The sequence below is a fragment of the Drosophila innubila genome, assembly GCF_004354385.1.
Source record: "Drosophila innubila isolate TH190305 chromosome 3R unlocalized genomic scaffold, UK_Dinn_1.0 2_E_3R, whole genome shotgun sequence".
In the NCBI taxonomy this organism is placed as follows: Eukaryota; Metazoa; Arthropoda; class Insecta; order Diptera; family Drosophilidae; genus Drosophila; species Drosophila innubila.
In genome coordinates, this window is record NW_022995380.1 from 5,519,638 (window position 1) to 5,588,247 (window position 68,610).

General features: G+C 39.9%; 1 protein-coding gene across 2 annotated transcripts; it reads right to left on the bottom strand.

Annotated features, from left to right (window-relative positions):
* Positions 1-3,859: 3,859 nt before the first annotated feature.
* On the bottom strand, positions 3,860-49,462 carry LOC117792252 (alpha-2C adrenergic receptor). 2 transcript variants are annotated; one of them, XM_034632310.1, is made up of 4 exons: positions 48,620-49,462; positions 6,328-6,486; positions 4,608-5,189; positions 3,860-4,520 (listed from the first exon to the last, which is right to left on the bottom strand). In XM_034632310.1, the coding sequence occupies exons 1-4, from the start codon at positions 49,460-49,462 to the stop codon at positions 4,086-4,088; spliced, it is 2,019 nt and encodes a 672-aa protein (XP_034488201.1). In that variant the 3' UTR covers positions 3,860-4,085. The 2 variants fall into 2 exon arrangements, with proteins under 2 accessions (XP_034488201.1, XP_034488200.1); XM_034632309.1 differs by having other exon boundaries at positions 3,860-5,189.
* Positions 49,463-68,610: the final 19,148 nt, after the last annotated feature.

Below are 68,610 nucleotides of genomic sequence, written 5' to 3' on the forward strand. Positions count from 1 at the left end.
ATATACAATATACTCGTAGCACTAAATATACATGTAAACTCGTGTACAAGTCGTTTCAGAGTTTGAGCTTGAATTTATTACATTTCTTTTGCTATCAAAAGAACTAACACTTTCAATTTTCAGATTGAAAACAATTTAGGGGATTATTACGCGGTTTGGAGTTGAGGGAAATTGGAAACATTCGGGGATTGCGAGTATAATCAATTTTGGAGCGCGTAATTGTAGTGGAAGACTTCCGCTTAAAATATAGGTAAATACTCGTAATTATTTAAACAGTTTTTTTTTTATTTTATCAAGTTTGATTCTTGCTTATGCTCGATTTCTTGATATACTTAATACATAAATTATAATTTTATAAATATACATTTTTATGTAGATATATATATCGTATTTACTTAATTTGATTGATTACTCGTAGTTTAATCAATAATATTTAACTATTACACTCAACTATATAACAGAGACACGATACGATAAGAAGTTAAAAATTTGCTATGCGCATTTCGCAGTGCGAAATTCGCACAATACAATTAAATATGTTAAATAGTTAAACATTTGATTTTTATGCTAAATACATGAACTACTTATAGCTGTAATCATATTGTATATACTGGCTCTTTTCCTTAAATTAATTTTTAAATTAAAAAATTTCAACTTTGATATATGCTGCATTAATTTTATTAATATTAATATTATGATTCAATGGTCTAATGCTAATTGCTACGGTTATTAGCAAAAAATGTTAATCAATACTATTGAAATACACATTAGGTTAAATTATATTAAATTATTTGATCTTTGGTTTTTTAATAATGAAATAATTTCATTTTAGCAATTCAGTCATTTTTAGTGCCGCTCCATCAAATTCAAACTTTTTTCAAATAAAGTTGACCAATTTCATGGGCTGTCCTTAAGTAATCGTAATGGCAATAAATTCATATTCATATAACCTCTATTCAGGCATTGGATTTGCTTAGTTTTCAAATAAAAATCAATTCAAATAAAAATAAAATGAATCATGCAAAGCCGAACTCTCCCCGAACCAAAGCGAATCGTTTAAAATCAATCGTTTCGTACAAGTTTTGTAATTAATCAAGTGAAACTTTTTTATTACCCATCGAGGTCGTTAGTTCATAAATATTTATGCTGTCAGCGGGAATAAATGTGAGTTCTTAAGTGCACATTTATTACCGAACACCATGTACTTTATGATCGTTCTGAGTTGTGGCTATTCAATATTAATTACTTAAATGAGTAAATGAGTATTCTAATGGCGTCTGCTCAAAAATATATACATATTCCATAAATATCATTCGAATGCAACAGAACTCATTAACCTTGTAAAAATTATGTCTGTCTGTCTGTCTGTTTGTGATTGTGTCTGGAATATGGCCAGCAAATCAGTATATGCGATGCATTAAGTGATTATCATCTGTTAAATATAAACAAAGGCGAGTTGAAACGAAAGTGATTTATACGGATTTTGGTCGTTAACAAAAGCGCTTAATTATGACTGGCAGGCATTAGTAAATATTGGAATAAATTTCCCCAGCTGATTACCATCAATGCACAAAAGTCTAATCAAATATTTGCGTGTACTTTGACAAAATAAAATTTGAATTTAAATGGAAAATATCGCAGTTTTAGTTTCGATTACTGTGTAGTTGGCTGGTTAATCGGGCATTAAATTAGCTTATGGCATTATGCATTTTTATATATCGCAGTGCAATAAATGCTGACAGAAATTTGTAATTACGAATTCTAATTTTCGCACTCACCACACATACATTCAATAATTTAATTTGACCAGCGAATTTGTCGCTGACCAAAATAAACTTTTTTAATAAACATTTTCGTTCATAGTTCTATAATTTTCACGACTATTTGCTTTTATTTCTTTTTTTTCAATCATTTATGGTATAATTAAGGCACTAAAATCAGAGAGGGAGAGGGAATTCGTTCAAACATTTTGATAAAATATTCATAATTGAATTAAACGCATTAATGCAAATAATTTAATAGTGTTTAATAATTACTATTGTTTATTGACTATTATTTTATTTATGTAAATATTGACTAGTATTTTATTTATGTAAATATTATTTACAAAATAACGCGCCCATAAATAATAAATTATGTATAATAAAATGTCATTCGCTGTCATTCGTTAACAATTTTGTGAAAGGATAAGAAACGCTAGTAACGGGTAACATTTATCATGGTCTTTGTTGTTGTTATTATTGTTGTTGTTTTGTTGTTTTGCACTTAGTGTGAAAATGACTTTCGATGTGCCAGCGAAAACAAAGACCGTGCGAAATGTGCTCCCTTGCTCGACACTTATCCTGTGCCTGTCACACCTACATACACCTACATGTAAGTGCAGTTAAGTGCTCTAGGTGTATGTGTAAGTGTGTGTATATGTGTGCTTGCGTCGCGCATTTTAATGTATTGTCGCTATCGCTGCTGGCTGCCTCCCCATTGATTTCAATTGTTTTCGAATTCACTTTTTGTGCCACTTTTTTTGTTGCTGTTTTTACTGCGTTCAAATTGTCATTTAAGTGCAGTTATTGTACACATACATACACAATAACATAGTGTGTGTGGCACATAAAAAATGGATGCTGATTGCAAAGAAAAGCCTCTGTCTTAATACACTCAAATGATTCAGTTTGCAAACTGACAGAATTGTCAGCCGCATTATTTATGAGCAATTTAACAGGTTAACAATGAAAGAGGGGAATGAGTCAAGGGGGTTGGGGCGTTGACTGGCCTCTTAGCTCTGTTTCGGACAAATGGGCTAGTTAATAAATTTGATACATTTGCGGTGTTTTGAGTTGAAAGCGTAACGCTAAAAGCTGCCATAAATTCCAGAACCAAATCGATTACATCTTTTGTGATGGAGGCAACTAATATATTTCGAGGTGCAAGTGTCAAAAAAATTCTAGTCTCATGTGGCAGCCAGAATTATATGCATTTTTGTGTGTTGCCTTTTGGTTTACAAGCAATATAGTAAACAGAAAGATTGTATGGGCCACATGCCAAAACATGCCTAAGAATCTATATTCTCTGTAGCTCATCGCTGCTTGTATGACGTGTCATCTATTCCAATGCATTTGCCTGTGCATACCCCAAAAATTATGGCATCTAAAGTGGTAGGAAGGAATTTGTATGCATATACTCTCTGGGCTTTTATGTGTACTATTTGTGTATGCCCATTAGATGTGGCTTTTTGTTGCTGGATTTTTTTTAGATTTTCTTTTGTTTCTGCGTATAAATGAAAATGGAGCGACTGTCTGGAGGGTGTGGGCTGCCCCAGTTTTTCTGTATTCTGCATTGCATTGTGTATTTGCTGGATTATTCCTTCATTTTAGTGTCTTGGCATTTTCTATGCACTTAAAATGCAGTAACAAAACTGCAGTTTGGCAGCAAAGCAGCTAAATGAATATAAAAATATACAAATATAATGAAAATAAAATTAATTTGTTGCACCGTGTCATTTTCCACGCCAGTGCAGTCTACATTTCGATGGCCTCAATTTAAGTGCCAGACAATGTGCAACCGTCTGCCGCATTGCTTACCCCCTGCCTCCCTCATCCTAAGTAAAAATGGAAATTTGTGAAATAATATCAAGTTGAATGGCCATTCAGTCTGCACAAAAGATGTTTGCTAAGCTGGAATTCGTGTTTGCACAGTTCAAGGGTTTCTGTGTGTGTGTATGTGTGTGTGGTGTCGTGGTTTGTGGTTCGAGAAGAGCCTTAGAAATGCAACTAAAATAGCGTAAATTGAAATTGAGAGATTCCATCAAATTCACAGCCGTTCATTGCTTTTGAAATGAGCTACAATGTTCGTTACTTATTTTTTTGGAGAACCAAAAGGCAAAAGGCAACAGAATTCAACTGAAGATGCGAACATAAAATTGAAAATAGAACACTTGTTACGACGAGTGGGTAAACGAAGCAAATCTAACGCCTGTAATGCTGATACATGCCATGCCCATAGCCCATGGGTGTGCTGCCCATGGCACGTTCGGTAGCCTTCTCGATGCTCGCATAAACGCACCTGTAACAGCACACGTAGGCCAAACATCACTTGAACAGGATGCGCCGGAAGGCGCGTCGGAAGTCCTTGTTGAAGATGGTATAGATGGCCGGATTGAGAGCTGAGTTCATATAGCCCAACCAAAATGCAATCGCAAATGCCGATTCCGGTATATTGCAATGACTACTACAGGCGGGCACCAGTATATACAGGAAGAAGAATGGCAGCCAGCAGGCAATGAAGCTGCCCATAATTAGGCCAAGGATGAGTGTGGCACGTTTCTCCTTTTTGCGGGCAATGCGTCGCTTCTCCTTCTCCGGATCGCGAGGCTTTGGCGTTTTCGGTATGGCCGGTTCCAGTTCCGTTTTGGCCGCCAACTCCTTGCTCTTAGCCGCCGCAGCTGCTGCACTGTTCTTGGCTGCCACAGCTGCTGCCTTGGTCTCGCTGCGACGCTGCTGGTTCGACTTGCGGCCAAAGATCGGCTGGCAAAGGCGAAACTTGAGCGGTTTGACAACCGCACAGCGACTGACCACGCCCGAGTCCGAGCTGGAAGGATCGAATTCACTCACCATGTCGGTATCAATGCCTACGGACAGAGCACGACATCGTCCGGCGAGGGGTGAGACGCGTAGCTCGTTGCCTGGAGCTGCAACAGCAGCACCGCCACTTGCGACTCCACTATTGGTCGCTGCACTGTTGCTGCCTCCGTCTGTGGTAATGCTGCCATTGTTGTTGTTCAGCACATTGATGGAATTGCTGCTGCCCATGGACGGCGGCACTGGGACATTGAGTGCAACGCCACGACCCGTGGCAATGGTGCTCACCTGAAGTGTCTCCTTTGGCGAGTTGAGACCGCTGCTAACTGCTGTTGTGGTCAGGCTTGAATTGCCATTGGGATTGGGATTGGGATTGGCATAGGCCAAGGCCGCTGCCTGGGCGGCAACGACCTCCAGTTCGCCCGCCTCCGAGGTGGATATATCGGAGGCCAGATCCATGGTTACCGTCGGTATTTGCATGGGTAACGTCGCACTGTTCGGTGGTGTCTCAATGGTGGCTATCTGTCGCTGCTGATGCAGCTGCAGCTGCGTTGCGCCGCTGGAGGATGGCATCGGTATTGTTCCTTTCTTGTTGGCGGTGGTGAAGCTCGTAACCTGCAATGAAAGAACCAGAGAAAGAGGTTTCAGCAACATGTCATTTCCATTTCCATTTCCATTTTCATTTCCATTCTCAAAATCCCATTTAAGTCTGCTTACAGGCGCGTCAGAGCGCAACGATTACGCAAACAAAAAGGCGGTGGTGGTGGCAGGGTGGCATGGGCGTGGCATGGGCGTGGCGTCTGCATACTCAATGCGAGTAGCAACAGCATTTACCAATGGCAATTAACAGTGCCCAAAATGCTGCAGTGTTCCAGCGACAAGCGCAACTGCAGCTCGTTAGTGTGTAATCATGTGTGTGAATACGAGTGTGTGTGTGTGTGTGTGTGTTAATCTCATGGCTGTGCGCCCCGTTGGGACGGCTTTGTTTGCATGAAAAACTGGTCAAGTGTCGTCGGTCGTTGATTTTTTTGTTTGCCTCGTGCGCTCAGTTAATTGAAAATGCAAATTGTGAATGAATTGCCTTTAAAATGTGTTCTTCTTCTTCTTTTGCTGCGCTCTGTAGTTTCGCTATTTTGGCCGTAATTGGCGGTAATTTGGCACAGTAATTACCGCAACGTGTATCGCTTGCTGCTAAATCATTAGAGATTTTTGTACTCAATCAGCGAACTTCGCTTAACTTTGTCCCTTATAAATCCCCGTCAAAATCAGGAGTAAGCCATCAGCCATCAGCCGTCGTCTGTGTGCAGCACAAAGCGGAACCGTTAACCGACGCCATTTTGTTGAATGTCGCTGCACAATGGCTGCCATCGACTGTGCCCCAAATGAGCAAATGGGCGAACGTGGCCAAAGAGTGCAATTGCGAAAATGCTGCAGCTGCAACACGTAGCACAAATAGACGTTGAAATACTGACAAGAAAAGGCGTGTGCCACTTGCACCTGTGCAATGTGAATTCACTTTAAAATGTGCGCTGACTTTAAGCCAGCATATTACGTATACGCCACATATGCCGAATGCCCCGAATGCGTTGCATGTTCATTCATATGGCAACATTTGCATTTACAGTGGTTGCCGACTGTTGCTCATCCGCTTTGACAGGACAATCGCCTGTGGATGACAACAATGAATCTCGGTTGCCCATCCATAAGAGTGCTCGTGATCGCGTTATCAGAGTCAGTGGGATTGAACACTTACCTGTTCGTTGTTTGTTTTACGCGGATGTTTTTTAATGCCGCGTCTCGCCCGCGCCTTGGCGGCGAAATAAATTCGTATGTACACAAATACCATAATGCAGCTGGGTATGTAAAAGGATCCCAGCGCCGAGTAGAGCACGTAGCCAATGTCCTCGCTTAGCTGAAAGCACAAACCAAAGAGAAATGTTTAAATATTGATTTTTTCTTATAGAGAAATGCCCCACTTTCCACCTTTCTCTCACTTCCTCCCCCCCCCCTCTTTTCAGTACAGATTTATAGCTAAAGCTGCGTAAATCTCTGAAAATAACATGTATTCATCATGAAATGTTATGAACTGTTTTCGACTTAAGAAACTGCATCCAATTTGTCATATTTTCGCAATTTGATATAAAATAAAGTATCATAAATACACTGCTGCACATCAAAGATTAATTTTAGATATAAATTCAAAAAAGTGGTATTTACAAAAAAATGTCACGTTTTCTTTCTTTAATACTTAAATACGTCTCTGCATTTTCAACATTTGGTTTAAGCATTCAAGTAACAGAATTTTTGAGGATTTGCAGTTGTTTGCAAGTTAAGAACTTAAATTGATTGTTAAATTGCTTTGGTTTTATTCACTTACGGACTTACTTCTGTACTTGGGACTTTTGGCATTGAAATTACAAGTGGTATATACTCTGGTAGTTATTGAGAGCATTAGACTGATTTTACTGTGGAAATGCATTTACTGCTCTCACTTCCCTTTCTCTTCTCTTTTCCCGCTTGTTGGCTGGGGAAAATGCTTTGTCAGTTTCTGTTGCTGCCGTGAAAAATGGGCAAAAAATGCAAAGTGCACGATTTGCACGGAAATTTCATAACGATAAATGAAGTAAAAATATTAAATTACTGCACACAAAAGCTTCAACAGTCTTTTCTGCAATGAATAGAGGAAAGACAGAGGGCAGCAAGAAGATGGCAAGTGGAGGATAATGCTAAGATTGAGGGTGCGGCAAATGGGCGCCATATTTCGAAGCAATTGCATTTCATTTATTTAAAGCTGGCTGAATTAAATTGCATCATAGTTTTTGATATCTTGCCACATTGCTGCTGCTGTTGTTGTTGTTGTTGCTTTTGCTGTTGCTGTTGTTGGCAGTGTTTCGTTTATATTCTGCGGTGCTTTTCATGCCAAGCTCTCTTGCCGGTACCGCGAACTCTTTACAAAATTATGCAAATTAAGTGTTTTGATGAAAAGCATACAAAGAAGTGCACTTGATGCCTCGCAGAGATTGCTCTAGAGCACTAGCTGCATTTTTGCCAGCTTCTTTCAGACATTGTTATTATTAATATTGTTATTGTGGTTGTTACTATGACAAAACCGCCAGTTGCCGTTGCTTGCCACATAAACGCAACAAAATTTGGCAGCTGCGCCAAGGGAATAGCTGGTTTTCGATATTTGGCTATTTAAACAGCTGCGTGTGAGGTGTGTTAGAAATCGGCATATAATTTGCTATACAGTTTATATATATATCTTTAGAAATGTAAACGAATTTTATGTAACTTGTAATCTGCTTTTAAGCAAAAGTACAAGGCGGGCCGGATCGGTTTCTAAATTGAATTTTTGAGCTGCCAGTGAATAGCTGCACTTGTCGGAAGAGTGGGCAGATTTGGGTGATTTTCGAGATTGGGCCTGAGGCTCAAGTAGAGCCAGGGCTTATCATAAGCCACAAAAGCGACTGCGTCGGCTGCATAAACTTTATTCAGCTATCCGGCTGTTGAGCACAAAATAAATTTCTCGGCAACGTTCTGTGGCATCGCCTGGCGTCTTGCATCGTTCACGTTCTGGCACAAGAAGTTGCCGCAACAAAATAAGCATAAAGTATTAAGCGTTTGGCATAATGTTGCCAAAATATACGACAACGAGTATCATGTGTACTGTATGTACACCAAGTTGCAGGTTGCAGGTTGCAGACTTTAGAGGCAAGTTGTGGGCAATGGCAGAAAAACCAAGGGCCAACAGCTACTTAAACGGGCTGACTGATATTTCAGCTTATTGCCCAGAGGCAGCAAATGTAAGTCGTAGTTTCTGCTGCTGCTGCTGTTGCAGTTGTCGGATAAGTTGCTCTTGTTGCTGCTGCCGCTGCAGCATCGTAATAAATCGTCTCATCATTTAGGGTTTACTGTTGATATATTGACAGCATTTGTCAGCGCACCCACAACTAACCCAATGAAGCATCTCCTTCTTCCTGTCTCTTTTGCCAGCTGCCTGCTTCTGTTGCAGATATCGAAATTTAAGCGTTACGTATACGCAACGTTTGTGTACCTACATTTTGTAGCACGTGAATTTAACACTTAAAGTAACATTTGCTTGCGTAAGTTACGCTCATCAGATGTGTGAAAATATGGAATTCCATTTTCAGCTCATAAGTAAAACGAAAACTTTTGGCGTAGGCATAAAAGTTGCGCATACGCCACGTTGCGTGGCACGTAATCTTAACACCTGTGGTTGTGTTACCTCATAGTTTTACCTATTCTGTATGTTTCTCATGTAAATCCGAGCATAGCAAAAGAGATTTTACTAACGCATTTGGACAAAGCTCTTCACAAATGGCGGCAACAGGCGTTCTGATTACGGGCCTCAAGCAACTGCAACTAACTTGGCAAGATGAAGCTTACAATAAATTGTCAACGGTGCGTGTGCGTGCTGGGAACTTAAGTGTGCGGATTTAATATAATTGAAAAGTTTGCTTGCTTGCTGCATTTGCAGTTGCCCACTTTTCCATTTCCCTGTATCCCATCCATTATCCATTTGCTTCGTCTTTTTTTTTTGTTTTCATCTGAGCTGCATTTGCGCTAATTTGCAGATTTTCAAATTGTGCTGAGCGCCTTTGTTTATTTAAAAGTTTCTTTTCCTTTCGACCAAGCCCGTGTAAAGTGGAAAGATGCGAAAAGAAAAATAATTATTCTGCAATTTTTAATTAAATGGCAATGGAAATTGCTTGCTGGCGTTGTTGTGCTCGTTGTCTGTCTTCTTCCGGTTGCCGCTATGCAGAACTTAAGCTGCTGGAAACAAAAACTCATTATGAGCGACCAAAATCGTTAGGGGATGCCACGTCGAAGCAACAACAACAACAGCAACAACAGCAACAAAAACAACGAAAACGACGAAAGCAAAAAGTGTTGATGAACAAAAGTGTCAGGAAGGATGACGAGGACGAAATGGTTGCAAAACTGTTGATGGGAGCGCACAATTTATTGAAATGTAAACATCAAGAAACGACTGTAATTAAAAGATAAAAATGTTGTCCACACAGCCGGCCTCATGGCGTATGCGTAATGTCCCAACCGAGAGTTGAATGCTGAGTGCATACTTTAAAGCCAAATCAACTGGCCGCTTATGTGTGCTTATAACGCTTTTTGTCCCCAACAGATAATAAAAAGAAAAAGAAAAAAAAAAACAAATAACAAGAATTACATGGCAAAAAATTCCGTTGTAAACACAAAAGAATTTCAATCCGAATCGTTGCTGAAAGTTTGCACAAAAAGTGAACGTAAAAACGAACAAATGTATTTTAGTATGTATGTTAGTTTGACTTTGAGTGTATATGTGTGTTTGTTTGTTGGGGTGTGTACAAGAAAAGTGCGTTTTGCCCGAGGACATCAGCTCTCTGACATGGTCGAAGACGGAAACAAGGGCGACCGGTTGTCATCATCAGCATTGTTGTCGTTTTCGTCGTTGTCGTCGTTGTCGTTGCAACTTTTTGAGAGAAACAAGCAAAGACTCGAATGCCAAGACAAATACAGCTTTCCCCTGGACAGATGGTACATCCACAAGGCCGAGCACTGATGCCGCTGTTGAAACAATCAATAAATCTGAAGTGCGAATACAGAGACTACACTATTCAATGCTACCAAAGAAGACAATTGCAGCTGGCTATGTTTTTATTCTATTTTATTTTTTTTTTTGGTGCCTTTGACAGTGTTGTCAGTAGCTGAAAGCTGCGAATGCTTCCCTACACTTTAGTTGAGTTGCGTTTCTTAGCTATACTTATTTGCATTCGCAATTTCATTGCTAGTGCATCTTCTTCTTTCTTGTTTGTCGCTGCTCAGTGGAGCAACCATTTTGTAGTTGGCGCTGCCAATTTGCCTGGCTGCTTCCTTTCGCTTTTGCTCCAGACTTGACTTGGACTTGCACTTGCATTTCAATTGACTGCTTTCTGTTTGCTTTCCACAGACCCAACACACCACTTTTCATACTTTACTCCACTCTTTCTCTCTGGGCCACGAATTCCCAATTCAGTTCAGTTGGAATTGTCGCCCGTTGACTTTATTTTCTTTGCCTTTTAGCATTTCTACAACTTTACGCTTGCCCTCACCCGCCATAAACTTAAATCAATTGCTCAAAATAAAAAGCAAAGGAATATAAAAGAAAAATATAAAAAAAATTGGCTACTTTAAGGGACGTTTCTGTTTAATGGCCAATCTGCCCCAACTAAATGTCCAACACGCGCCATAGTCAACACCAATTAAAAGACACCATCTCTCGATAGTTAAAAAAAAAGCAAACAGATGCTCGCTGATAATGGCCCAAAAACATAGAATCCAAAAAAAAGACAAGTCATAAGACTTGCCGAACCATTAGATATGCTGTAATTATGTTAGAGTCGTAAAATTCCTATGGTTAATCCATTTATTTCCTACTCTATCTTATTAAATGATCTGCCAGCGTGTTTCGATACTGTTAAGATACTCAAAGTATAACTATATCCACTTCGTATTATTTATTTTTTTATGCTCTTGTTTTGAATTATCTTTATATATATTGGAACCAGATCGGACTTTATATATTTTGTTACCAAGAGAGAGATCAAGTTTGTCAAACAAATTTGGCTAAAATCTGACTTTAATATCAAAGAAAGACGTTTTAAGTCTCTGCAAGGATATCAAAGCTTTAGCAAATCTTCTTATTTTTCTCTTTGGTTCTGTCTGCCTTTATTTATCACGCAGTCTCTTCTAAAGCAAGTCCTTTTACATACGCTTAATCTCATCGGATTTGCCCGCTTTGTCTATAGAGTATCTGCATTGGTTATGCGGCTTGCGGCGGACCCGGACAGTTGGTTATTGTTGCCTAATTGCGGCTAACGACATGGTTCATTAAATTGCAATTTTTTAGCACAATGTTGTCATGCGCTAATCCACAGGAAATGCATTGGCCGCCATTAGGTGGTTGGCCTGCCCTAAAAAGCAGGCAACAAAAAGAATTGTTGGCTGTATGCTAGTAGGCATTTTAATTGTGGCCGGCAGTTTTATGGCTTTATTATTTGATTTTGTTGCCCAACAATAGCAACAAGAATGGCGCCCCTTTCTCCCTTCCTTGCTTGACACTTCCGTTGCGAAACAGCGTTTTTATTGTGCGGCCTGATATTTTTAATGCCAACCACTTTATGCTGATTGCCTGCTCGACTGCCCGACTGCCCGACAGCCCGTCCGTCTGTGCGACGCTTTAACGTTAGTATTATCGTAAAAATAAAACCGCAACTCGCCAACTGTTGCTGCTGCGTTCAGTCCTCACACTCAGATTTGCCTATAGCAGTCCCCTTTCGTCCCTGCTCTCCCCTCCTTCTTTCAATGGTATTATCGTGGGAAATTGCTTGTTGACACGCAGACAAAACATGTAAGTTTTTGAATGTGTATATGTGTGTGTGACCTACTGCACGGCAATTTGTATTCTCACTTGCTGGTCAACTTTTTAAGCCCAAGTTACCCCTTTGCTAAATTATGATTGATGTTTATTCTTAGCACAATGCTCTATAATTACAGAATACGATTTTCATTCCGTTTTATTAGATTACAGGCTTCGCTGCCCGATGATGACTTTATTTACAGGGAAGGGGCAAGGTGGCAGGGTAATTTGCGAGGGCAGTTATTGATTTTGCCTTAGTGCTTCATTGGGGCTGCCGAATGAAATGAAATGTGTAATTAATACGGACATTGTAAGCCTATGGGGCAATAAGGCAGCTTCAGCGACAGTAAAATACCAGAAAATTAATTTCCAAATATGTAAGCCATGTCTGTATGTGTGTGTGTGTGCGTGTGTGTGTGTAATGTATGCTGAACTCGGTAGAAAATGTATGATAATATTATGCTTTTAACCACAATGTCGCATACATTGTTAATCATTTGCAGTTGCCATCGTTGTAACAAATTGCTGCCAAATTGTTGTTTTGGGGCTTGACTTTGCACACACACACAGACACACACAAACACACACATACACACTCACAAATAAGCGCATAAACATTGATACACGCATCGTTAATTTCAATAGTAAATTAAATACAAGCATCCTTGAATTGGGCCAAAGGCCGTAAGTGTAACCAAATTAAACCGGGCTCACACCAGAGCAGGCAGTTAACCAGCCATAGCCAATGCTGACCGTATTGGTAAAGCGTGTGTGTGTGTGTGTGTGTGTGTGTGGTGTGTGTGTCTGTCAAGCCAATTGGAAATTTTAAATGATCTACTACTAGGCTAGTTTTGGTTAGGCACTTGAACAACTTCCTGGCAAAGGAAATCAGATACGAGACAGAGAAGCAGAGAGAAAAGAGAGAGAGAGAGAGAGAGAGAGAGAGAGAAACTGACTATAGCAAGCATAAAATAATTACAGTGTTTTGGCCAGGCTAACAAATCTTGTTGGTTGCACGCACACACGCAACTCGTACGTGCAACAAGCCAATGCAGCAATAACAACAACAACAACAACAAAACTGCACAAATTTTAACGCTTAATGGTTATTGGCACACGCACACACACCCACACACACACACATATACATGTGGCAAGGGGGTGGGAGGTGTGGGTCGTTCTTGGACAAACAGCATGACACTTGTGAGCCAAACAAATGAACAACTGCGGGTGCGTGGCCAAGTTGGCCAAGTTGCCCATTGGTCTGCCACAGCCCGATTGCAAAGGTGGGGGAGGGAGGGGGTAACTCGACCACAACGACAGCAACTGCCACAGCAACAACGACAGCTCTACAGGCCAAAAGAATCAATGTTGTTGTTGCTGTTGCTGTTGACCATCTCTTAACAAGCAAAACAGTTTTGCACAGCTCACGCAATTTTCAATGTTGTTTTTGGTTTGTGTGTTTGTGTGTGTGCTCCTCAGGCCATTCCATGCAAGGCCTGGCCATTATTTATGGCCTTAAATACATAAAGGAAATAAAAACGTTTATGACACAAAGGTGCATTATTGAATTTCAATATTTGTAATTATACCACAACAAACGTTGCGGTAATGTTAAAATGACATTAAAAAACATATTTCACATGACATTCTGCTCGATTTATACTTTAAGGCGTTATACAGGCTATACGTACCAGAGAACTGCAACGGGTATGAAATGTTCGATCATACTCAAACATTGACTCGAACCCGTTATGATTTTTTTGCTTTGGTTAAGCGACAGGAGCGGACCGTTCGAACTGAGCGCTCGGTTCGTTCGCTCAGTTCGAACACATTGCCAGTTTGTGTTCATGACCGTTTGTGTTTGTTTGTTTTTGTTCAACCACGAGCATTGACCGAACCGGCAGGCTGACTTGATTTGATGCTTACTCATTTTGTTCAAACGATCAGGTTTGGGTATGGGTATGAGCAAGGGTAGCGGTTTTGGGTATCTAAATGGGTATGGGTGTCGGCTTTTGGGTATGCAATCAGGTATGGGTATGGGTGTGAGCATGGGTATTGGTTTTGGGTATCTAAATGGGTATGGGTATGGGTATGAGTATGGCCGTGCGCATGGTTGCCTGCGTTTGGTTATGCAGGCTTGCAAGCGAATACATACGCGTATGTTTTTTTTTTGTACTCTTGTTAGTTAGTTGGTATTAAAATTATTATTGAATGGCAAAATAAATTTATGACAAAGAAATAATAATTGAAAATATATGAATTGCTTTATTTTGAACATAAAAAAAAACGTGTTATTATTAATAAATATTATTTTTGCTTTTTTAAAATGAACTTATGCTTAAAAGTATTTTACTGACTGCATTTTTAAGTAAATTAAACGAAGGAAACTAATTATTATTAACTTATTTCTAGAAGTTAATTTTAAGGTTTATTTAAAATTATTGACGAAACTATAGTTGTAAATTTTATTTACCTAATCCTAAAAGTTATACTTATTCAAGCAAAGTAAAATTTTATCTTTCTTAGACCTGTACAATACATACTATTTCTTTCACATACACATTTTAGTGTAAAGTAAACGCGCGTGCTCGCTATTGCGCGCTCTGTCGCACTCTTGTTAAGCACAGGCACTCAAGCTCATACCCATACCCATACCCATTTAGATACCCAAAACCGATACCCATGCTCATACCCATACCCATACCTGATTGCATACCCAAACGCCGACACTCATTCGCATACCCATACCCATACCCATTTAGATACCCAAAACCGACACATGTTTTCACACCCATACCCATACCTACAAGTTCGAAGCATACCCAAACCAAAACGTGGCTTTGGGTTTCGTCACAAGCGAACCTCAATCCGGTTGAGTAGTTCGTAAACAAACAATCACGCTCGATACTAGATCGTAAACAGAGAGGCGCGGAACCTGATCGAACACGCTGCGCCCGAGTGGTTGAGTTGATTTGGTTGAATTTTCTGCACACATGTTCGATCATACTCGAACATACCCAATGCAGCTCTCTGGTGTGGATGTTGCACATTTATGTGGGCAGTTAGCTTTTCAAATAGCCGCCGCCGTCATCAATTAAACAAGATTGTTGTTTTTATGGCGCAATTAATTCATAATTAAATTATTACGTACCCTTAAGGGACTATATTCATTACGACAATATGTAAATATATAAGTTGCCACAAAAATTTGTATCTTGTTGTTTCATTAATTATACTCCAACAAAGTTTGATATAATCTAAATTTGCAATTGATTGGTGATATCCCTACAGATATATTGTTGAATTATAGTTTTAAATTATTGATTCTTTCTCGTATTTTATAAGTATGCATTCAGGATAAAAACTGTAACGACTCAACATTTAAAAATGCAAATAGGTCTAAAATATTTAATTAAATTAAAAAAATTCTTAGCCAAATGAATAACAAATTTCGTATTCAATTAAAGAAATTCATAGATAACCCAACTTTTGAACCCTCGGAATTCCGGTTTAAGTACTACGTTTACAATATTTTTTTTCAAGCTAGTTTTATTTTATTTGGAGCCATTTTAATGGTGTTTAGTGGAGATTTTGCTTTTCTTTGGCATTAAAAATAGGAAATAAAGAAAGAAATTAATCTCCCAAACTTGGTCAGCTTTATATTAAATCATAGGTAAATATTTAAGAAACGAAAGCGTATACAAACTTCGTTAAATTGATGGCATTGTTATATCGGCCGCTTAATTGAAATTACGATTAAAAATTGTGCAATTCGGATGCGTTTGCTGGACAGTTTATAGCTTCCCACCTGACCATCTCATTATTCAAAGAGTTATATACATATATTTATTTCTTGTTCACTTAAAGCACTTAGTTAGTGGCATTAAATGCATTTTTGTAACTTTGTCAATAAATTCACGTGTATTGATTAACATTTTCAACCACTAATAAAAAGAGCAACAATTGCCATTTTTATTACCCACAATACAAGGTGTATAAGAGTGCTTGAGTGTGTGTGTGCTTATGCCGTTATAATAATGGCTAATTAATTGCAGCTTTATTTCGCGATGTGTTTAACATTTTCGCATTGTAACAAATGTGCTGGCGGCACGCAACGCAAAAGGGAGAATGTTTAAATGCCTTTAAAAATGTGAATGGACATTCAGAGCATTCGTTTTGTTATGTAACATTCTGGCAATAATTTTATTTAATTTTTCATTAATTTTTAAACGGCAGCACTCGCGATAACGATGTGGCCACAAATTAAAGCGAGGTCAGTGCATCGCATGCAGCTGGACTTGGATGCGACTTTGACTGCAAGTAGCATGTAACAAGTAGCAAGTAGCAATTACCACTTAAAATTCAAGTGCTCACACACACGCACGCACAGCTGTATGTGTGTGTGTGTGTGTATGCGTTGGCTTGTGCATGTTTTAAATGCGTTAAACATGCGCGAACTAAATGCGAGCTAAAGCAACAACTAATTAGAACGCTAATTAACGTTATTAAAATACGGCAACAACGTCTTCAAAAGTGCCAACGATGCCAGCAACGAACGCACTGCCAAACGATTACAAGTGCGCAACACAAGCCAATGGACGGACGGACAGACGGACGGACAGACAGACAGGCAGAAGGACGAGTGGAAAGGGAAAGAAAACGGGAACAAATGTAATGCACGGCAGCTGCCTGACAGCCTTGCCGCTTGTCTGTCTGCCTTTGAGTTGGCTGCTTCAGTTGGGGGATGCTGCTCATTAAAAGCACATTTAAGATGTTTACAAACGTGTTCTAAGACGTTGCATACGCACACATACTCAGTCACACACACACACGCATTCTCAATTACGTTTACTAGAAACTAGCACGCGGCGCGAAAACCGCAATCCGGAAGCGGAAGTAAGGCAAAATAGGTGTATAAAATTGGTCATGTCTGTGAGGTTTGGTGCGCTTTGAAATTAGAGCTGCCTGCTAATGGGTTGCTAGGCTCTAAGTGTGTCATATAGCTGCGGAGATAGAGAAAAAGAGAGAGGGACAACTGTAGATAGAGAAAACAATAATACTTTGTAAGCGGCATTACCACAAAAATCTCAGCTGCACGTTGGCAACGTCGTTCTTTGGATTCAACATTTGATTGGCCCTAATGGCAGCGACGCCGACTTTAATAGCGACGTCAGCGTCGTCAGCGTCGTCGGCGGCGTCGTTGGCGTCGTTGGCATTGCCAGCTAAAGGGAAAACTTTACTTTAATTGACAGCAAAAAGCAATTTGCCTCATTACCACGAACACGAGCGTAATTAAATGCTGCCCTGGGGCGTCTAGCGACCCCAATGGAACAACATTATTGCCATTCGCATAACCTATACACTCCATCAACTCCCCCTACCCCTCCCCCACACCCAGCAGCTGTTGTCCCTGCTGTCTTCCAAAAATAAGCAACCTTCAATTTAAGATGCTTGCCAAAAATAGAAAGCACAAAAGGGTCAGCTCCAAATGGCGTGGCTGACATGCGATTTAGTTTCTTATTTGACACATTTTTTTCCGCTTAGATTTTGCTCTCTGTATACAATTTCGTTGCTCTACGTTGTCGGAGGGGTGAAAACTTTACTGCAGTCGTCGCAAATGTCATTTAAAGGACAATAATGTCGGTGCTTCTCGTGGCTTGCGGGTTACAGAAACAGCCGAGTGGGAAAAAAGTGTTTGTTGGCCGCATTTAAAGTCAAGTTAAAGTTCAAATTACAGCTAAAGTGTGCGACAGCTGCCGATGTCTGGCAAGAATCTCCTCGCAACGATCTAACCAAAAGTGACATAATTATTACGCTGCTAGCACACACACTTACACACAGAGTGAGAGAGACACACCCTCGCATACTTGAAGTCGTTGTACACCGATAAAAAAAAGTTATAAAATGAAGACTTTAAGAATATTTCGTATATAACCAAGTTCTTATTTTAAGAATAATTGTTGTTATTATAGGTAATAATGCTTTTAAGATTTAAGACAAAAAATAAATAAAAAATTAAAAATTATTATTTTTGTTGATTTAATTTTGCTTAACATATATACATTTTATTGTGTCTTGGTAATTTTGTAAATGTGCCTCGTTACTGGGCGGATTCGAACCCACGCTCCAGCTACTTTCAACTGAAGCGGCATGTCTAACTTTCCACTACTTTCACCCTATGAAATAGTACATAATATATATACCTTCCTAGCAATTTAAGATTCTTATTCATGTATTAAGATCTTTAATTTTTTAGATAAAGATTTTTAGTACTATTAATAAAGTCTGGGATGGTCCATTTTTAAGAACAAAATAATTAAGATAAAAGTTCTTGATTTAGAAGGTCTTTTTTTCAGTGTAGGCAACAAGAGAATCGTGCGCAATACGAGGCTAGTTGAAGTGTACGCCGAAGCTGTTCTCAAGTGGTTGCTGGACATGTGCTAAAGGCGGCATCTTCCAGTCGACGCCACATGGTTTATGGCAGGAGTATCCAGTGTCCAATGTCCAGTGCTCAAGGGACAGGGGGCTGAACGCCTGGTGTCGATTTATGGCGGTCGCTGGGCGCTCTTAAATATGTATGTCAGCTGTGAGTAAGAGAAAAAGCCAGCTGCCTTGTTTAGCCGTTGTATTGGCCAGCCTCTTGGCCATATTTAATTTAATAAAGCGAACAATCCCCATCGAAAAACTTTAAGCTATCATTAAGCGGTCTCAGCAGAAAATAAAGTTTAGTGCTTTGGTTCGACAGCGAATGCCATGATACTACCATAATGCTTTGGCTAAGTAAATATTGAAATCTACAACCTCTGAACCGCATGCCAAAGGCGACACCAACAACAATGCCTTGCATACAAATTTGTGGGCGTTGCTGAAGAGATTTGTAAACAACATTCTGTGGCGTATATTTGGGGTGGCTGGCCTCGTCCTTGCCTCACTCAACTCCTCGTCTCGGTTTCAGCTTCAACATTTCGACATTGGATTCTTTGGGCCTCAGCTATTTTGTTATTTTGTGCGCCTTTTTTATTGGGCCTGCTGTCTGTATTTGGTAGTTGAAGTATTTGTTGCCTTGCTGATAGAATGCGAACAGAAGGTTTACTGGATTATAGAGTTTTTATGAACCGTATAATGTGGCAAATGAGCAAATGAGATTAAAACTTTGCTCGCCTTTAGCATTTAAGACTGCTTTGGATTATTTTCTTTTTGCTGTTGCTGTTGCCTTGAACTTGACACGATGCAATCAAGCGAATTCACAAATATTTATGGCTGACATTCTGCGCCCAATCAATTTGCATTAAACGAAACATATTCGCAGATTTCACAGAGAGATGGAAAAAATAAAAGCAGAAGCGTGGAAAATGCTAACAAATACAAGACAAACACATAGACAATGCGACGTAGCTAACACAAAAATTTATTACAACTGTCAAATCTATGGCCGGCAGATACTTTACTGCTGTCGCCAGGCTGTCAGGCGGAGCGGCGGAAATATGCCATGTAACTGGAACTTGAAATCGAACAGACAGACAGAATAGATAGAACAGTCTGTCCGCTTTGCTTTTTATTTCGTTTTCATGCCCAGCAATTTAACATTACTCTGACATAGACTCACACACACACACACTCGTACAGTTCCATAGACAGGCTCGTGATTGCTTTGCACTTTTTGAAATGTATACTGCCCCTACCCCCTACCCCTACCCCTCCCACTACCCAGCTACCCTTGCGCCTCCTATGCGTAGTTATTTCTGATCATAAAATCAATATGCGCATACTAAAATTTTATTTCTTTACAATTTGTGTACGAATTTCCTTTGCTCTTACTGCTGCTGCTGCTGCTGCGATTTCTCTCTGCCCTTTCCCTTGGTTCTCCCGTCCCTGTTGCTTTACGAGTTGCCAGTTGCCGCATTGTTTTGTTGTTCTTTTTTTCTTCTTTTGTTTTTTGCTGTTTTGTAGTCCATTTAATTCATGCTATGAAGGACCTTGCTCGCAGTTCGGTATGGCACATGTTTTGTCCATTTAGCTGCGTGTTGTGGAAATGGAATGCAATGCTTTGACATATTTTCCTTTTATCGTCAGTACTTTGGGTTCTTATACCCTGTAAATAAGTTGTTGCAGATATGGGGTATATTTGATAAGGTTTTTTCATTTTAAAGTTTTCCTTTAGTAATTCGGATGTTGAAATATAAGTAAATTTAAAAAATATTGTTTTTCCTGTTTAAATACAATGTTTTAACATGTTTTCCTATAGTATAAAGCGCCATTTCGTATCTTACTATTATTTCGGACTTGATGTTTATTTTCCTTATATATTTCTTTGTTGGTTGCTCCCGTGGCGTATACTTAATATAGAATTCTCTTCCTTTTGTTCTCAGTACTTTAGATGCATACATCCTGTAAGCAATATTTTATCGAAATGTTGCATCTTATCTATGTGTACTTCCTTTTCTTCATGTTAATTTCCTTTATTGCTATTTGCTTGTCATATGCCATGTGTCCACACGGCGCATACTTAATAAAGGTAATGGATTTGCAACGCCTTTGACACGGTTAATGACTTGCAAGTGTTTGCTTTGTGCTTTCCTAATTGCGTTTAGAGACAACACAAATGACAACGATGACGATAAGCAGTCGATGGTCTGATAAGCGTTACACTAACAACAGCAACAGCAACAGCAACATGTAAGATATTGCCTTGGCCATTATGTTATTTAAGGCATTCAATACAAATTGGTAATATCTCATTTATTTGGGTGTTTTGCTAGCTTCTTCTTCGTCTTCTTCTTCTTGTTCTGCTTATTTCCGTTGCTTGTTGTTATTAAATTGACGCATGTGTTTGTGACAGATACACACGCACACAGACAAATGCAAAGAGTGAGAGACACATAGGGACACTTAAATGCGATACGTGTTGTCCGCAAGTCCTTCAAGTTCACGCTGCTGTCGCTGCAGGCAAACCAGATAAGCAAGGAGGGAGACTGAGAGAGAGGGAAGTATAGAAAGAGAAGGAGAATTGTGGAATGAAATACTCATACGCAATCGTTTCGAGTTTGAGTGACCAAATGTCAAATATTCCAGAGTGTACACTTATTTCATTTCCAGATTTATGGTAACGTGTTTGGGTATGTCGGTTGTGTCGGGTGTGTCGAGTCTGTCGGTCGGTTTGTCGAGTTCCCTTTGGCCCCGCGTAAGCAAACAATTTGAAAACCTCAACGTCCATCCGTCCGTTGTTCTCGCTGTTGGCTCTGATGAAGAAGACACAACGCTATGCTGACAGCAATTTCCGTTGACAGTCGTGGAAAACATGCGCCATCTCTACATCTCTTTTTTCTGCCCTTGTTGTGGTTTTTGTTGTGCTAGCACCTTCTACGCTCCGCTGCACTGGATCGCACTTCACTTGCACTCACTGCCAACATATCAGCAAAAGAGGGAGAAAGCATGGGAGAGAGAAAAAGAGATAGTCTGGCAGCTGAGAAGTGTCATTGTTGCTGCATTTTCCAGATGATTGCTTGGCCCTTTTCCTCCCACAGGATCATAGAGAGAAAGCAAATACCAGACAATGTTATATGTTATACGTTTGTTTTGCAGCAGGATGTGTTGCACACTCTCATCAATTTCATGCCACAATCCATCCATCTATACATTCCTTTCATTCGTTCATCTATCCGTCTCTCAGTCTGTCAGTCAGTCAGTCAGTCTCTGTTTCTGTCTGCTGTTGTTGGCCTCAATTACAATGTATCATGCCACGCACGTATTTTCGCTCGCTCTTTATGTTGTTGTAAAGAGTTTAACATGTGCTTCGATTACAGTTCCTTTCCTGTTCCCTCCTTTATCCTGCCGAATGTCCTTGTACACTTGCACGTAGCTGAATGTGACCACAACGCATTTATTTTCCATCTATAAATATGTATAGCTCCAAATGGAATTCGACTTAAATTATTGATATCTTTGCAGTCACACACATACACACATACACAGGCACACACGCAGACCCGCAATTTCCCAATTGCCAGATGCAGTAAGAAATTTCCATTGTTCTACTAATTTTGCATGTTTCAGCCATGTTTATAAATAAGAATTAAATGTGTTTCTTGGGGCAGCTTTGCTTTTGTTATTGTTTTTTATGTGTCATAAAACGGGGTCATAAATAAAATCAGTTGACGAAGTGACCGACTCACGGGATGTCATTAGACGACTGCCGTCGTTAGCCACGTCGTCGTGCGTGTTGACGGCTTATAACTAAACGGCTTAGTAGCTGCTGGTTATGTCAGCCGTTCGGCAATCGTGGCTTACAGTGTGGGCTTAAAGTTTTAGGCCAGATGAGCTGGCCATGTCGCTTGGGTCTGATTAAAGTGGTTTTAGTGAGCGACATAAATAAATAAATTAAATAAATAACAAAACAAAGCAGAAACAAGAACAAAAGAAAATGAATGGGAGGGAAAGCAAAGCATAGGAAATGCAAGAAAAGGAAAGGAAAGAAAGCATGAGCCAGATTTGTGGCAACGTCAGGCAAAAACTAAAATTGAAAGTGTGTGCTGGGAACCCACACGAAAAAGGCCCACAATAAATTATGATCGCAGCACAGCTTAAACACACACACTCGCACACACATGTGGCCAGTTTAATATTTTATGCTAAGCCACAAGACCAACTCAAATCTCATAAAGTGAACATAAAACATGCAAATTAAAAGGACCAAACACGTCGTCCAAATTGAAGATGTAAAGCACACATACACACACTCGCATACATACGCACAACAGACTCAAACTCACACTCACACTCACGCAATGGCACAATGAACTAATTTACACAAAAACAATACAATTTGCGAACCCATGTTAAGACCCTCTTCGCCTCCCTCTTCATTACAAATGCCTGTCTCTATTTCTCATTGCATGAATTTTGTTGCTTTAACCCTATTTCCACATTGTACACTCGCAGCCAAACGGCGCCACCCAGATATTTATATCCTACTCTATCTTGTTCCTGTCATGTACACTGAGAGAAATTTTCAGTTTATAAATCAATTTGAGGTATTTAAGGTACAAGGTTGCAAACCACCAAAATGTTGGAAAAGGTTCAGTTCGAGGGTTCGAACCTTAGAGCAAGACTTGGGCTCGGTTCATGAAATGAACCCAAGTTTCGGGTTCGAACCTGTGTTCAAAAAACTACAATCAAAATTGTTTAGTGTTTTAACTTATTCTCCATTTTTAAAATCTAATTAAATTTTTCATATAAAATAAATTTGAATTTATTGTTATTATTTTTTTAAATTTTTATTATTTATTTAACTTCTTGATGCTACAAGTAATTAACTTGTAATTAAATGCATCAGTCACAATAATTCAAATTTGACAAATAACATGGTATTCAAGAAAACTGGATATTATTACATATTACATAAAATTACATTAAGCTACATTTAGCTTATTAAGACTAACTTAATCCAGCAACAAAACTATTTTTTCAATAATCTAAATTTATTTGAAGATTTGACTATGACCTATTTTATTAAGTCACAAATAAATGAGTAAAATTACAAAACATAAAATTTATGTTATTATTTAATTTTCGAATCAAACCATTTATTTAAGAAAGTGGTTCAGTTTAGGTTCGGGTTCGCGGAGTAAATAGTTTCAAGGGTTCTGTGAGGCGCGGCTTGCAGCCTTGATTAGGATGTGGAAGTGCTTAAGTTTTTATTTATTTTCATCTTTGGTTATTGTATGGAGCTCAACAATTTCGCTCAGTGTAGGCCAGCGTTGGGTGTATATAGTATGTATATGACCACACTGTAAATCTAGCTGTCATGAGACCAAAGCCACTGGGCCACTTCATTTGGCGTTGGCTTGAGAAATATTATACTTCTTCCCTTAACGAAAGCGAGTGTGAATATCAAAGTAGTTGCTATATTTTTGCACTACAACATACTAAGTATGTAGATACATAGATAGTAGGTAGACATATATGTAGTACGTATGTGGACAATCAATGCTAGTTGTTTATGGCAAAAGTCATTCATGGTGAACGCTTTTGTTAGCATACCTTTTTATTCTCATTCTCATTTGCTCGTTTGTTGATGTTTGCTTGGCCTGAGGGCCAAAGATTAAGTTTTTGCCATACTAATTTGCCAGCTAAATTGTTGTGCGTGTGTACCAGTGTGTGTGTGTGTGTGTATGAATTTGTTGCTTTTAATTACTAACATACATAGACGTACTTCTTGAATACATTCTCTGACTTTTTGGCCTTAGTCCTTTTTGCCTTGGGCGAGGCGAAAGTTGATGGCGGGGCCGAAGTAAGAAGTTAAGTGGAAATTATTTAATCAAATAAGGCAAAAGTTTTGCCGGCAGCCGCAGCAACAGATACATATGTACATATATATGTATATGTAGTGAGTCACGCCCACAATGGAGGCGTATACTGAGGCTGAGCTGAAGGCTGTTAGAAAAATGCTTTTGCTTTTGCTTCAAAATTGCCAAACTAATTTATTTGATTCATTTGAATGCAGATTGTGTTCTCTGACTTTTTCCACACACACATACACACACACATACACACACACACATACACACACACACATACACACACACACATACACACACACACATACAAAAACACATACTTTTGGAAAATGTAACTTTCTTTTGTGGCTTTATCTCGGCTGTATTTAAATGGTGGCTTTTTATCCTCAGTCGGCTGGAGATATGCGAATATGTATGTGCTATTCAGCATAAATCTTAGTTATTAGCAGATTTATTTTCGTCTGTAATTTTCACGCACCTCGAGCAAACTCATTGCCTCTAATGAAGCCATTTGTACATCTAAAGAGATATATAAATATATATTTTATACTATACTCCCTAGTTTCAGTCTGTAAAGCGACTTAATGGCATGTTGATGGCTGCGATTGTCGTTGCCGGATCGTCTGGCTTTGCAGCCGAAATTGTGCACTTTAAAATCCTTTGAGTGTGGCACTCCAAATGAAATTAATGACTTAAAAGCTTTTTTGCGGTACACGTCACTCATAATACAATCAACGCGCGTAACGACAGTAACAATAACTACAACAACAACAACTACAACAACAACAACTACAGCAATAAACATCGTCAACTGCTGCTGAGCCATGGCCAAAATGTGCTGTGCTCAGTTCGTTATACCCGATACTTAAAAAATAAGTAAAAGGGTATATTGTGTTTAATGAAATGTAAGGGAGAGGGAGGCATCTCCGACCCTATTAAGTATATATATTCTTGATCAGCATCAGCAGCCGAGTCGATATAGCCATGTCCATTTTATGTGTTAGTTACCGTTGTCTATTATTATTATCTTTAATCTCACTTAATAACTACAGTTTTGAAAGCAATTCAAGCTGCTTAGAGTATGCAGTAGATTTATTTTTGTTGGAAAAAACATCTTTCAAATACTTTTATATATATTGAAATAAGTAATGGGTATTCTGTGGTCGGTATCTCGACTATAGTCTTTCCGACTGGCTTTTGGCTGTAATGGCAACAGTTTTCAAAGTTTAAAGAAATTTTCAAAAGTTGCCAGCAATCAAAATGTTTCTCTCCTACTACACAGTTGCAACACGTACCTGCAACGACCGAGAGAGAAAGAGAAGGCAAAGTCTGCAAAGGTGTGTAATTATTATTGTTTTATGTGGCAAGTTCATGCAAAAGAATTAAGTAACTGTAAACGCTATAAACGGTCAGCCTCAGACTCCATGCCACATGCCCCCATGGCACCTGGACCTTAGGGGGCGGGCCTGCCACCCCCCGCCACCCCCTTCAATCCGCACGCCAAGTGAGTTTTTATGTGTTCGACTGTCAACCGCGCAGCCACCCGGCAATAAATTCTGAAGCGAACGTTAAACGTGCAACATATTCTGAGGGCTTACCCTACTCCGTTTGCCACTGACCGTGCCACCCCGTCCCTTCTCCTCGGAATAAATGAGCATTTCACACCGTGGGGTTTTGTGGCATCATTTTTCTTTGCCTCTCATTGGAGCAACAGACGCAGCGTCACCTTCGCCCTGGACCATGGCAATAACAAAGGCAAATTGTAATGCCATTAAAAGCCCCAAGTTGGCCAACACTCAGCAAATCGCATACTTAAAGCAGTGGCAACGCCAACCAATCTGGGCATGAGTTGAGGAGCTCATGCACACGAGCTTATACACATATACGAGTGCGAGTACGAGTACGAGTATGGAAGTATTCTTTGCCAGCGAAGCTAAATCAATTGTAAAAGTGTGCGAAACGATTGGATGTCATGTCCTCGCCCTTCGTTCCGACTATGGCTCTGAGTGATGAGGTGGGCAGCAGGATGTGCTCGTCTCGTCCCTCCGGAAATTGTGTGGAACAGCAACACGTAGAGTGGCAATTCATTTTGCTCTCTTCTCGTCTTCTCCTTTGCCTTGTGCCATCAGCTTTCCATCTGGGAGTGCGTGCAATGCTCATATAAATCATCTTTCTACTATATCGCAAGCTGTACTCAATTTCCGGATGCAAAACCAACAACAACAACAATTAAAGCAACAACAGAATAGAAAACTATTTGTGCGGAAATTACCAAAATATTGCAAATCATATCAATTATTTAAATGCCGTTTTATAACCTTTATATGTATCTGTACTCATGACTCAAAGTATTTATGGTATCCCAAGAATTTATAGACTTTTCATCTAAATTGTTCACGGAAGCTAAAACAATTTTCCTTTAAAGTTTAGTATATAGACAGGAGAAAGTTTTCCCCCCATTTTTCTCCCTTGGATGCTGGAACTAAAAAGCGCCACAAATATTTCACAGTTTTGAGCACTCTTCTGATTTAACCAAATATTATTATTGCAACAATAAAGAACTTAAATATATTTCCTTGCGTTTGTATAAAGTGATTGTTTCTTTAAAAGAAAATATACACTATCAGAAATATTTTTTTAAAATACGAGCCTCATGCTCGTAGTACCTGTTTGGTTATTGCAAAAGTTTTCAGCGGGAAATGGCGGAAAGAAGACGTCTCTCATACTCGTATGAATGTTGTCATAAAAAAGTTTTGCGGCGTTCCGTATAAATTAAATTAAAGATAAATAAATGCTAACATCGTTGCTGGCTGTTCTGGAGAAGGGATGAGTGGAGAGAGGGGTGGGGCTGGGGGACAGAGCTGCATGTGGCAGCAATTAATTTAATAAATCAACAGAAAACTTTTGCCGGCCCCACACTCGTTCACTCAGCTCAGTGTTGGCCACGTCGGCTCAGGCAACACAGTCAGCTCAGTCAGCTGAGGCCATTCAGTAAGTTGGTTGGCTGGTTCACTCTTCAGTTTTCCGTTGGCGGCTTGTGTCAACTTAGACGGCCATTAAGCGCGAGCTTAACCCATCAGTGTCACAGTTGTGTGCAAAAGTTAAAGAGCTATCGATTATTACAGCTGACCGTACTTGGTTCGGGTTCGGTTTTGTCTTTGGCCTCCTCTTCACTGTTTCAGCCTTTTGTTTAACGCTTTTGCTGTTTCTTTTGCTCACTCATTCTGCTCATTGCTCAACTTGCTCTAAACTTTGCGCAATCCTTAAAGTTTAATTACAACATTCGCTGGCAACAACCTTCAGCGGCCTAGAAGGAAGGTGGAATGGGTCTGAGTGCTCTAGAAAAAGAGTGCTGCCACTTTGCCTCATAACATTGTTCGGCCATTGGGGATGAGGCCGATGGCGTCGGTGCGTCGGAGCGTCGGAGCGTCGTCTTGGGAGCGGCATGGCCAGACAACGTTGCGTTGTGCTGGAAAGCGGACAAGACTTTCAGTTTAATTTGAACAGGAGATGGCCCGGGGACGTTGATGAGGCTGACGACAACTACGATGATGACGACGTAGCCTACTTTCTACTTTCTACTTTCTGAGAACAACAATAAGCAGAAACGGCAACAACAAATGCGGCGCGCTCTGTTTAAGGCAAATAAAGCGTGCATCCTGCGTTGCGTGTCCTGCATTGTTATGTGCGGACGAGGGGAAGGAAAGGGATAGCAGGGAGATGGCAGAGAGCTTGCTTTTCTTTTAGCTGGCCCCAAAAAGAAGATAAGCAAAATGCTGCCAGCTTTGTTGCTGTCCTTGTCTCTTGTCCTGTTGTCCGCTGAAATCGCCTCCACATCGAAGCGGATGATGATGGGGATAGAGCTAGAGTTGCCTCTGGTATTCTGTCTATTTGTGCATTTACTTTTGATGCTGCAGTTTCTTGTTGTTGCTCCTTAAATGACGGTAAACGTTTATCAACACACAAATGGATGATAGGAAAGTAAAAGACAAAACAAATGCAATAATCTGTTCAGTTTCCTTTCATTTCGTTTCAACTGCACTTTTGTTATTCTCTTTATTTTGTATTGTTGCAGTACGTTAAATTAGCGGAAGCGTTTACTATTAGGCCATAGCTCGGAGCCATGTTGGCAGCGTGAATCACAATACGCATACGCCCTGTGGGCATCAAGTTCCTTTAAAGCTTTAACTGCCATAAAATATCCTGGACACATTTTCAAATAATTTTTGGGAGAAGCAAATAAATTATAGTCCATTTTACATGCAATGATTTTGATGCAGAAAATTAGGATAACTTTTTAGTGGCGTCTTTTTACTGTCATTTGATGGCGGCGAGCAACCAAAGTTTTTACTTAGTTCCCGCTTCCGATGGCCCATTAAAAAGCAAAAATGACTATGAGTACTCGTATATTTAGTTGTTCCTTTCACTTTATCACATATTTGCTTTGTTGTTTGTTTGCGTTACTTTTATGGCCGTGTTTATGAGCGATATGTGCGGTTATGGCAGCGACAACAACACCAACAGCAATAGCAATATCAACAGCAACAGAAACAGACGCTTGTTTATCTATGTCGAGAATGTTGGTGTCGCTGTTGCTGCCACAATTGCCGCAGCTGCTATGGAGTCAGCGCTTGTGTGCCACCGGCAGCAGTGGCATGTTGCTGTCACTTTGTTTAAACGCAGAACGCAGACGAAAAGCTAGTTATGGTCGTGCCTCGGTCGCAGACTGTCCAACACACACACACACACACACTCCCTGCCTCTCAACTGTCTCTATCTATCACTGGCAATGTCCTCTCACGGTCCTCGTCCTCGTCCTCGTTCTCTTCCTCTTACTCGTGTCGCCAACGTCTTGTCACGTCATCGCTGCGATAAAGTCTGCAATGCCAGCGGCAGCAATGGCAACCGCTAATATACCAAAATGGTCTCGGTTGCCCCTCAAGTGGTGCAACCCATGCCAGACGTTGCATCATAGCGAGTAAACACTTAGGTGCCGCATTCAGTGAATTTCCTGACCTTTTAAGCTCATAATGACCATTACGCAACTCGGTAGCTGCACAAATTCCTTTTCGGTATTAGACTAATGAAACAATTTCCACAATAAAATTAAGATTAAAGCAGGATCAATTAAGATAGCTTCAGTCAAGAGTGGTCGGTTAAGAGATACCCTAACATTCACTGACTCTAACACTGCATTTATGCAAACTCTTTCTCTTATTTGTATAATTGTTTGTTTGTTTATTTTTTATAAATTGTGGTATATAACATTTGAAATAAACTCTATCTGTTGGCTCATGAGCCTTAATACAAAGAAGATTATATGGACCCTTTACCTCTCAAACTACATATCATCCTCATACCTAGATGACCAAATCGAGCTATAGTATAAAAAAAATAATGTTGGAATAATGTAAACTAATTCTTGTTTACACAGATTAAAAAAATTAAATTAAACAAATATTCTTATTTCGTATTATTTTTTAAATAAAAAATTGTTTTCTTATTTTGTATAATCATACGATAGTTAGAATGATTTAATTTTTATTACTGCTTAATTAGAACAATAAGATAAAACTGAAGCTAAGAAGATTCCATTCATTTTATATGGTTATTTAAATAAATTACAAACTCACATATTTTTATCTATTTCCATGAGGCAGCTCCTTACCATCTTTGAACGAATAGATGTTGATACAGACAGAAAGACGGAAAAGGCTATATCGCGTTAGTTGTTGATGCTGATCAAGAATATATATACCTTATATATATGCCACCTCTTGCGTATTACATTTCTTGCACAGACTTATTATACCCTCGGCATAGGTTATAATAAAGAAAGTTTCAAACAGCGAGGTGACAGCAGCGTTTACCCAAAGCGCCAATTGCGTTGTTGCTTCAAACTTTGAACTTTTTTTTTCGTGCTGGCAAAGTCATAAAAATGCAGCTGCTGACATTTGCATACTTTAGTGCGAAACAATGCATTCGCTTTTCATAAATTTTTCGCTTTTGTTGTTCGTTTTAGCCAGCTTTGGGGAATTTGCGTAGCTCGGTGAACAGCTGAAAGTTGCAGCTATTTGACAGCATATCGTTAAAATGTGCAGTTAATATATTGCCAGCGATCCAAGCTAAAATGCTGCAACAAAACCGAGCCATCAGGCAGCCAAGACAATCAGGCCAACGAGGATAGCCAAGAATTGTTGTTGGCATCAAAATGGTAATAACTGAAAGGCAAATATTTACTCTGGGGTGCGTTGACGTGCCAAAGGATTGCGATTGTGATTGCGTTTCAGATTTGGTCTTGGATGCGAATGCGACTGAGAATGCGGATTGAGATGGCGCGCTAGTAAATTGAAAGCAAACAGCAATCTATTTTAATGTGGACCACGCAGTTTGGTTTGGTTTTGGCAGCGTATAAAAAGCATTGCCTACATTTGAGGGCGACTCTACAGTGCCGCGATAAAGCAATGGCCACACACACATACATAAATTGGGAACGTTCAGATTTAGCTGCAAAACGCTAAAAGTTTTCATTCATTCGGCTTTTGGGCGAAGCTAAAGCAAATGGAAAACTTTTTGGGCGCTGTGTAAACAAAAGTTAATTAAAACATTCACTTTCTTTTTACCCACTTGAAGGGGTGTTTCTAAGCCGAAAATACCTAAATTTTTAGAAAGGGTTTGTTCCGTCTATCGCTCGTAGCCAATTGCTGGTTGACCGCATCGACTTATATTCCATTGCATTTTAAATAAAGTACCCATAATACAATCTTTTGAGCTGCTGCACTAAGGAATCGCACAGCATGACTAAATAAATTTGGGAAGCCGCAAAACGCAAATCCCAAATTAAAAATTAAAATCACCAGAATCCATTCACTTTTATGAGCGAAAGAAAAGCCAAGCTCAAGATTAAGTAAAAAACGTTGAAGCGCAAACGAAATTCATGGAATTTAAATTGAAATCGCAGTCGAAATAAAGTGAAATCAAGCGTTTAAATTGTAAGTGTGTGTGCTTTTACACATACCCGAGCACACACACAATCACACACACTCGTACACATAAAGTAAGCGAAAGTTAATGTAAGCGCTTGTTTACTCTGTGGCTGTCGAAAATATTTCACGTGCAGCTGAGGCTAAAAACATTACCTTCGAGACCTTCAGAGAAACAGCAACAGAAACAGCAGGAAAAGGTAAAAGAAGAAAACGAATACAAACTGCGGACAGGCCACAACCCGTAGTCAGAAAGGACATAGCTCTCAGGACTGAATGGAATTGATTAGGATGTACAAACTAAGCTCAAATACTCTTTTAATATCAAAGCTAACTTTAAGTAAAAGGAATTAAAGAGTAAATAAAAATCGATAGTTTTTTTTTATCAATGGAATGAATATCAATAGTTTTATCTACAAGTTCAAATGACAATAGGATTGATGATTTTGGCAAGTGAAACATTAAAGTTAAAAATGATAATGATAATTTAATTTAAAAATAAAATTGCAATACAAAACAGACATTTTACAATTGAATACAATTTCCTGTAAAACCCCAAAACTACTCGGAAAATAAACTAAATTTATTTGTGAGCTTTTCAAAAAATTAAGAATATAATAACAATTAATTTAATGTCTATTTCTGAAATCTAACATAAATTATTATTAAAGAATCAGTCAGTGCTTTTTTAAGTCAAACGTGCAGTTTAGCCAATGGCATTTATTGAAAAAAAAATTGTTTAAATAAAAACCAGACCCAGGGTTTCCTTACATAATGACAGTGAATTCAAAATGACTTTTAATTACATTTGTAATTTTGATAGAGGTTAAAATATTTTTAATGAAAGACTCAAAGCCCTTAAGATAACCGAAGTACCCCTCATTAGGACATAGAAAGTTTAAATCGACAGCTAAAAACAGAAGCAGCCACCACAAATAGCTCGACATCTCTGGGGATCTAAGGCAGGAAACAAGGTGGGTGAGAGCAGAAGGAGGTAGGAGGCAGGAGGCAGGAGGCAGTTGGAGGAGGGCGCAAGCAAGACAAAACAAGATTTAGGTATACTTTATTTTTAGCTACATGGGCAGACACTACAATTCCAATGGGAGACTCTGACATGTCGTGTGTTGTCACGTGAAGCGAAGTATAGCGAAAGCAAATAAGTCTGTCAAAATCGTGGGGCTTGATCATCGAAGGGAGTCGTTCAATCGCAGCAGCAAATTTTGCAGAAATAAACACATGAAAATTATATTTCACTGAGGGATTTACTTGTAAATCGAACATAAATCAACGCACAGATGCAGCACCTGCGACTTCAACGCGCTTTGAAGATTCCCATTAGAACTGGGCCTAAAAGAAAGCACAACACACTTGCAAATATTCCTCCAATTGGGTGTGCCAGAGTGTCTTCTAGTCTAGGGTGGCATGACTTAAAAATTTGTTTCAATTTCGTCATTGTCGCCCCTTCTATGATTGTAAGTAAGTAAATCCAAATCTCAGTAGCGCACATTTCGCACAAAAGCATCGAGTATTTTGTTGGGGATTTGATTCAAAACAACTCGCTGCAGTAACTGTAATAAACTTAAATGTGACACAACATTCACACACACACAGACTGACGCCCACCTTTATGTCAACACGAACAGCTGCGGCCCTCTTTGAGCGTGTGTGTGAGTGTGTGTGAGTGTGTGTGAGTGTGTGCGCGTGTATCTCTCTGTATCTGTGTATTGGTATGTGTGCCGCGTGATTTATGCCCTCATGACTGCGTTCGCGTTGGCTATTGTTTGCTTAAGCGCCAATTGAGTCTCACGTCCTGGTGACAAATCGATTTCTTATCACTCTGCGGTTTATTATGGCCTTTGGCAGCGCTGCTGCTGTGCGTGTGTGTATGTGTATGTGTGCGTCTTACTGTGATAAGCTGGCACAGCCATAGACATAGCCATTTTTAAAGTAAATAAATTTTTAATTTAATTTTTAAGCACTCGAAACGATTACGCGTAACTCAATCGAGAAAAGGGGATTGGGAACGCGCTCGACTGGCCTTTATCAGCATCAGCGTCTGCGTCTGCGTCAGGCAGCGAAAGTTGTTGACTTTTATGGCAAATGGTTGGGGCAATAGATGCGCCTTTTGCCGCATGCCACTTGCCGCATGCCGCTTAACTACTGCTCTGCCACATTTAAATGCCTCCTGGCGGACTTCAGTGAGTTACTTTGCTTGGTTTGGCTTGCCTTGGCCCAGGGCAAACTTTTCTACCATATTTATTTTCATTTGGCTTTCCCAAAGACTCGAGCTCCCCCTCGCTCCCTGGACAGCTTGTTGTTGGCTCCAATGGCTGCCTAGTTGAGAGCTGGCGTTTTATATTTGTTTTAATTTCCTTGCCATTTCCTGGACGCTCTGTTTGCCGGCCACATTTGTCAGTCAAATCGCGCTGGCGTGGCACGTTAAATGTGCAGCTTCCTCGAGCTGTTGCTGCCGCCATTTAGTGTTTATTACAGTTTACTGGCGCCCATCGGAAAGTTCAGTTACTTGCAACTTCCGTTGCCAGGCAAATGTTTGCTCTATATCAGACCGGAAGCTTTTACGCCGTGTCTAGTCTGTCTGTCAGTTACTGCTATAGCTCACTGTTGCTACGTTTAAAGCTCACTTAAAAGTCAAATGTGGCACGCAGCTGATTCGCATTCAAAATTTAGCATAACGATGACCATTAAACATTTTATTGACTGTAGCCCAATTGCCATTTATTGGCCGGAACTGAGTAGATATTCGTATCTGTGAAATGTTAAAATTCAAGAAGGTTGCTTTAAGTTGCAGCTGCTGCTGATGTGGCTGATGTGTTGCAAGAGATTGTCAGTGCCACAGCTGACGGACAATGGGACTACCAGCATATCAGGACATGAACACTGGCTGCTGACTGCTTACAGCCACTGTTGCTGACACTGTCCCTCGTTGATGGCATTTTATCGCCAATTATAAAACCTGCCATTTTGACATTTTTATTGATGCGCAAAAAAAATGTTAAAAAAAGGACAGGTATGGGAAATGCCATTGCTTAAAAATGCCAATCATGTTGATGACAAGCTGCACGTGGCATGATGCCATGAAGCTTGTTAAAACTGACAAGTGGATGTCTGAGCCTGAGCTCGAGTCCGGTTCAGCTCAGGTGCTGGAGCAGCGGAAGCAAACCGAAATGTGATGAACCCTCTCCTAATGGACTGTCTGACCACCTGTGTTATCTGTTTGTCAATAGCCAACTAAGTAATGTGTCACATTGAAGAGAGAACTTAACCAACTTGCTCAACTGAGTTGGCTGAGAGTCTGCTAAATAATAAAGAACTGTATAACACTTAGGCCATTGAAGATTTTAATTTCCTGTTTTTACTCCTATTTGTATGTATATTTATTTAAATTTTTATTTAATGTATTTAAAAATTATCTTTTATCATTTTATCATTTACCAACTCAATATGAATTCAATACGCAAAACATTTTCGGAATTAGATTATAACAGGTTTTAGATTTGAACTTCCGATAAATCTTGCCGAAAGTGAAAACAGGAACAGGTCTGATTATTAAAATTACAATCACAAATTGGCCCGTAATATTTAGTCTTAAGATTGTAAAAATCACAGATAGGCCCGTAATAAATAGGCTCGTAATATTTTATCTTAAAATTGTCTAAACTGTCGTTTTATCTGCATTTACATAAGAGATGATAGCCCAAAGTATTTTATTATTTATTTCTATTTCTTAATACCCCTTGAATTGGTTATGTTTTTTTTATAAAGTTTATATATATAGCAACTATAGTTCCCAAAAATGACTTTATCTGCAATTACACAGTTTTATCATACCTTTTTCATTTATCCTTAAAGCGTACAAAAAAACGCTGTATGGCAATAATAGAGCAGCAATATCAAAACTATGATAAACAAGTGAAATCCTTGCACCATGTATGTGTCTCAGCGTGTGTGTGTGTGTGTTTGTGTATGTGCACATACATATGTGTAAATAAAAGCTGTTAAAATACGATAGCGCTGCCTATTAGCACAATAGACACGGAACAGCAACCGCAGCGAGACGCAGGCAAAAGGCAGAAAAAACGACACAGACACGGACTTGAACATGGGGGAGAAACATAAGGGTGAAAAGCGGAATGGCGGAGTGGAGGGCAACGGAGGGGGACAACCAATGCACAGCACGCAGAGTGTAACCACAAACACGACAACGCAAGCAAGAACAACAATGGGAACAATGACAATAACAGCTAACAGAAAAAGAAAAAGAACTAAATAGAATGCAAGTGAGACAGCAGGACCATGAGATACCCTGTAAACAACAATATAAGCGAATTTAAAGCGTGAATACCAAGGTACAATGAAATTAAATAAATAGTTATAGCCTAGGCAACGTGAAGTGTTCTGCAAAGTCAGCATACCCCGCTCTGAAGCTGTTACAGAGTAGCTAAGCACAAGCACATATGGAGCAAGTAGCAGACAATGGAATTTTTGGACAGACGGCAACGGGCAACAAATGATATGTTGTGTCTTGTGCCTGTTGGATGAGTGCGAAGGGCGTTAGCTTTTCCTTGCACTGGGTTATTTATTTGCCTATGTATGAAATTGTCTGTGTGCGTGTGTATGTGTCCGTGTGTGTGTGCGTGAGTGTGCCTTCAAGTTTATGATCAGCAACTGGGCTTGACGTGGAGCATACGTCGACAATATAGTCGCAATAGCAACTCAGGGACATGGGAGCAGCAAGCCGGTCAGGAGTTGGACCTCGAAACAGAGCAGAGCAGATCCAGGGCATAAAGCCAGGGCAGCAGCTGTGCTCACACGTCCGCCGTTGTCTGCCTTGCGCCTGACTGACTTTACTTTCACGGTGAATTTCCTGAGTCTGCTATTCTCCAGCTATTTTCAGGCACACTCTCACTTGGGTTTTGTAGTTCTCTGTGTAGACGGTTGGCTTTGACGGCGACCACTTAAGCTTTTGCTGTAGCTGTAGCCGTAGTTTTATTTCCATGCCAAAGTGTAGTTACCCGCTGTTTGGCTTTTCTTTTACATGTACTTGTGCTCGCATTGTTAGCCAGGCCGCCATTTGTGGCCACTTACCGTCCTCTGAGTGGATGCGTCCTTATCCCACAGCTTTTATGATTTGCTAGATGAAAAACACGTGGCTACCAAATGAGTCGACAATTAGGAGATACCTCTTAAAGCTTGTACCTCAAATTGATTCCATCTAGAAATTCCTTTCGCTTCTACTGCACATCTTGACTTCTTGTAATCAAAATTCCAATGACGTTCAACACTTAATTTTGTGTAGGAATATCTCGTTTCTGTCTGTGTGTTTCCGCTTGTTATTGTTACGAGAAGTTGTTGTTATTGTGGCTAACAATGTGAGTATCCTCATTGCATGCTCAAATTCATAAAAAGCATAACAAATGCCAAAGCTACATGGCAGCTGCCTTGACTGACCCATTTCCGTCCATTTGTCTTTGGGGCGTGCCTCGCCATAATATCAAATCATATTTTAACATTTATTCCAACCGAAACACATCTCATAGTCGTCTGTCCCTTTCACTCTCCGTATCTGCGGGTCGAAGGAATCTGTTAAGGCGTCACAACAACAACAACAACAATGGGCAGCCGTTTACTAATTTCATAAAGCCAAATGAAATAAAAATGTCCCAAATGCCGCAGACAAAGTCAGACCAGCAGGCAGGACACTTATTGTGCCCGAAGTTGGAAAAAAAGAGGATATTACTTGTGAAATGGATTTATCGCGGCCTCAACTTTGTGCTGCGAATTTCCACAAAATCTTAAAGGACAGCTGCAGTGGAAAGCGTTTATTCTGACAAGGGGAAATGATCAAAGCTCATCTCAAAAAAGGGAAAAGGATGAGGAAAGTAACGACAAATGCTCTAATAATAACATAAAAACAAAGCACAAACATTTGCAAGCCAAATGAAACGCATTGAGAACAAGTCCAAACGCATTTGAGGTGCTAATGCAAAGCAGAAAGAGCAATGGCAAGATATCTGACGGAAGCTTTTATGACAACATTAAAGTGAGTACAGCAGAGTGCGCTTCATTTGTGAAAATGAGTCACTTAGCCAAGAGAGCGGGCACATTAGTGGGGACAACGGGTCGTATGCGCAATGTGTGCGTCGAAGTACTTCAATTATGATGATTGATGATTTTACTGACTGACGGAGCGTGTAAAAGCGACAGCGTTGAGGAGCTGAGCTGAGCTGACTGAAGAGCATTTCCTGCTGTTTGTCATGCTTTGGCATGCAAAATAAAAAGGAATTCGCAAATGAATTGTTAAGTATGCGCCGCGTTGGCTGCCAATGGCTTGACGGTATTTGAAAACACTGCAAAGTATGCAGCAGCCAAAGAACTGAGATGTGCTGGGCTGGGCTGAAGAGAGTCGGTCTTGGTATGTCAAAGGCTTACCCAGCGGCCAAATATGCCAGTGGAATTTCAAAATTACTTTTAGCCGACTAAGAATAAAGCAAAAGAACAACAAAAAAGAACAGAAAAAAAAACAAAAAACATAACCAATGCGAGCTGAAACGAAAGGAAAAAAAACTGAATATTTATAACACGACGTGCCATTAGATGTCAATGTATTTTTAATTATGCACCCAAATGCCAAACAAAAGAGAAACCCAGTTTGAACATGGTTTTTAGCTTCGACTTCAGCTTCAGTGCCTGCGTCAGCTTTCAATTATGCGGCACCAATTTTCACTTCGTTGGCGCCTGTCAAAAAACTTTACACGCCCGACTTTTATTTTATTTCATTTTATTTCGTAATTAAAATTGACCCTTGGGGACTGACCCAGTACACACAGTACAAAAAATATATATGAGCGGCTGAAAAAACAAAAAACTTTTTCATAATTATCAGAGCTAGGGCATGAGTCGACTCCAAATTCAATTGAGTCGAGGAAGAAACTGCATAAGTTTGTTCCGTTCTGTGTGTGGGTCTGTTTCACTTGAAAGTTTGTTTAGTTCAAAAGCTGATCCTAATCCTGTGCTCATGTGCTAAATTACATTTGTTGCCATTCACGTCAATAATAAATATCGTACAACAGTTTCAAGGCTTCCCAAGTTCATTCAATTTGTAAAGTTTTATGTTTTTCATTTGAGCATTTTTTTGATTTCTCTCGAGTATAAAACGTGGTCAGAAGAACCCCTCCAAAGGGAGGCCAACTGGCAATTGCCACTTTTGCTGACTGCAAATGTGATTTGAAAGTTTTCCCCAAACGCAACTAATTAAAACTAGCAACTACATTTATTTACGCAATGCATTTGGAAATAAAATTCAATTAATTTGCACACATGAAAGTTTAATTTTTGGCAAATGTTAATTCAGCTCACATTTGAAGCCAGATTTTTACTGTGTTCTTGACAAATTAAATTGAAATTCAAATTAAAAGTTATCACTGCGTTGAGTGTTTAAGCAGCAGCAAATGCAATTAGTTGGCTATTAGTCATTAGGTCCAAGTTACAATCATGACTACAATCATAGCCTCAAGTACGCCCAGTATAGCTCAGCCACGCCCTTGAAATTTATCTGTATGCGCCTTTTTTCTTGCCCTATTTTTTGGGGCATATTAAATCGCCATGAAATGTGCCACAGAACGGGCCCAATGACACTTGCTGTAATTTATTTGGCCCAAAGGCGCACCGTGTACTTTCCTCCACTCGTCCTGTCCTGTTCTGTCCTACAGTCCTGTCCTCGGTCAGGGCCAGGCCCAAAGCAAAGACCACGATGACGGTGACGATGAGGCGGGAAATGCGTTAAGACAATTTTATGTAAATGTTTTTCGTGCTCATGTTTTAAGTGTGTTTGCCTCTCCGAACCGGCAAAAAAGGCATCGACCGACGCGACGACAACAAGAAAAACAAAGGATAGCGCAGGTTTCGGTTGCCTTCATTGTGCCTGTTCATTTGGAATTTTATTTAAAATGGATTATGTCGCTGCCGAACAGAACAAAAACAAAGCAAGAAAACAAAAGTCTGTCATCGTTGCCAACGCAAAGAAGCTTTAATACTCTTGCAGAATGTGGGGAAACAAGAGAATGAGAGAAATGTAAATAACAGCAATTGCAAGACAATAATATTATTATGTATGAGTATTTGTTTCTTTCGAGCAACTCTTCAGTAATTGAAATCGTTTCTAAAAAATCAAGTTTGTTTATAGGGCATTCAGCAGTTAACTTTGATCACCAAATTTATGAAAAAATAGTGTGATACTTGATTAATTTTTTCAAATGACAAATATAGATTTATCTATAAGACGGAATTCCGCGAGTTTCTTAAGCCAAGTGCAAAATATTTAATTTAAGCAAGCTCAGGAAAATTTCGATTTTGGGATTATGTAAGAATTTTTCTTAGTTAGCTCCAATATTTTAGACTTCTTTGACAGTTTTAATGTTAAATCTTTGCCATTTTATCCGCATATTGTCTTAAATTGTCAATAATAATCTGAATATATGCGTAAATAAAAAATATATGCTAAAATCAAGAATTTTTAGACTTCAATTATATATTGTTCCGTCGCAAATAAGGGAGCGATTACTTAAAATATAAATCTGTGAAAAGAAACTTTTTTTTTTTTTTAAATTTATTTTAATTGTACTTCTTGTTAGTCAATCCATGATTTCTTAATTTCTTAAATTATTCTATTTTTTGTTAAATAACTAAATAATAAAGCAGATTCTTTGATTCCATTCATATATTTATAAAATTATAATTACATATTTAATGCCATAGTAATGATGCTCTCTTGGTAGTGTATTAAATGGCTAAGATGCTGTTTCTACGCTCATGTTTTGCTTTGTCACGGCATTTGGAGGTGTTTATGTTTATGGGACAAAGTGCCGCAGCCCAAACCCGATGCCATACTACACTGTAAATCTATATACATATACATATATACAAATTTATGCGCCTTAAAGCATGGCTTAGAGTTGAATTTAATGAAAGGCGAAATTGTTATTTGACTTCACAGCAGCAGCTTGGCATCAGCTTGGCATCGGCAGCGGCAGCGGCTATAAATCTCCATATTGCGACGGGTCTCATGTGTGCAAGTCTCATCAGGCAATTATCTATCACTGGGTTTCTCTCTTTTTTAGAAATTGTGGGAGCGGTTTGAGTAAATCAATATACGGTTTATATGGCACAGTTTATGGCAAATAACGCATTAAATTGTATGGCTAAATTTCATTTGATTGTGAAATCGTGCGAGTCGACGGCGCGTCTGACATTGCCGGCATATCCTTTTCGAGTCGTCGTGTCGACGACTGCATAACTCTTTCATTTATTAACCATTTCCTGCGATTCACGAGACGTCCCAACTCCCATCCTCCCCTCTCCCCCCTCAATCCTGCTATGTGTATCGAACCAACAAAGGCGCCAGGCAGCGTCGCGTCGGATCGCAGGCGATGGCAAATCGTTGACAATGCCAGCTGGCGTGATAAGCCATTCATTACGATTATTACGGTGGGTAGCATGTGTGTGTGTGTGCGGGTGTACGTGTGTGTGCGGGTGTGAGTAGTGTGTATAGCAATAGGTTGAACTTGACTCGGTTCGCCATGCCGAGCTGGCAAATAAAAAATATTGCTGATAGGAGTAAAAATTTTCATACTCATTTATTTTTATTTACTGCGCGCAATTTGCACATAAAAGCTGAGCAAAAAGACGGCCCGTGTTGTGTTTTCTACTGTTCTGCTGTGCTGTGTTGTATGTTGTGCCGTGTGAAAGGGTTCTCAAATCTCTGACTTTGACACAAGTGAAAATATCGAAAAATTATGCGTGACTATAAACGCAGCGCACGGCAATGGCAATGGCAATGGCGATGGCGTCGATGTCAATGTCGATGGCATTGTCAATATTTAAGTTTTGACATTGTTATGACAGCAGCAGCAGCAGCAGCAACAACAACAGCAATAACCACACAAAAAAACAAGATGGGCAGGAGTTAAAATGGAGGCGCTTGTCGTTTATGAGCGGATGTGGGGTTAATTTATAGTGTTCATGTATGCAAATGTTGTCATAAATGTAGACAATTTTTTGAAATTTCATTTAAGAATTATGACTGTGTGGGGTTGGCTGAATGCCGTGGCTCGTGTGGGTGCTTAATTCCACCGTTAAACAGAGCGAACTGTCTTTAATTGAGGATTCTCACAGCTCACAGGGACTCGGCCGCAAATTGCTGCTGGCAGGCGCCCAAAGGAAACTCCGGCGAAATTGCTGCCTGGCGCCGACAACGCCTCTGGCGAGTGGTTAAAAGTGAATGTTGGCTGTGGTATGTACGTGTACATACTGTACATATGTGGCATGAATCATTTCATATGAAAATGCTGCCTGGAATTGCAAATCACAGGGCTTGGACAGCGCAGAGTTACAGCGGGGTATATACTATATACGCAATTTATTTTATTTGTCTCTGCAAAGTTAGAGAGAGAAGTGTTGTTGTGTTAGGACAACTGTAGGAGTCAGAAAGAGGGACAAGGAGTTGGGACAGACAGATAGCAGAGTGACCGACGACCAATTTAATTTGAACTTGGAACGTGCATTTTCGCTCTAATTCGCGATTTTCCGCTTGTTTTACCAATTAGGCGCCAGTTGACTTTTCCGACTTTCAGAACAAAAAGCGACTTTGCTTTTCGCAAATTTAACAATTAATGAACTGTTTAGCTCTTAAGTTGGCCAACTCGTTAAGTCGGATTTTAATTGATTCATGATAAACAAAGATGTTGAATTAAATTAAAATCTTAAAGTAACAAAATATACGCCCTTTAACTGCGCTTTCGAACAATTTGATCAAGGGTTGGTAATTTGTAAAAAAGAGAATATCTTATCGTATTCTGGTGTAGTGTATTTCTTGGTCGAAAAGCAAACGTGTTGAATTTTCTTGGCATTTTCTTTCACTTTATTTTATTCAACTTTTTTGTTCGCATTTGTTTGCCAACTTTAATTTACTTTGCCCAACTCTCTGTGAAACGCGAGCTCATAAATTTCAAATCTGTTTCAATTTTCATTGGCCTTAGTGGCTGTTGTTGTTGTAGTTGCCATAAGCTTGTTTATGTTATCAGGCAAGTGAAAGTTAATACGCGTGAGAAATTTACAGGCACTCTTGGCACAAGGTTCCAAAAAACGCGCTGAGAATGAAGCAAAAGCGAAAAAATGAAGCTAAACTGTTGCAAAGGAATTATTCTTCATATGGGATGACATCAGCGTGTATAAAGTTGCATTCCTAACGTGAGTGTGTGTGTGTGTGTGTGTGTGTGTGTGTGGGAGTGTCTGTGCGAGTGTTGCTGTTGTTGTTGGCTGTATCAGTGTTAAAGTTTCAAGACCAGCATGAGTACTCCTGCTTTCTGCGATAAGCAGAATAACAACAAAAATGAGTAACGGCCCGCAGACTTGGAGTCGTGTCTTTCTCGCTGTATGTGTGTCTTGTTGTGTTTGTGTGTGCTTGCGTATTTGTGTAGTATTCTCAAGGCTATGCCGGATGCTAAGGGATAAGGAAAAGAATGCTATTTTCCAGCGAGCTGCAGCAGTTAAAGAAATGCAATAAAAAACTTCTCAGACAGCAAATGCAAATTCTACGAGCAATAAACGCGAGACTTAAACCTTACCAATCTCTTGAAGATCTGGCGGGGATATTAAAAAGCATACACGCTAAGCCAACAGCTTCCCCTCCTTTCTCTGGGCTCATCATTGGAACCTGTGCCGAGAGAAGTCCTCACAACAATTGACTGACTTCGGTGTGCCAGCAAATTCTGGCACTAATCCCAGCTTAGAAACTTTGCTTTATTTTAATCAAATCGAGGGAGAAGCAGGAACAGCAAAAAAAATATGACAGAAACAGTCACAGAGAGGGCGGGGAAAATGTAAAGAAGCCATTGGCGAAATGCGCGACAGGCACGGCACAGCTTTAATGGACGTGGATGGGAGTCCAAATGAAGTTTAGTGGCTAAAAGGAAGCAAGAACAACCGCAAATTGTACGCACTTGTACGTATGCTACGTGGGGCACTCACCAGAACAATGCCGCACTGTGGCAATAAAGGGCCGAAAGCAGCCGGAAAGAATTGCTCAGTAATTTAATTTAAGCATGCGGATTGTTTGGGGGTCTGGTCTGAGTCGAAATTTGGGCCTGGCCAAAATGGCAAGCGTCAGTTAGTGGTGCGTGCTCCATAAGCCTAAATGTCAATATTTGACTATGCTACGCATTAAACCCGCCACCAAATGCCAAAGCATGTGCTCCGTACACATGCATGAGTGTATGAGTATGTGTGTGTGAGCGGACACTTAAAATATATTCTTTTTTGCCGTCAGTTGTTTGCCTCTACCACACTTTGTGGCATATTTATAGCCAAACCCGCGGCGAGAGCGGAAATTAGCAAACGATTTAAGCACAGGAGTCTGAGAACATGTGGAAAAGCGAGACAGCGCGGCGTATGCGTGTTATTTGATTTTGTTGATTTTCGCTTTTTTCTGTTTTTTTTCGGTTTTTTTCGGTTTTTTTTTGCTTCATTGCTGGTGCACATTTTCTTTAACAATTTCCTGTTATAAACAAATCAAGGATGTAATAACGCAGTTCAATGCGCGCACTTTGAGAGCAAAAGTGGTTGCCAAGTGGCCGGAGAGGGGTAGAGTTGTCGCACTGTTATTGAAAATAAATGCCGCTGATTATAATCTTAAGATCTGGCAAGTCGGTAATGGCCAAAAAAAAGCTTGACATAACGCCGTATCCTTTTTCGCTAGGCCTTAGCCCATTAGTTTAGATTCTTTTCCTGCTGTTTCTCCTATTTAACTTTTTTTCTTCGAGTTGTACTAAGTAAAATGTAAAATTTCTTGGATAACGAAAAAGGCGACCCACACACGCACGCACACGTCTACATAGAGGCCTTATTTGATGGCATGTGTAAGTACAGTAACAATAACAACAAGGACAGACTTTAAGAAAAGCCAGTCAAGTGTATGAAATGTAACAAAGACCTAACGAAAATTACAAACACACACTCATACGCACACACACTCAAAATGCCACTCACACGTACTGGAAAATAATGAGAAAATTTCAAAAGTACGACTATGTATGTCCCTCCACTTTTGATATTTTGTTTTCAGGCCTTGGGCTCACCAGCTGAATGTCAACTTAAAGCTCATCCATCTGCCGCTGGCCAACAACATGGATAAGAGGCTGATGAGTCCTAGGACTGAGCTGACTTGGCTGCTGATGCTGCCTTCCACTTCGTTCTCTTTAAAGTACCAAAGTACCAAAGTACCGGGGCTAAACCGTCGCTAATGAGCTACTTAGGCGATGACTTAAGTCATTATTATTGTGTGGGCGTTTGCACATCGTGGCATTACACATTACACATACGCAACGTTGACTCGGTCACTTTTAACAGCAGTTTTGATGCGACTTTGAGGCAACAAGAACTGCTGCCCACTCATTGTCTTGGAGTTTATTCTGTCATTGTTTTGCAACATCTTTAATTCGGCTCAACTTTTGTTATTTTCTGGCTCCATTCTGGCCATTGTCATTCTGTTTTGGCCACAAAAATGGCATATAATATTCGATTAATATTTCAATAAACTGTGCGCCCTTTTTACGGATTACAATAATAAGATCCTTTTGTGCATGCTCGTATCGTCGTAAGCGAGGTCACAAAGGATGGCAATAAAGGAAAGGACGCTGCTTAAGGAAATCGGGTTTTGTTTGTCAGCCAAGGCAAGGAAATAATAATCTAAATTAAGTGTGTACTTGCCGTAATACTGAATTTTCGAGTACTCGTATTTCTATTCAAATTCGAACATACCCAAATGAAAATTGAGACCAAGCCCATTAGACCAATGACGAACAAACGGCAGCTGATTTGCGGATCAGCAGCACCGCGGAATTCATTATACAGCGACAGCCAAAAATAACACAGAAACCACATCAGGTCACACCCACAGACACCCACATGCAGACAATTCACGCGTAATTGGCAACACCTCATTAGGCAAATGTCGCATAAAAGCAGCAGCAACTTTGCATTAATCAGCGCTGGCAGCATTTGGCAATGAAAAGTTTCAGCAGTTGCCTCATCAGCTCAGCCCGGTTCAACTCAAGCCCCCGTCAATTAAATGCGTCTGTCACAATGTTTACAAAACATGTGGCACGCACAAAAACAAAGCCAAAATTCCCGTACATCCCTACAGGCTCAAATAGGCAATGGAATAGTTTGGAGGCGGTGCAGATTGGCGAGCGAGAGTCAAAATCAACAATATAATTCTCTAAAATGTGATTTTATTAATTAAATGCGACAGGCAAGTGTCAAATTAGCGACAGGGCGTGGCTCTCGCCCATCTTCTCCATCCCCTCTCATCACTCTGTCTGTGTCTGTGTGGCTTGTGCTGCGGTTCAATGTGCTGTGAATGTCAACGACGACGACGACGGCGACAGTGTACAACAATTTTAAACATGTCAACATGGTGTCATAATTAAAATGTTCGCCAGGCCATGCCAATGGCTTTGTGTGTCTGTGTGTGTGTGTGTCTGTGTGTGTGTGTGTCTGTGTTTGCCTTGTAGTTGTGGCTGTGTGCTGTTCGATACCCTCGCAAATTGGAGACTTAAATTCGCGACCTCACACGATACCATACCATCCATGGCCTAAAGGCGTTTCCTTTGAAAATGCCAACGTTTTTGTTTGCTTTTTCCATTGGACATCATTTTTAATGATGGCTGCGTCTGACTCAAAACTCGACAGTTGGTGAAATCAGGAGTGAGAAAGCGTGAGAGAGTTGGAATTTGGGGTATTTTATTTGGCTTTGCTAGTTAGTTGATTGGTTTTGCGGCTTGGGTTTCAGCGAAATTTTGTAGCCATTTATCAGGGGTTAAAATGACTATGCTACTTTTGTCTCTTGGTCTGTCACTAGGGATTATATGTACCTCCAAGAATGAAATATCTAGCATAATTTCCATAGGAATTACAAATGTGAGAAAGTTCTTAAAAGACTATAGCGCAAATGATTCACCTATTTAAGATACCAAAAATACGTATATCTATTTTGAATATTTATTTATATTTGTGTACGCACTCGATTATAAAAATAACATACTTGTACAGCTTGCATTTTAAAACACATTCGAAAATATACAAAAATAATATGCTAATAAAAGATCAAGAGTTCTATTAAAGGCAAAATACCAAAAAAAAAAAAAGAGTAAATATAAACAAACAATATTTTTACTTGCATTTCATTCACGTTTTTTTGTTTAATTATGACCTTATTTAATTTTGCGAGTTTTTTTTGGAGGTATAATAATATGCAATTGCTATTATATTAAAGTTATTGTTTTGAAAGTGTTCTGCTCAACAGTGTGATATTGCCTTCCAACTTAATGTAGTGTATATTGACTAAAATAATATTTCATTTCCTAACCTGTGTGATTATTATTCGATTAAAGGCAGAGTCTGCTTTCTTAAAAATATGTACATTGAGTATCTTCAGCTAAATACTTCATCATTTATAGTTAATTTTAATTTAGCTTCAAGAGTTAAAACTGTCAGAGGATTGCTATACGTAAATACTAGCACAGTTTTATTCATCTTTTACTGTGCAGGCTTTTAGCCCTTAAATTTAAAGCATGTTGGGCAGCAACAATTGCAAAAAAAAAAAAAATAAAAATAAGATACGGTGTCCCACTAACGGAGCTGCTGCCCAGCAGTTTGCTGCACGTTATCCTGGCCACTTAGTCTTGATTAATGTGTCGCATTTGCCGGCGCCCAACGACCAACATGCCACTGCCAATGACCAAACACCCAACATGGCCAACATGGGACACCAAACACCGGACTCATGCACCCGTAAAAAAGAAAGGCAGTCGTCCACTTAAATGAGCTGGTTTTTATTGTCTCAAGGTTAATTTGAATGGCAAACTTACGTAAGCAGCGCTTCCCCTATCTCTTAAATATTCTTTCCTCTCTTTATTATAATTTCTTTTATTTATTTTCTCATTCAGTTCGTTTTTCATTATTATTATTTTATTTTTTTTTTGAGTGTCGGCACGCATGTGTTTTCTGTATTATTTACTGCGCAGCGAATAAAAAATTAATCAAATTTCTGCGAAGACTGCGTTACGCAAAATACGCGAAATGTTCATCGCATAACCAACTGTTGGGATAGTACTATATTTATCATGGTTTGCCATAAATATTACGGCGGTTTGCGAGTATCTCACACATTGATCTTGGACAGACATTTAATTAAAGTTCAATTAAACTACCCGAAAGCGACTCGCGTTTAATAACTTTCAGCTGCAATTGAGTTTGCCTTTAGGTCTTGAATTCCCATTTTTACACTCTCCATGTGCATCTGCCCTGTTAGGACAGGACAGGACAGGGCAGGCAGGGAGTGACCCGTCAGTCAATCAGTCACTGACACATTGATTGAATGCTGCGCTGCATTGCAGCTCAGCTCAGAAGTGCCAACTCTCTGACTCCTTCTCCCTTCCCCAATCTGATATTTGGCTAACTTGTCCCATCTGCTTTCCTCACAATTTTTGCCAAAATTTAAAGCGTTTTCAAAAAGGAACATCGACAGCATCAGTTTGCATAGCTGAATCTACAAAATTTGTGTCTTGTGGCACGTTGCCCATGTTGCCGCTGTCAAGGAATCTCTCTTGTGAATTTTCCAGGCAGCTTGTTACGAAAGGGCGCAACACATTCATAATGTGGGCAAGTATGTGAAAAGCATAAGCAGAGGGAGTAACTGTGTGGTGTTCCAAAAATGTAAATGTATGCACGCATTTACTTAGACAACGACTGCCACAGACAGAGACAGCTAAAGCGATAGAGACAGAAATAGGAACAGGACCCGCATGATAACACGCATATCTTGATGGGTTATTGCTTAGTTTTCGGGACTGACTTGAAGCGAGCCTTTATGTGATTTAGCGATTTTGGGAAAAAAGAAAATTAGACTCACACACACACAACTCACACTCATATGCATAAATATTTGTGGGTTTATTCTCTGCGTGACTTTAGGACGCACCGCGGCATTCGCCTGAGATCCAATAACAATGCCATCCAAAATGGGCCGACAATTGTGCTGGCAACTGGCAAGTGGCAAGTGGGCAACCGGAGATGAAGACGAAACGAATTTGCATAGGGGACTGTTTTGCATATTGACAGACAGAGAGTGAGAGAAAGAGAGAGAGAAAGAAATGTGTCTGCTTTATTGTTTGCAAATAAGCAAATGGAAAGTGTTTTGTGGGTAGATGGGGAGAATTCCGTCAATTGCCGACAATTGGCGTAAATTTCAAGTGAATTGTGGACAGCACTCACCTCGCACTTGGGCAGGGGACCCTCGGGCATCTTGACCTTCCAGCCGAGCAGCGGCGGAATGCAGATGAGAGCGGACATAATCCACACCGCCGTGATCATGACGGCGGCACGGGCGGGTGTTCGCAACTTTAGATAGTCGACGGCCTTGGTGATGCTCCAGTAGCGATCCAGCGAGATGAGGCACAGATTCATGATGGACGCCGTGCACAACAGCACATCCATGGCCGAGTGTATGTCGCACCACCAGCTGCCAAAGATCCAGTAGCCCATCAGCTCGTTGGCCAACGAGAACGGCATAATGATGAGACCCAGAAAGAAATCGGCGACGGCCAATGAGGCAATGAACCAGTTCTGTATATTCTTCAGTGACTTCTCGGTGGCAATGGCAATGATCACCAGCATATTGCCCACCACAATGATGATCATCAGTATGGTAACAATAATCGAGGCAATCACAATGTGCGTCAGCGTATATCCACTCGGATATCGTCCATCCCAGTGCATCTCGGTGGCATTGCTGTTGTTCCCCAGCAGCCCCAACCCGCTGCTCTGATTACCCGTCGTCTGGTTGTAGTAGCTTCCAGCCAACTGCAGACCGTTGTTGTAGAAGCTGCCATTCAGCAAATAGATCGTGTCATTCACTGGCGACGTCAGGTCCAGCAGATTCGGCAACAGCACCTGCCCATCAACGGTCACCAGGGGCGGATTGAGGGCGCCACTTGGACTCCCATTGGGCAGCGTGGCCGTTGTGGTTGTTGTTGTGCCGCTTGTGAACACCGCGAGGAAGTCATCGGTGCTTATGTTGCCCGTATTGATGCTGGCCTCCACCTTGGTGTAATCCATCTTGCTTCTTCTTATAGTTGTGTTTGAAGTTGTTGTTGTTCTTGCTCTCAATATGAATCTATGTATCTTTTTAACGTTTTATTGGTCCCATGCTGGCGCACTCAGTTTGCTTTCGCTTAATATCTCGTATTTATAATTAAATATTTGGAAAATTTGAAAATGCGGCCGCTAATTTTGAATTCCTATTCGCGTTGAGAGTGTGAATTGTATTCAGTGTTTTGCTCGAACACCCAATTAAATCTAATAATTTATCTAATACCTAGCATAGTTTTGCGATTCGCAATTATTCGATTATGTTTTACCCGTTTTGCACCGAAACTTGCGTGTGTGTGTGTGTGTGCGTGCGTGTTGCGCGTTTTGGACGCGTTTTAAATCGCGTGCATTGACAATTGAAACGCGCGCGACTTTTAATTAATAATGTATTTGGTTGAATAAAACGATAAATTCAAATACATACGTATACACCTCGAATTACATACACATACATATACAGATAGGAAGAGAATCACATACAGTTATACGAATACGAATACGATTACGATTACGAATACGAATAGAAATGACTGCCCGCTAATTTTTGACTATTTACAATTGGGGCTCATTGCCTTGGCGGCATATGATCCCCACGATCTGAATCTCGATCTGGATCTGGATCTCATCGATCTGACCGATCAGCTGTCATATTCACATTGCGTCCACTGTCGCTTCCCACGTCACCACTGACACATTATTCTCAGCCACTTTACACTTTGATTTCTTCGCACACTCGATTCAATTCGCTTCGATTCGATTCGAGCAGCAGTTTTAAATAAATGTGCTTGTATCTCTATCTGATTGATTTGATTGGATCGAAATGTATCTTTTGTTTTCGCCTGTTCGTTTGGCATACAGTTTAAATCAGCCGGCTGCTTGATTTTGTTTATTTACACACACAGATACAATGGATGGACGCGCGCCGCGAATTTCAGTCAATTCAATCGGCCGTGGACATAACTTGGCTCATTGGCTGCGTTGGGAACTGTTGCCCGTTTGGCTATTTGGTACTTTTGGCTACTTGGCCAACTGACGCGTCCGCGACACGTTCGCACCGCTGAAAATGCACATCTTAACTGAATATGCCCCAACATTTGCTACCAAATTCGTCTTCCACACGCAGCGCAGCTTCTGTTGCCGCTGCCTCGTTGCTTCAATGCTTCGGCTCGCCAAATTCGTTGTCGTTGTTATCGTCGTCATCGTCGGCGACAGCGTCGATGTTCGGCATGCTCCAGTCACTGGGAAATTTACTCATTGGGAAATTGCCTCTTGTTGGTGTTTCATTCCCAGTTCATTTCATGTGACGTGACTTTGTTTTGTTGTGTTTTGTTTTGTCCCAGTGCCTCAAAGCCTAAACCTAAAACCAAACCCAAGTGAATCCATTTGTTGCAGCACTTTTCACGTATTTCATTTCGCTGTTGCACCTTTTGGTATGCCCCCATAAGTGTTTGTATGTGTACGTGAGTGCGTGAGAGTGTGTGGGTGTGTGGGTGTGTGTTTGCTACAAATGTTAGCCATGCGAACGATGCCCATGTGTGCGATGCGGCCTTTTGTTTACATTTTTATTTTAACCCACATAACTGGCTTTGTTTTCACGGCAAATGTTGGCTGGCTCACCTTTAAATACTCCTCACGATTTGTGGCCAGTTAAAGTTGCGGGGCCCCAGCTGTACCAATAATGCCTCAAAATGAAGCCATCAAAAGGCGTGCGGGTCTATATACTTATCATTGTATATACACTCTTATATATAGTTGGTATATCGCGCACATTATGCGCGATAGTCACGTAGCCTGAGGCACATAATTGAAAAGCCAAGTTGAGCGTACGAGTATCAATCGTGCCACCAAACAGGTTGTTGCTCCACTATTTGGCCCAACGAATTGCTAGCAATGAAATCAGCTAGAAATGATTATTATAATGAAAAGTTCGGCGCTCTTCTTCAGACGCCTTGACGCCTTTAAGTATGCAGCATATTTTGCTGGCTCGAAGGATGCTGCGAGTTCGTCACTGGTATACACTGCGTATGAGTTATGCGAGTTATTTGATTATGTTAAGCATACGCTGTGCTGCGCTGCTGCCACGCATAATTTCAAATTACATACGGCAAAGCAACATCAACATAATAAATCTAAAAAGGGCCGTCGACTGACAAACAAGCAACGACTGAGCTGTTACGGCAGCAACTTATTTGCCGTGACTGCTACGCACACACACACACACACACACAAACCAATACACTTATATACGCATACTCATAGCCCTAGCCAAGTGACAAATGCCGGAAAGAGTAAGCAACAACAACAACAGCCACATGATGAGAACGGGCTCTCATCGTCAACGCGTGACAGAAGATTGCTTGTCAAGCGCTGATTATATTAACTGCCTATGGTCTTATATATATATATCCAAACACACAAACAAACACACACACAGATATGTGTCTGTGTAAAGCCAATCAGTGAAACACGCAGGCATCAAATTGCGCATACGCCACAGAGGTTGCCCCAGTCTAACGGCATAGATAATGCGCAAATCTCTCAAATGCGCATGCATTAAATTACAAGCATGCAATCACACATATTCACATGTTTACATACATATGTATGACTGCATGTTGCACGACCCTTTGCTGCTGCAGCACGCACTTTGTGTGCCCGTTAATGGAGCCCTCATCTTGCAACTAAACGGGGAACGTTGGCATTGTTGTTGTCGTTGTGCAAAATCTAATATTAATTCGCCGCACGTTTTGCATTATCCGATTTGTGGGCAAATGTAAACTGCAATAGTTGAAAAAGTTGCGTGGCCAAGTCGCAAAAATCGAGCACTCTAGCTCTTATTTTGTTCATTTTCGTACTTCGAAGCTTGCCGCTCTTTATCATTACACGACTGGGAATAGAAATGGCACCGAGAAACGAAACATTTCTGTGCAGGCTCAGTTGAAAAATGCGCAAATGCAGCACGCTAATGGCAGCGAATATTTTATGTGCGCTTATCATTCGCATTAGCTTGAAAATTGTTGCTAAAAGCTTGCCATATGCCAAGGGAGAGGAGGAGCTCCGAGTATCTGTTGGTATCATCCGTGTAGCCACTGGCAAATGGCAGCACGAGCAAGGCCCACGGAAATTGCGTTACTCATACGCACCGTAGCGCCACACTCGATGCATTATCTTAATTTAAAAACAAGTTACAACAACGAGAACAACAATAACAACAACTTTGGTATTCACAAGAGCAACACAACATTGGACTAGCAGGCAAGCTGACAAGCTGGTAAGCTGGAAAGCTGGCAAGCTGGTAAGCTGGCTGGCAGCTCATGTGCCGTGTTTTAGTTTCATTAACTCGACTGCAAACTCATTTATCAAACTGTCAGCGGCAATTATTTATGCCTGCCTCTCTCTTCGCTCCCGCTTTGCACCCAGTCAACTCTGTCAGTGCGGTTCATGTGCAGGAGCAACAAATTTTTTAGAAAATTATCAGCAAACCTCATAACACTGCGAAGCGCAATGCGTCTCAATTTTCTTGGCGAGTGAATTTCGATCCCTTGAACTGAAATAACAATCAATTGAAGTGAAATGCGCAACAAAATGAAATTAATGGGCAACCTTTTAGGGCGATAAAATCGCGAATTGCGACGGACAAGTCGCGACCCTTACCATTTATAGGCAAAACATTTAAAGTTTTAATCTCTTGATACGTTTATTCCAATGGCCTTTGCTTTGTTGGCCTTTTAGGCTTTCCGGGCTATCCGGCTGCCCATTAGTCCGGTGATTAGCTGGAGGCCAAGTGGGCAACACGTGCGTCCAATGACAACTAGAGACTCCCAGTCCAGGCTGAGAAGAATGAAGGGCATGGGAATATCAAACTTCGACATGGGCTGCAATTGCATGTCCAATGCGCTTCGGGGCACACAACATATCAAATTTGCTGCTTAACCGGGCAGAGAAACAGAACAGCTTCTTGGGATAGGGTTAATGTAAATTATTGTGAATATCATAACATTTTAGTAACAATTCCAATGCTGATCTTAAATAATGTGTAAGGCATTAAAGTGCGCGCCAGCAAAGTGTGCCAATGTCAGTTGTCATAAAATTTATGCGCCTAATTACTTGCCGTTTTCTTGGTAACTTTTAACAAAGAATAGGGGGACAGCGACATCATTTATTATATTTATTTACACAACAACAAACCATTTATTGACACGACAACCCAGCCGAAGGCTATAGCTCTCACTGGACGAGGGGAATAGTCAATAAGGCAGCGACTACTCAAAGGACTTTTCCAAAAAGCGCCATTAATCTTAAGACCAAGATGTGCAGTTAATTGCGTCGCCTTCGAAAGTCTGGACCGTCACAAGGTCATTTGCCCATAGATCAGGGAACCGAGACAAAGAACCGAGAGAAGACTGAGCAATCATAAAAGGTATTTTTTCGACATTAATGCGTTGAATATTCCTTTAAAATGTGTATGAAACAGGCCAGGCACAACATAGAATCAGGTAATATGCTTGGAGTTATTTATGTGTCGGGCGAATAGAAGCAAAAAATGGAATAAACGTGGAAATTTGCCTACATATTACACTTAACAAAATTTTTAATTAGCTGTGCCGACACCAGCAACAACAAAAACAAAAGAAAGCGAAAAAGGTGCCCAACAAAAGCGACGCACAGTGGTCGATTCTGTCAATATGGCAAGCAATAATTAATAACTTGCGAACTAAATATGTAAAAAAATTTTTAATATTTTTATAGATTTGTAAATAATCCAAGCCAGTTTTTCCATAATTTATTATTTTTTATTTTTTAAAATAAAAAATTATTTAAAAAAAAATTTAATATATTTTATTTTTAATACTTTAGAATTGTAAAATAAATGTTTTACAGTAAAAATAAATAAGAAGAAGAAAAATAGGTATTTAACAATAATTATTCGGCGATATTTTTTATCAGTTTCTTGACATTTTCATCTTATGAATGTAAAAAACTTGCTTTTTAAATCCGAATAAATTAAAGTTAAGCAGAAAATAGCAGGCCATTTTGACACTGGGTGATGCACAAAGGACCATAATTAGAAACACAAAGGGATTTAAGCCGAATACAGCCGAATATTACAAGTTCTATTCAACGAAAGTCTCGAGTATGTTTCTCACTCTATTAATAATACTCTAAATTATATGTTACGATCTACAGTATGTAACATTACCACTAATACATACATGTACAGAGAACACGAATAATTTTTTTTATTAAATACATATCAACTTCGTTCAAGTTTAACAATTATTTCAATATAATTATAAAAGCATAATTTTTCACCGCGCAATGTAAAAAAACATGAAAAAGGCGCGAAAATGAACTCAGGTATGGGCAGAACACTACAAAATTACAATTCTTAATTTTGTATTATGGCCTGCCAGGTAAGCAGAATCGACCACTGTGCGACGCGGACACAAAGGTCGTTGTGTGGTCTGTGGGCTCCCATTTCCCATCTCAAAGCTCTCGAAGCCCTGAGCTGTGGAATGGTGGGAAATTAGTATGAGGTTGATGGGGAAAAGCGTGGCGTGTCCGGTGCTGTGCCAGCAAAGCAAACATGAAAACTTGGACTTTCAAATGGAGCTCTTCTCAACGCCATCAAAATTCAACGCCAGTTTTTGAACAGTTGCGTCCCGTTTCCTGCGTCTGCTTCTCTGTCTCCTTAAGCGTCGTAATTCGTCTGTCTGCCTTTAGCCTTTTTCATAGTTCCCATTGTGCATTCTTTTTGTAGCTGCTGTTTTATGGCAAAGTTTTCCTAGCCGACACGAAAATTCGCAACACAAAGCGCCTGTGGCTCTGGTAATACAAAACCCTATGACTTAATTAGAATTTTGTGTAGCTGTTACCGTTGCTGTTTTTGATACCCTGCAACGAATGCGCTTGTAGAGTAAACACATACGCTGAGTGATTGAAGCAATTTTAAGACGTTCGATAAAGACATGTCTATTTATAACTGATATGCATGAGTGGTCTTCGAAATCTTTATTTTAAATGCATAAATTATATATTACATTATTATATATTACAGTGATAAAAAAAGTTATAGATACGACCAATTTTCTTTTGTAAACATAAATAAATAAAAAAAAAAACAAAAAAAATGTATTTCGTAAGTTTTCTTTAAGAAACAAATTTTTTTTGTCCTAAAAAAAGTTTTGCCAGCTTACAGGGTATCCCAAAGTCGAGCATGCGAGCAAGAGCAGCGTACTAGGCGCAGAATGCCTTCAGACGCTCCGCAGATGAACGCTGCATTGACATGTGAACTGCATTTGAGCAACGGCAAAGAAGAAGTTTAACGCAGGCAATTAGATTCCACACTCTGTGAGGTGTATGAGTGTGTGTGTGAGTGTGTCGGGACATTTGCGTAATTACGAAAATGGTGGTAAAACATGAATCCAGCTCGTGTAATTGCAGTTGTCGTGTGACGTTGTTACTCTGTTCCGTGAGCTAATTCTGACTCTGTCATCGGGCAAGGGATTTATTGCGTCCATTTGTGCATAGGAGAAAGGAGGAGGTTAGAGTGAGACATCAATTGGCTACAAATCGACAACATTGGACAATGGAAATACTCTACAATCATTGCAAATTAATCAATGTAATACATTATCATATTTTGTATATAATTTAGAAGCTTTTGTGTTTTGTATAATCAAAGTAAATGCCGCCAGCTCTAGTCAGTGCAAAATGTGGTATCTGATGCAAGTTGTTAGCTCTGTTTTCTCCAAAACAACAACAAAATTTACCCAAAATGGAAACTAATTTTGAATCTATTTGCATAAAGTGTCATCTGTGTAAGTTTCGAATGGACGGAGGGGCAGTCTGTTGGGTTATGGTGAATTTGTTCCCAACGCGTCCCTTCGACAGTTGGGAAAAGTGCAAATATTTGCATGGAATTTAACTTTTTTTTTCTTTTCGTTGCATAACAAATTTCAAAACTAATGCGTGCAACAATGTTGTCTGTCTGTCTGTCTGTGTGTGTGTATTTCTGTGTGTTGTTGCATTGTAAAACATGCGGAATTACAAGTGGCAACATTAAATGCAACATGCTCAGCTGCTGTTCCAACAACTCATACATAAGGGTCAAAATAATGCCTGAATGATTTAAGCACCCACATTATGCCCCTCCCCCGAGTTGAGGCCACAGAGAACGCATTAGATACGCTCATAAGGCAGGCGAGTGGTAAGTGCATCGGCATTGCTTTCAATTGATTTTCAATCAGCATTTGAAGTAAGCTTCGTCCTTGATTGTGGCTTAGCCCACCCGATCACTTTGGCAGCTCAGCACCTGAGCAACTGAGTGCCAACTCAAGCTTCATTGGCCACGTTGAGGCTAAAAGGCTTTTAAGCCCAAAAAGTCAATGGCGATCTTGTAATTTGAGCATTCCATTTATGCCTGGCATCCATGGATATAACTCTGCCAGCTGACCAGGCTGCCTGTCCGGATTTGTATTCCCCAAATGCACTGCCACATATGTTGGACATGGCAAATTATTTGATTGCGCTTCGCATTCAAACAACAACTGGCAAAACCAATCGATGTGTGTGTGTGTGTGTGTGTTTGTGTGGAATGAAAGTAAATTGAATTTTCTAAATAACTGCAATGTTTGGAGAGCTGCAGTTGAGAGTTGAGAGTTGATACCAGCTCAAATCAAACAAAAATTCAATTAGGGATGAAATTAATTGCATTGCTTTACGAAACAATGCGAACGCTTTCATCGCTTCCATCCAAATCAATTTGAATTCAATGCCAATATGCAAGAACAGAGAGTGTAGTGTGGAAAGTGCTTAAATACAGGATAACGCGATAACGCGTTGTCAGATTAAACGGACTTAAAGATGCCTCAATTTTGATACGAGTAATGTGAAATGTGTTTAGCAATGTGGCTGACTGAGTGAACAAGTGTTTAACAATGACTCACACATCGTTAACACAAAACTGCCAAAAAGAAAAAGTTACTCGCATTTAATGAACTTCCTGCTGTCGATTCAACCTTCGACTTCTGACCCAACTGGGAGACCAGTTAGCTTGGCCCTGGCCGTGGCAGTGACAGTGGCATTGGCCTCTTTCGCTTGACCCTCGCTTCATTTGGTGCGAAAACTTTTCGCATACATGCATGAAACGTGCTAAAACTTAATTGGCGGCAACCAGGTGGCCTGCTTCCTGCTTTAATACAGCCCCAAAAAGATGATATTCGATTCGAATTTATTGCTTTCCATTACGGATATCTGTTACCTCATAAATGCCAGCCACAGTTAATGAATCTTGTGAAATAACTGCTCGCCTCGAGGAATGATAATGCATCTGAATAATGGAGTAGACGTTCTGCATTTCATGGCCTTAGCCTCCAGCACTACTGTGCCTAGAACAAAAACTTTGTCCATTTTATGCCACAAAAATTTTAACTGCAACTAAGTCGAAATACCTAAATTGTTCTCTGTTGCCAGAAATGCAGTAAGTGCGTCAAATTGCTTACAAATTCACTTTATGCCACTGCAGAAAACTATTTCTTGGCATATTTAGCACAGCCACAAAGACTCTACTTTTACCAAGTTGGTCAGCTCTCTTACACAAAGATAATTTTCATTATTAAAATTAATTTAAAGTGTTGAGGGAAGTGCCTTAAATAATAATACTGTAATTTAATTGTTGCATAATTAAGTTATGTAGATATGTTATATTTAATTAAATTGACACAGATTAAAAACATTAATTAATACTTTTTAAGCTCACGCTCATTTTTTGACATTATTTTAAGTGTTCAAATTTAGACAAATGAAATTTGATCTATATTTAATTTAATTTAATTTAATTTAATTGCCTATGCTAATTTATACCTATATATGACGTGTATAGATTGTGTACAAGTACTTCAAAGGGCTTAAATGGTATACAACTAACTAGCCTTTTCCAACGAGATTGCATAGCATTCATTTAATTTCATTGGTTTGGCGGCATTTTAATTGAAATTAACTTGGCTGCACTAATGGCCAGCGATTTCATGAATAGACAACATAATTAGCGAGGCGCGTGTTAGAATTTGAATTTGAATTTGAGTCAGAATTCGAATTTGAATTTCAATTAAAGGGTTTGAAAAAATGCGAGCGATTGGATAGCAAACGCACCCAAATCACTCAAATCTACCCAGCTCCCAATCTCCAGCGCCCTATCTCCAACTGTCACCTGTCGCAATTTTGGTGTCAGATTGGGTCGGTCACCCCTAAAAAGGTCCCCTTTGTTGGCGTATTGCGTTTCACGCGCTACGCGTAATTGCAAATCTCGAGAGATAGCTTTGGTGGCTGAAGCCTGAACCCAATGAATACTTTAACGCAAATGCTTTTTACATCTGCGCACTTATTTCAAACGTTCTTTTTACCATTTGTCAGAGTGTTTGATCTGAATTTTGCAGGGAGGAGAGCAGACTGTTCGGGTCAGGTAAATGCAAATAGAATTGAATAAAGTCGTTGGGAGTTATTTGACAAATACGAGCTCGAGTATTTCGCAGTGCACCAAATGCCGAAGACATTCTCCATCAGCTGCCCATCAAGTAATTGAAATTGCAGCAGAGAATGGGACAGAGAGAGGGAACACCACATGCCTTAAGGTAAATCGGAGGCAACTTATCAGCCAAATCACAGTACATAGCCCTCTGACTCTCCCAAGTGCTCATATAGTGGAACTCAAAGCGATAATGTAATGTAAGGCAATTTGTGCCAATAAATCAAATTGTCTCTGCGAGTCGACAAACTTTAGCTTCGAACTGCGGAGAACTGCGGAGAATTGAGACAACAAATGGAATCAAACTCGGATGCGGATGGCCAATTGGGAATAACCGACGCACAGGCATTTGTATTGTTGCTGTTCCTGATGCTGATGATAAACTAAATCAGCGAAAATTGGCTTACGAGGCTAAGATTTTGAGTTATTGCTTGGCAGCACACGCGGCGTATGCGCAACATATCATTAAGTGAGCATTAGCAACGCCTCCGACCTACAAAATAGTCTCAGCTTGTATTCAATAGACAAAGGCATTGTTATCGAATCTTGAGGAAATCCTTTGGGTCGTTGACTTGCAACTCAAATAACTTACATTACTGCCGTTCCCAAACTTGAGTCTCATACATAATTGGCGTAACAAGTTTGCAAAAACAGTGACAGTTATTTGTCGCAAGCGCAAAATACTTTCCTGTCGGAGCATATCGCTTCAGTGACTCGCAGTCCTGTCGCTAAAACTTTGACAGGCCTCCTGCATGTCGCATACAGATTCCCATTGACTCTCGTCCTGCGCCCTCTCGACAGACTGTACACTGCAGACTGCAGACTGCAGACGGAAGCCAAGTAAGTGTAGTTCATGCAAAGTTTGTAAGCATCCGCCAGGATTTCATGCAGCAGCCCCATATATGCGCCTTATCTGCTAAGCTGCACGCAGCGGTGATAGTTGAAGTTGCCTTGTCTGTTGCTGAAGAAATGAATGTCGTCTGCAGTCACTGCAACTGCCGCTTGAGACTATGTATGTACTTGGGGGAAGGGTGGCACAAGTGAAAAGAAAATAGAAAAAAAATTAAATCAAAGCTTCAGTTTATTGCCAGCAGGCAAACACTTGAACATTTCAGTACTTTCCAAGATCTTTCACTCTAATTACGCCTATGAATCGGCAGCATTGTCATCTCAACATATTTCAACAGCCAGATGTTAGCTGCATGATAACATTTGGTATTTCAGTTCCAGTTGAGTTTTGGGAGCACTTGGGTAAAATTCACAAAAATTGGGTTAAGCACATTGCATAGTGGAAATAAGTGTACATATGACAACGGGTGGCAAATATCAAAGTCAAGGCGCTGTTAAGCACTCTCAGGCGCTAAGAGGCAACTTAGTTGGTGGTGCTATCGAAACATTTGCTACTGCAATAATTACGAAACCTCGTCACTAACAAACAAACACACACACGCACACACACACACTCGCACACCAACAAGAAGCCACTATGTCTGTGCACATTTCCGCATCTAATGGATTTTTATGCGCCAACATGACGACGTGCCGCCATTTAATCTACACTCAATATGATTTCATTACACAGCAGGACTCACACACACTGCATAACATATATGTACATACATACACACACTCCAACACTTACTTACATATTTGCTGAGCGCTTGTTTGTATTTATGCAGCATAATCAGCATTATGAGAGCCTTTTTGGCATTGTGTAGTACTACTTACTAATGATGATGAAGTTGTGCTTAAATGCCCGAGCTAAGCCGGATTCGGCTTCTGACACTTGGCCTGGTCAGCCTGTGTCCTGTTGTCTACACTTGTAATGAAAAGTAATTTGGCCTCTATACGCCTGATTGTATGTATTTTGTTTGATAAAGTGGCGTGTAGCCGCGGACAAGACGCAACGGGAGACGGTGGCATTCCGAAGATGGAGGAGCATCATAATAATTGCGTACTAAATTAATGAACGTGATTCTGTGAGCAGAAATTTGATTAAAGGACTCATTAATTCCAATTGTACAATCATTTTGCGTGGGCAAAGCGAATTGAGTCTTCTACACCTCCAGAAATATGGCATAGTTTCATCAATTCGAGTCAAATTATTCAAATAACAATATATAATTCAATAAATATTAAGTATACGCATAGAATGGCAATATACATTTTCTATTTCATTTATTTTGTGGTAGTTAATTTCTCTCTGTGTATTTGTGTGCTTATTGGACGTAAGAAAAGTTTATTTAATATTTTATTGGATTTAAGATTTAATTGCAATTGCATAACCACAAATTTGTGCTGTGGCATTTAATCAAATAAGCCAAGTTTTCATCTGACATGATGCACAAATGAATATAAGATATCGTCCCACAGTGTATTCGTAGGCATTTGCATTTTAATTGAAATTGATAACAGCAAACTGAAATTTTGTGACATTTATTTTGATCAATTGTTTATAAAAAGCCTAATAATAGCAAAAAAAAAGAAAAAGTAAAGCTGCAGCTGGTTGAGCAATAATAAAGTTATGCATTTAAAGCAAATATTGGCAAGAAATCAAGAAAACATTCTCACTAAATGCAAAGCAAACAACATGAACAATTTGATCAAAGCGATGCCAAGCAATTGCCTCTGGCAATATTTGAGTCAAGTCTATATGCCCAACCAGAAATATTGTACAATAAATCCAAACTTGAATGGCAAAAGGCATTCGGACGAAAGGATTCATTCCCCCAAGGTATGAGTACTTACAACCGAAGCCAGTCTAAAAGCAGGGCTAGAAGAAGACAGAATGCGGCAGGACAGGACATTCGGGCTCATTATTATGCATGAAGTCATTGACAGTCTACCACCTGCAGGACAAAGCATAGAACCCAAACACATACAGAGAGTGAAAGGACACACACACATGCGAGAACGTATGTATGTATACATACCTATATGTATGTTTGCCAGGGAGTCTTGTGGCACTGAAACGGAAATTTACGCTGACATGAAAACCTCGCCCGTGGCATCTGTGAAACGCAACATCCGTCGCCGTTGCTGCCGCAAAAGTTTAAGTGGCCTGCGTCCTAGTGCTGTTACTGTTACTGTTGGTGTTGGTGTTGGTGTTGGTATTGTCCTGTTACAAACTAGTTGATATTCAATGCAGCATCCGGCACCTGATGGAATTGACTTTTGTGTCCCACCTCTGTGACGTGTCGTGTTGTATTGTGTTGTGTTGTGTTTAGACGCTAACGCGTTGAATTTGTCCTGGCATCATTAAATCAAATTGAAACCCCTTTGCTGCCACTAAAGGACTAGAGACTTTTGATTGCCAAAAACACAGCAACAAACACACAAAATCTCTTCGATTTTCCTGTGTGTGTATGTGTCTCAGTGGGCGTTGTCGGGGGCGTGCCAGGTATTTATAGAACGCCCTGCTGAGCATTAATCACACTTAAGTTAGGCAACCCTATGCAATGAAGCGGCTTCTTGACTAACGGCTTCGGTTTGTGGCTAGATGGCTTTTAATTAAAATCTAACGCATGCTAAATTATTTATTTTAATGTGCTCACGGCACGATTCATCTTCAATTACTAACAATCTGGCCATTTCCACTGGTTAAAACCTTTACACTCCAGCCAACTTTGATTTATTTGAGTCGAAATTGAGTTTTTGCGGTTCAATTCCCTTGAGTTCACAGTTAAAAACTGTTGCATACTTTCAGGCTAAAACATGTCCACCATCTAAATTCATGAATACTCGTATGAATGTGGTAAATGCTGTGAATAGCGACAATAACCAAACAACGTGCCCCACACCGCTTTAATATAAATGTCGAGTTGCTTTCAAAGAAAAAAAAGAAAAAAGACAAGCTAAAACTTTAAACTTTTCAACTTGCTATTTTTGTAGTTGTTGTTTGTTGTTGTTGTTGTTGTTGTTGTTGTATTCTGTCACTATGCGCTGTTGCAACAAATGTGGTTGTACAAAAAATGTAGTAACTACTGTTGATTTTAGCTGTTGCAACTTTTTGCGGAGCCACAACAAATATAAATAAAAAACGAAAAAAAAAACGGAGAAGTTGTGTATTGCTACCATAAGCGTAATGTGACTGGCTTGAGCTGTGTTTGCAAATTGTTTTTAAAGCCCTATTCGGGGGATAAGCAACTTATCTGTAAACATTTCATCTACTCAGTAATTTAACTTAATAATATAATATAATTGTAAATAAAATGAAAAGGTACTGACTAGATCAAAAAAGTCTATTAATTACATAAAATTTTGCCATTCGAAGGTTCTGAGCAGTTTCTAAAAGCCCCATTAATATTTGTAAAAAAAAAAAATAACAGACTGCATAAATACTAATAGGAAAAAACATTACTGATTATTTTTTATCTCTTTATTCAGCACTTCTAACGAGGATGATAATTATTATTTATTTCAGCCCGAAAGTATGCTAATATGATAAATAAATTTAATTAAATTCGTTAAATAATTAATTTAATCAAATCTGTTAAATAATGCTTTGCTATTTGCTAGATTTTAGGAACACCGAAAATTGATTTTAAGTTGCTTTGTGCATTTCTGATTAGAAAATTAAATCAATTTTACTGATTTTTAGTGAGAGAAAGAGTGTCGAAATGTCTACATACGATTGATTCTTTTTTCGTTCTTGTTGCCGTTTGTTTTTTACCGCGTTAGGCCGTGCAAAAGGCGCCTTGTAAAGTTCTGCAACTGTTTATGCAAAATGTTTCATTGTCGCGCATAGTTTGCATATTTGCGCAATGATTTTGTGGCCTGGCAAATATTTGTTCGCACATTTGCTTGGTATTACAGTGTGTGGGTTACTGTATATGTGTGTGTGTGTGTGTCTGTGTGTGTGAGTGTGCGTGTGCGTTTCATATGTTTATTAAACGGCGCGACCAGTCTTATTAGCATATTAGCATATTGTGGTATTTTCACGCACACATTGCCATAATCGCAGGCGCAGACACACGAAGGCTCATAATCGAGTTGATTAGCGGTAATGCTTTGCCAGTGAGTCTATTTAAATTGGTTAAACACTTGACTATCCACTTGATTATATACTTAATTCATTTGACATTTCTATTAAGCGATTAGTTCGATATTTATATTTTCAATGCATTTAAATTTCCACCACAAACAAAATGTGAACAAAAATCTAACGAGCTGTTTTCAAAGTATCTCGAAATTTCGTAAACCAATCAGTCCATTGTATGATACATTTCCTTAAATTCCCTTTTAGTTGGAACTCATGGGAAGCAGATTATTGATTGGCTTTAGAATACAATTAAGACAAAAAAAATATGGAAATATGAAAAACTCCACAGGCAGAACAATACTAAGAATGTCAAGTATTCCAGCTGTTGAATCGTTGTTTTCTTGTTTTGCTAACTGAAATGAAAAGGGACACATACTCGTAGATGCTCGAACCGAGCAATAGAATAAACCGCATTAAAGTGGGCTCACAGCTGGCCAAAGAGCCCTAGAGCTAAAAAGTTTCCATAACAAACTGTCGGAAAGTTTATTCAAAAATATTTCAGGTGAGTATCGCATCACATTGGGTTGAAAAAGTAAAAGAGCAGCTTCAAAGTTGCCAACAATACGACCAACTTGCATATGTTTGGCTCCTTGCCTCTCTTGCTGGCCAGTTTGGGCAACAATGTAAATTGTTGTTGTTTTTTTTTCTGCAAAATAATTTCATTGAATTTGCTTTGGGATTTAAAAGTTCAAATTGGAAATACACACAAATGCCAAAACATAGCAAAACAATAAGCAAATTGAAATTTCAAGCAGTCTTTTGATTTTGCTTTGATTGGAAATCATAAGCTGATGAGCTGTTGAGCTGATGAACGTGTGGCAACAAGTAGCCATATCTAATTGAATTAAAGTACGATGCGGATCAGCGCCAAAACAGTTGCAGAAGCCATCAGAAAAGATACGACAAATTATAGACACCACGGGCCATAATCTGGCTAAATAATCTGCTGGCTGGTAACTGCCTGAAAACGGGGACAGTGACCAAGTCCAAGTCTTTGGCTTCCGCAAACCCGCTTGGATTTCAGCTCGTGCGTCAGCTATATAAACTTGCAACACTGCCAAAAACTTTTGGATGCTGGCTAATGTTATCTATTTTTGCTGGCCATTCGTTGTTGTAGTCCATGGTCTTACTATGGGTCATAAGAAGTGGAGTTTAAGCGAAAACTAAACGAAAGGAAAAACAAGAAGTTGTGCCCCTGGCGATGGCTTAGTGAAGACCAAAATAATATGCGACTTGACTGAGACAATAACAACCACGAGAATTAAATTCTCGCCAGATTGCTTTGGTCAAAATGCAACTGCTGGCACTGTTGGAGCTGCTGTCTGGAGCTGATTGGAATGGAAGAGCGTGCCCCATTGAGTTTCATTTTATTCCTATTTATGAGATTGTGAAATGCAAACGAACGCTGTGATTAGAGAGCGACTAAATGATGTCCTGGCTGGGGAGTTGACTGAGCTTAGCTCAGCTGAGCTTAGCTTTAAGACTCTTTCTCAACAGGATAATGTGTTTCAGTCATTAGGCGTTTTTACTCAGCTCTTATTAAAGCTAAGACCCAAAGCAAAACACTTTGACACAGTTGCTAGCCGCCAGTTGCGAGTTGCTGGCCACAAAAGCCAAAGGCGATGGATGGAACTCAACGGCAAACCCTTTTAGGCAAGACCATTCGAACGCAATTATCAAAAGCTTCTGGCAACCAGCTAACAGTAAAAACTTTGTTGCCTCCCCAAAAGCAGCAGCCCCAAAAGTCCAGCAAGCCAAACAGAGCGCGTCCTAATTCAGCCGATTTACATGAAACTTTGCAAGCCGATTAGGCGATTAATAAGCTTGTCAATTTGCAATTGTTGCCAACAGTTGGCGCCTGAGTTATGAACTGCCCGCTGGAGCTTAAGGGCACTCACACTCCGACTCGCACTTTGTTGACTGCTACTTAAATGCGTTTGCAATTAGGTTCAAAGTTTGCAGCAACTTCAAGTAGGAGTAGGAGTCGGTCAAAAAGCCTAATTCAGTCAGACAGAGTAACGTGAACTTAAACAAGAAATGGAGTTCAACTGGTCAGAATAGATGCCAGTTAACACCTGCAATGCAGCACCGATTACTGTTAGCTCTGGCCCGACTGTGGCAAACAACAGTGGCAGAAAAGTGAGCAACGTGTTATCAAGGGGCTCTTCAAGCACACACACAGAAACAGAGAGAGATAGAGAGTCTATGGTTGTGTGCGCATATCTCGGAGTCGCATTAGGTAAGGCAAGACCCGTACTGTAGTTTGAGAAGGGCAGGAAGAGAGCGGCTAAGAGAGAAGGAGAGAGGGATAGGGCATTTGCGTGCCAGGCAGTCGCCTGAAGGAAACTTCTTCTGCTTACTTGGCTACACATCTTTTTATGTGCGCCCCGAGAGCAATTACTAAGGATTTCGCTTTTCTTGCAATAAAAATTTAAGACGCCAAACGACAGAACAAGGAACATAGTCTAAACACCATTCAGCCATTGTTCTTGCCCAAATTGAAGACCAAATGCAAAATGTACACCTGAGCATAACATTTTTGGTTAGCACAATGCCTGTAGACACAAACTGAACTAACCGAAACCGACCGAAAGCTTTAACTTGCAGCTGCTCGGATATGTTTTCAAGGTGTTGGTTGAACTTTAAGCAGTGAACCTTGCAATTTGTACACAAATCCATTGTTTGAAATCAAAATACAATGCATACAACAGGAGCAAGCACTAAACGGTTTGTCGATCTACCTGCAACCCCTAAATGATAAAGGGTTGGAGGCGAGCGAAACTCAACATCATTGCTATGCAGACGTCACATTTGCATTTCACAGGAATGTGAGAGACTTTTACAAGCTGCCTGCTGCCAATGTCAGAAAAAACAAGTGGGCGGTTACAGTCGAGCACGCTCGACAGTAGGATACCCTGTGCCCAAGAGCTCAGTACCGAAAGTTGATTTTCGACCGATTGTTCCTATGGCAGCTATGTGATATATGGAACCAATTTAAAAAAATTTTTGTCAGAATAAACAAATTCAAATTAAATGCATATTCTATCAGTTTGGTAAAGATATCTCAAAAAACAAAAAACAAAAAACTTTTTCATACTTAAAGTAGATTTTAGACCGATCGGTCCTTTGACAGCTATATATATAGTCGACCGAATTAACGAACTTCGGCCAGGATGGACAAAACCAAGGTAAATTTATATTCTTTCAGTTTGATTAAGATATCTCAAAAAACAAAAAACTTTTTCATATTAAGACTTAATTTTCGATTGAGCTATATAATATAGTAGACCGATTTGAACCAAATTTGGTCAGTATGTATAATACAAGCCCAGATGCATATTCTATCAGTTTAGTTAAGATTTCTTAACAAACAAAAAACTTTTTCATATAAAAACTATATTTTCGATGCATCGTACTTTTGGCAGCTATATGATATATGTTAGTGTATCCAGGAACCTACATACCAAGTTTGATGTCTCTATCTCTTATGGTCTCTGAAATCGACGCGTTCAAACAGACGGACAGACAGACGGACAGACAGACGGACAGACAGACGGACATGGCTCGATCGATTCGGCTGTTGATCCTGATCAAGAATATATATACTTTGGGGGGTCTACCACGCCCCCATTATGCCTGTTACACACATTCTGCCAAAAAGATTATACCCTTTTTTGACCATTTTCAATGGGCTCAGGGTATAAACATGCAGGACCCAAACACAAACACAAACCCAAACCCAAACCCAAATGCAAAAGCAAATATCAACCAGAAACTGGCAGCTGATGCAGGAACAGGAACAGGAGCAGAGGCAGATGAAAGGTGTTACTAAATCTACATTTTCTCAACCGCAACAAGGTGCACTTAGCACACACATATCTATAGAGAGTAAAAGCCAGATAGAGAGAGAGAGAGAGAGAGGGAAAGAGAGGGAGCACACGTAGACACCGCAAAAAGTAACTTTTTTTATTGCGTTTTTATAAAAGCACCAACTTTTCACTGAATTGGTATTCAAAGTGGCAGCCGAGACGAAAAAAGGTGGAAAAATATAGAAATGGAGATCTAAGAACCAAATCCGCAAAGTAAAAGGCATTTTGGCTGGCATTATGATAGAGGGGGCGTGGCATAACATATAATGGAAAAAGTGGCAGCAAATTGAAAGGCGAATAATGAGCTGGCGAAACAAAACTCATGGCAAGTTCATCAAATCAATAAGAAACGTATGCTGGCAGTTTATAAAATATGAAATATGACCAACCTTCAGAACTAAGAACCCCTGAGATTGGAATGGACGTTTTACCTTTGAGCCAGGTTGGCTCTTTGGCTGCTGGTGATCCATCAAATTTGCCTGAGCCTCACCTGTTTTCCATTCAATATGCTTTGGCAGGTTTTTCTTTTGATGCGCGTTTATTGTAGCTGTTTTTTTTACTGAATTTCAATGGGTCGACAATCCAATACCAGATGTCTGCATGAGTTGGCTGAAACTGGCACTGGAGCATTTCAATTGAAAATGCCAAGCATGAAACTTGCACCATAAAAGTAGCACAT

Excerpts from the sequence above, each read along its gene's own strand:
- LOC117792252 (XM_034632309.1), bottom strand. The coding sequence starts at position 49,462 with ATGGATTACACCAAGGTGGAGGCCAGCATCAATACGGGCAACATAAGC. Across the intron at positions 6,487-48,619 it reads GTCCCCTGCCCAAGTGCGAG|CTAAGCGAGGACATTGGCTA; the intron begins GTGAGTGCTGTC and ends TTGTGCTTTCAG. Across the intron at positions 5,190-6,327 it reads GTAAAACAAACAACGAACAG|GTTACGAGCTTCACCACCGC; the intron begins GTAAGTGTTCAA and ends CTTTCATTGCAG.